Genomic DNA, 55507 nt, shown 5'->3' with positions numbered 1-55507 from the left:
TTCCCTCCTCCGCCGCTTTCTGCAGACATCAGATCTCTGCCATGTTGGTATCCTATGCGAATGGCAGCATTTCGTTCCCCTTGCCGGGCAACCAAAGCACCCGAGATACTAAGTTTTTAAAAATAAGGACTATAAATTGCAAAAAGTTATATTGTTTTGCTGGGCATGGTGGTACACACACACACACACACACACACACATACACACACACACACACACACACACAGAGAGAGAGAGAGAGAGAGAGAGAGAGAGAGAGAAAGTTATATTGCTTTATTTATTTATTTATTTTTTTTGTGTGTGTGGTGCTGGAGATTGAATCCAGGGCCTTATGCATGCAAGGCAAGCACTCTACCAATTGAGTTATTTCTCCTGTCCAGTTACATTGTTTTAAATACATAAATCAAGAATTTCTTTATTCTTGAACATATTCCTGAGTTGGTGTGACCCAGATCATGTCAAAATTGAAGTATTCTGTTAGGCAGGGCATAAAGAGCAGTGAAACCGTGACTTGAACCCTACTGAAAGTAATCTGTCAGGTAGTGGAGTAAGTAATAGATTTATTGAGGGTTAAGGAAATAATAACAAAAAATGAAATTTAGAATTTAATTAGTCCAAATAATCAGGAATATCATTTACAATAAAGTAGTCACAATAGCTGGTGAAGACATATGAGCTCAGTCTCAAATACAAGAGAAAACTCTTCAGAGATAATCAGGGGTAAATTTGAAGCTAAAAGATTTCTGCAAACTTTTCTTCCTTACTCACTTTAGGTCACCTGTCTGTCAGTGAGGAGTTTACTTCCTGGGCACTGGGAAGTCAACTGTCTGCCTGTCTTCTTTCCTTCCTTCCTTCCTTCCTTCCTTCCTTCCTTCCTTCCTTCCTTCCTTCCTCCCTTCCTTCCTTCTTTTTTTTTCTTTCTTCAAGAAAACAATTTATTACAAATAATGTTCAGCTGGATGGTGGTGCATGACTGTAATGCCAACTAGTTGGCTGAGGCTGGAAGACAGCAAGTGCAGAGAGCCTGGACAACCTGGAAAAGACCCTACCTCAAAAATGGAAAGGGCTGAGTGTATAGCCCAGAGAGCACTTGACGAGCATGTATGAGGCCCTGGATTCAATCTCCAGCACTTGCCACCACAGAGTGGCACGCAGGGCGGGGGGTGGTGGTGGTGGTGGTGGTTTGATGAAGACCTAGGGACATAACAGAGTGGTAAAGTGCCCCTTGGTTCAATTCTGCACAAAATGTTCAGAATGGGGGTGTGACATGCCAGAGGCTTTGCCTGGCACACATGAAGCACTGGGTTTCCTTTCTAGCACCACAGAAGTTCATCTAGTGAGATATGGCTGGGCTGGGGATATACTCCTGTAATCACATGGACTTAGGAAGTTGAGGCAGGAGGATCCCAAATTTAAGGCAAATCTCAGTAACTTAGAGAGATCTGGTCACAAAATAAAAAGGGCTGTGGATGTAACTTAGTGATAGGAGCACCCCTGTGTTCAATTTCCAATACCGAAAAAAAAAAAAAAATAGACAACAGGGGTTGGGGACTGGCTTAGAGACAGATCTCTGGTATGACAGTGCTCAAGGTTGTACGTTCAATTCCAACAGGATAAAAATCTTGACTACAGCTGGAGGGAGGTGAAATTGACTTGCATGTTTACACCTGGCAACTGTACAACTTCTAGCAGCCCTTCTTACTCTGAAGACCTCTGTCCTCAGGCACTGAGAAATTTTCAGATGCAGATCTTGGCAATGGCTATGCCTCCTCAGGTCCCCCCATTCCTAGTCTCTTTTGGGGATTGAAGGCACACAGGAACCCAGAGAACATCTGAAGTTTGTAAAAAACTAGAATTCCCTTTGTAGCTTAAGGGCAAAGATTGGAAATTTTCCAAGTTGAAACATTAATGTCAAAAACATTGGCTATTAGAAAAAATTGGAGATAATAGTGTTAGGAGTTAAGTGTCATAGCAGGGTACTCAGTATATGCCCTCTAGGGAAAACCTGATTCCTTTCCACCCCAGTGGCCTCTGTCCTGTTTAGTGGTGGGCATCACAGAGGGGGGTCCATGAGACCAGAACTTTCCTCTATCCCTACTCCCATCCTTTTTTGTTCAATGTATTGATCTTATTTTGAATTTAAGAATTAGCTTACTGTGGGGGAAAGAGGCCTGGCATTTTTGTAGGACTGGACAGCAGTGTGGAAGTCAAGGAAATCCAGAAATGTTTATCATGCAGGTCAAAGGCAAACAGGCTCCCAGAGTACCTTCCTCAATCAGTGTCTCTTGCTTCTTTCTATTCTGCTCATCACCCCCCATTAGCTCCGGACTTCATTCCACTGCAGTTACATTTATCATCCTCACTGGATCTGTTTGTTCTGTTGATATTCTTTGCTACAAACCTCTCATGAGGTGATGTTGGTGTATCCTCAGTTGCCTCCATTCCACCTGTTGTGAACATGGGGCAGGATGAAAGAGATAAAGATTAAAGATGGAAGAGAACCCTGCCATGTCTTTCTGGTAAAGATGATGTGCAACAAAGGAAGGGGACAGAAATACCAGTGTTATCTCATACGCAAATGATGAAAATGTAAGCATTTTAAATGGAGATGAAGTATTAGAAAGTGTTTTTAAGTGTTTCCAATGCTTTTTAAAGATGATCAACATCAGGTGAAGCCACCAAAGAGAGGATATAAAGTTGAGTCAAACTAAAGAGGTGGTCACTGGGAGAAAAATGGCAACATGGTATTCTTTTCTTTTTTTCCCCCCATAGCTTTATTGAGGTAAAATTAAAGAGCAATAAAATACACATACTTGAAGTATGCAATTTGATCAGTTTTTGACATATTGTAATTAATACAATCAATATAAAAAGCATTTTCATTTCTTTTTAAAATTTGAAATCATGTGTGTTTCCTGCATGATTTATTACATTAGAAATCAATCACCTTAAGACACATAGAACCCCAGCCCCACATGTCAACTATTTCAAAATTAAATGACACACTTATAAATGTTTCAGAAGTCAAGGAAGAAAGCACAAGAAAAGTAAATAAAAAGTGCTTTGAACTAAGTGATAATAAGAGCTTAAAATATCAGGATCTCTGGAATAAAATGGTACTCAGATGAACATTTATAATTTAAAGTACTTGTATCAGAAAGAAGCTAGAAAAATAATCAAATTATTTTCATATTATGTAGGAAGAAGGAAAATATAAGAGCAGGAACAGAAATATATGAAATAGAGAAGAAATAATACAGCTAAAATTTGATAAAAAAAAAGATCAAGAAAAAGCCAAGAACACAAAAATTCATATCAATGGAAAGGGAGCTATCAAAATAACCCTACAGGTACTAAAATATATTAAGGTAAATATTACAATTTTATGTCAACATATGTGATAGCTTGCATAGCATGGTCTAAATTAGAGCAGGATCTGTGTGCAGTTGAGAAGAAAGTATATTCAGTCATTGATGGATGAAATATTCTATATATATCTGTTAAGTCTAAATTATCAATTGTATTTTTTACTTCTATAGCTTCTTTATTTAGTTTTTGTTTGGAGGATCCAAACAGTGGTGACAGAGGCAGGTTAAAATTACTCAGTATTATTGTGTTGTGATCTATTTGATTCTTGAAGTTGAGCAGGCTTTGTTTGATATATGTAGATGCTCCATTGTTTGGGGCATAAATATTTATGATTGCTTTGTCTTATTGACGTATAATTTCCTTAAGCAGTATGAAATGGCCTTCTTTGTCCCTTCTGACTAACTTTGGCCTAAAGTCCACTTTATCTGATATGAGGATAGAAACCTCTGCTTGTTAATGCAGTCCATGTGAGTGATATGTTTTTTCCCCATTCTTTTACCTTCAGTCTGTGGATGTCTTTGCCTATGAGGTAAATCTCTTGGAGATAGCATATCGTTGGGTCTTTTTTTTTTTTTTTTAAATACAATCTGCCAGTCTGTGTTTTTTGATTGATGAGTTTAGGCCATTAATATTCAGGGTTACTATTGAGATATGATTTATATTCCTAGTCATTTGAGTTTATTTCTAGCTTTTAATTTGACTTAGTTTCTCTTTTGATTGACTGTTCCTTTAGTGTAATTCCTCCCTTTGCTGGTTTTCAGTTTTTTCTTTTTCATTTCATCTTCATGGAATATTTTATTGAGAATGTTCTGTAAATGCAGACTTTCTAGTTGCAAATCCTTTTAACTTTTGTTTATCATAAAAGGTTTTATTTCATCTTGAAATCTGAAGCTTACTTTTGCTGGATATAGGATTCTTGGTTGGTGTCCATTTTCTATCAGAGCTTAGTATTTTTTATATCAGGACCTCATAGTTTTGCGAGTCTGGGTTGAGAAATCAGTTGAGATCGTAATTATTTTTCCTCTATATATAATCTGAAATTTTCCTCTTGCAACATTTAAAATTTTTTTCTTATTCTATGCGTTAGGCATTTTCATTACAATGTGCTTTGGTGTTGGTTTGTTGTAATTTTATATATTTGGGGTACTGTAAGCCTCTTGTATCTGATTTTCAATTTCATTCTTTAGGGGGGAATTTTTCTGATATTATTTTATTGAAAAGATTGTGCATTCCTTTGGTTTGTATCTCTGCACCTTCATCTATCCCAATAAATCTTAAATTTGGTCTTTTCATGTTATCCCATGTTCTTGGAAGTTCTGTTCATGGTTTCTTAACATCTTCTCTCTGTCTCTGTGGTCAACTCTATTTTCAAGATTATATATTTTGTCTTCATTGCCTGAGGTTCTGTCTTCCAAGTGGTCTAGTCTGTTGGTGATGCTTTCTATTGAATTTTTAATTTGGTTTATTATTTCCTTCATTTTGAGGATTTCTGCTTGTTTTTTCCCCCAGAATCTATGCTTTTTTTTTATTGAAGCGATCTTTTACTTCCTGTATTTTCTCTCTGATTTCACTCTTTAAACCATTTTTTACTTTGCAAATCAGTTTAACTATGTACATTCTAAACTCCTTCTCTGACATTTCTTCCACTGTGGTGTCAGTGGATTCTGTCATTGTAGTATCTTGGTTTGTTTGAGGCCATTTTTTCCCTTGCTTTTTCATGTTGTTTGTGTGTTTACCCTTCTAACAGTATGGATCTGAAGCAGTAGAGTTTCTACCCTGTGGATTTATAGTGTCCCTGAAAGTTTGCAGTACCTCACTGTTTAGGGAGAGACAACTAATAACAAAAACCAATGCAAATGATATACAGCATTAAACCAAATATTTCCTATTATGACATCTCCAATGTTAATTATCACAGAAAACAGAAATGATATAATTAGTTATTGCTTACCATAGAAACAGCGAGTTTGCAAAGGGTTTATCATTTCAAATGGTGCTATTAGCAGAAGAAAAGAGAATCAAGGGAAACAGGAGAAAAAATATATATAAAGCAAAAATTAAATAAAAATAAAAGAATAAGAAACAAAACTAAAATATACTACTTAAACATCCTACTTCACACACACACAAAAAAAACTAATCCATGAAAAATAACTGGCTTCAAAAATGCTAGAAATGGGGAAAGAAAATTGAATGTATGCAAGTGTTCAAGTGCCATTAAGGTCACATTTAAATAGAGAAAAAGAAAAAAAAATATCTTGATGAAAAGTTAAGGAACTATTTCCATTAGAGTTCAATAGATTCTCAGTTTCTCTTCTTAGCAGTTTTAGGTGGGGGGTCTTCTGGAGTGTGATGCTGCACCCTCTGGACTGCTGGAGTGAGAGAGGTAATCCCATAGGTGGAATTCCTGGAGGCAGGGTTTATGCTTAAGCAGTCTCCAGGCTCTTTGCTGAATGCCAGTTGGTCTGGAGATAATCAGCGCACCCCCAGTGCCTAGTGCTTGCTGGTCCATGCTGGAAGACTCTCCCCCAGGGAACTCCCCTGGTTTCCACTTGTGTGGTGGGGAACCCAGTTCTTACTCCCCTATGTCACCTTCTGACCCCACATTTCCTGGTGTCAGGTTCAGTCTCCAATCTCTTCCACCCCTGCCCTTCTGAGTTCCAGCCACAGGTGTCTCTCTTAGCAGGTGCGGTAAGTAATTGAATTGGAGGTGACGGGTAGAGCTGCGTGGATTTCCACAACCAGTTGTTCCCTGTGTAAATCTCTCCATGTTTGATTTTCTTTTAATCACTTAAGCACACTCTATGTCATGCAGTATGTGTTTACTGGGCCTGTATTTTGGGCCAAACTCAGATTTGTCAGGAATTGGCCCCCTCCACTATCCCAGTGCTGCAGCTGCAAAATGGTATATTCCTTTGTCTTCCTCACGCTACCTGGAGATGGCGGCTTCTTTCCCTGCGCAGGGATATTGTGCAGCTGTCCTTCAAGTTTGTTGGGAAATTTCTTTGATCTCTAAATGCTCTGTACCCAGACACACCTAAGTCCTTCCAAAATGTGGGTTCCTTTAATTCCCTTATCCCTCTACTATGCTCACAGAAGGACCACTCTGCCTGGAGCTTCTGGCCCTGCAGTGGCAGTGGCTGTGCTGCTGGGGATTTCTTCCTTGTTTTATTAGATCCAGCTTCCTGAGTTCCTGATCTACTTTGAATGTCCAGTTTTAAATTCCAGTAAAATCCCCCTATTGTTTTTGTTCACCCACCTTGCTGAGAAGCTGCTTGCTTTTTTTTGCAACATGGAGGAAAGTAGCTCAGGACATGGCACCAGGAAGTAGAGAGAGAGAGAGACACTGAGACACTCTCCTCACCATGGATAAAATATGGTATTTAAAGTGAACAGTGAACAATATAATGTAATGAAGAATATAATGAAAAGTGAGAAAAGAATTGCTCTTAGTTTGTTGGAGAATATTAGAAGAAAAAAGGCAAAACTTCAGAAGTTTATAGCACCTTGGCCCTTTAACCTTTCAATTGTTCCCATCCTGTATTAGCTTTTTCACTGCGGAGACCAAAAGATCTGACAAGAACACTTTTAAAGGAGGAAAAGTTTATTTGGCCTTTCTCCCTTCTTGGGTCCTCAAAGATATATTGACTTAAAAAGGGTTCAACAAGATAATTGTCACAATGAACCAAGAGCCTCAGTATCTTATTCTCTGTCCTACCCTAAAATTGTATAGGGAAATGAATTCACCTTTGAAAATTACACACTTAATATTTTCCTTGTCCTATTTTCATGTACTAGGTTTTACAACATTTGAAAATTAATAGTTCAGCCAGAATTTATATCATTATCTTGTTATCTAATACAGCAATGCCACCAGAATTGCTTAGGATGGTTTGCCATTATAATAAATGATCTAACTAATTTCTTATTTTCATACACCTCAATTTAAAATTTATAATTTACTTCCATTGTGAATTTAGGCAACAAAGCAGTAGTATTAGCAATGTCTACAACTGTCACCAGTGGAAATCTCAGATATCTTTTAGCATATCAAAGTTACCATAGATCTTAAAGTATCATTTATATACATCACTACTTCCACTACTTCAAACCAGAGTATTTAAAAATAACTTATTTAGCGTTAATAAGTAAGCTTACTTATGTCACAAATTAAAAAATTATTAGCTTTATTTAAGTATAATATATATTTTTGATCCTATGTACTTTATTTGACGTATTTAAAAATCCTCATTTTTAAAAGAGGTCCATAGGTTGGTTTCAACAGACATATCTGTGGTGAAAACAGGGTTAAGAATCCCTGAGACACTGAAGTTTAGATTCTTTTTTCTCTCTCCTCCCACAATTCCTGATAATCCTATAGTTTTCCTACTACCATAGGCCCATAGAATCCAAATTTCCTCTGGTCTTTGCACAGACTTTGGCAAGGACACCTCTGCTGGGTCTCTGGTTTCCTTGCTAAGTTCTCTGAAGTCCTACTATGTACGACACTGGGCACTGACAAAACTGGTGCTGGAAGTCACTTGATTCTGCAGTCTAAGAGCTGGGTTATCTAGGTTAATTGGCTTCTTTTCCTAAGAGTTCTACTGTACAGCCCTGACAGAAGACCATGTATATGACTATGAATTCAATGAAAACTGTGTTTCTTTCTACCTCTGGACTTCATGTTTACATGAGAACATAAAGCACTTAGACTTCATCCTTATTTTGACTTTATGACCCAAAACTTTAAATATACAAACACTTTTTTAAACAGACTCCCAGCTGTGCTCAGCTTTTAGTCTTTTTTTTTTTCACTTTCTGTTTTTTCAGTTCCAATTTCTAATTGATCACTACCTTTTGTTAATTACAGCTTAGCATTCTCTCTCTCTACCCCTCTTTTTCAACTTTTAGTACAGGGGATTGAAGCCAGGTACTTAGCCACTGAGCCACATCTCCAATCTTTTCATTTTTTAAACAAAATTTTTAGACAGGATCTTGCTAATTTGCTTAGGACCTCACTGAATTGCTGAGGCTGGCCTCAAACTTGTGATCCTCCTGCCTCAGCCTCCCAAGTCACTAGGATTACAGATGTGCACCACCATGCCAGGTTACAGTTTTGCATTTTCTACCTTTTTTTTTAATCCTTTCTATTATTACTTTTGTTTAGATCCTCATCATCTCTTGATTGAATTGCTAGCAAAAAAGTAATTTATGGAAAGGGTATGATGGAGTAAGGTGGGTTTTTACTGAAAAAAGTATATTTTAGTTGCTTTAGTTGGAGAATTTTCTTCTTTTTCTAGGACAGAAAGGGTATTGAATATGAAATCTGAGGCATATGCTCACATGCAGATCCACTGGGGTAGTGGAGTGGCTCTTACTTCACAGATCCCTGGCAAGAGTCAGGCATAGATTCAAGGACACATTTGGCCCTATTATCTCTGAAAGTCATTCTAGTACAAAGTACATTCTATGTTAGATTTTCTCATCCTCAGATCTTCCATAAAGTTTTTTAAAAGTGTTACTCTACTGTGAAATTGAGGGGAAGCATTATTTCCTCTCCAAGGTTGGAGGAGGAGATATGAACAGAGACTCAGGTGAAATTATGCTCAGCTGAACAGCTATCTTCAAAGGAGTCATCTCAAAGAAGCAGTGCTACAAGGATGAGACGAGCAGGCAAAGCAGAAGATGCACAGAAAATTATTGTGGAGCATGCCTGTGGGCACCACATTAGCAATCTCCCAGAAATGCTGGAAGTGGCAGGAGCAAGAGATGCACTTTCTACCTCCACTAGTGGACAAGTGGGGCCATATCACCATGACTTGTTCAGGAGTAATCTCTGATAATATGCACAGGCTGCCAGGCAGACAGCAAACATGTTATCTATAGTGTATAATTTTGAGTTACTCTAGATATCTTTGAAGATTAGTAAGGATTCACTTGACTCACAGATATGTTTATTTACAAATAAAATTCATCATAATTCAGTTGATAGTAAGGCAATAAGTCAACTCAAATCCTCTCCTCCTCCACTTTATTGGGAAAGGTGATAAAATATAAAAAATAAATTATAACAACATCAGGAGAATATTTATTTAAAACTGGATCATACATAAAGGTGTTAGATTGGAAGATTTTCTCGATGCCAGTAATTTAATTGAATCAATTGGACTATAGGCGTTCTTTTATAAAAAAAAAGCATCATTATTTCCTTAATTTCTTATGCTCTTGTCAATGGTATTAAAAATACTTTTAAAATTGAGATATAATTCACATGTCCTAAAATTAACCATTTTGAGATGTAAAAAAATTTAGTTTGGATTTTTAGTATATTCACAGAGTTGTACAACTATCATCACTATCTAATTGCAAAACATATTTATTATCCCTCAAGGAAATTCAGTACCCCTTAGTAGTCACTTTTTATTGTTCATTCCCCACATTTTTGGCAAGCACTGATATACTTTCTATTTCTCTATATTTGTGTATTTTGTACCTTTCAATAAATGGAGTCATATGTGATTCTTTTTGTTTGACTTTTTCCCCCTAAGTATGATGATGTTTGCAGGTTTTATACATGTTATAATAGTAAGTCAAAGTTCTTCATTTTTTTTAAAGTACTGGGGACCAAACTCAGGACCTCCATATACCAGAAAAGCACTCTACCACTGGGCTGTCCCTAGTCATTCCTTTTTTTGGCTCAATAAAATGTTGTTGACTGATTATACAACATTTTGCTTGTTATCAGCTGGTAAGATTTGAGTTTACACATTTTAGCTATTATGAATATATATAATAATGCCACTGTGAATATTCCTGTATGATTTTTGTATTAAAAGTTATTTTCAATTCTCTTAGATATATACCTAGGAGAGGAATTGCTAGGCCATGTGACAACCCTATGTTTAACATTTTGAGTAACTGTCAAGTTATTTTCCACCTTGGGTGCACTATTTTGTATTCCCACCAGCAATATCAATATATTAAGGCTGCAATTTCTCTGCATCCTCATCAACCCTTATGATTTGCTGTATTTTTCCCCTTTTATTAGAACCATCTTACAGAGTGTGAAGTGATATTTCATTGTGGTTTTGATTTGCATTTCTCTAATTACTAATAATGTAGAACATTTTTTTTTCATATGCTTATTGGCCATCCTAAAAAGTTTCAATTCAAATCCTTTGCCCATTTAAAATATTGAATTTTAAACATAATGTAGGAGTTATTTAAAAATAATGTAAGAGTTATTTCTTTATTTTGAATATTAGATCCTTGTTGGATATATTATTTGCAAAGAACTTTTTAACATTTTGTGGGTTATCTTTTCATTTTCTTAATGGTATTCTTTGCAGAACATTATTTTTTTTGTGTGAAGTTCACTTATTTATTTATTTTTCTTTGGTTGCTTATGCTTTTGGATGTGATATTTAGGAAAACATTGTCTAATCTAAGGTCATAAAAATTACTCCTGTTTTTGCTTTGGTAAACATACTTTTACTTCTTTAATCCATTCAATTTTGTACCTGATATGAGAAGTTGAATTCTTCTGCACTTGGATATCAGTTGTCCCAGCAATATTTTAAAAAAAGCTGTTCTTTTACCATAAAATTACCTTGGCACTCTTGTGGGAATTATATGACCATACGTGTATGAATTTCTACCAGAATTCTCAACTTATTCCATTGATCTTTATGTCTACTTTATATTTATGTATTAACTTGATCACTGTAGTCTTATAGTATATTTTAAAGCTGAAAAGTGTTAATCTCCAAAATTTGTTCTTTTATTTCAAAAATTTTTTGGGGTACTATTATGTGTCTCTTTTGAATTTTAGACTCATTTCATTCATGTTGTTAAAAGTTGGAATTTTGGTAGATATTGTATACAGGATCTATAGATAAATGGAGAGTATTGATAACAGTATTACATCTTCCAATCCATGAATATGGGATATCTTTCCATTTATTTTGGTCCTCTTTAATTTTTCTCATCTATGTTTTATAGATTTCAGCATATAAGTGTATTAGTTTGCTATTTGATGCTATAACAAAATATCTGAGGCAGGCCAATTTTGTAAAGAAAGCAGGATTATTTAGTTTATAGTTTTGGATGCTGAAAGTCCAAACAACATGGCACAGGGACTGGTGAAGGCCCCATAGTGGGTGGAGGGAGTGATTATATGGGAGTGAACAATATCATTTTCAAACAGGAAATCAAAGAGAAATTTGGGTCCCACATTCCCTTTTAAGAGCATGTCCCCACTTGACCTAAAAACCTAGTAAGTTCCATCTCTTAATGGCCTACCACCTCCTGTCACCACACTGAGGATCAAGCCTCCAACATCTTTGAAAAGACAAGATGAAAAGAAGCCTGTTCCTGTGCCAATTCTCTGGGAAACCTACCTGGCTCACCCCTGAAGGTAACTCACAGCTGTCAACTCATGGATTTTATTCCATTTTTATAATGAGAATTTAAACAATGTTTTTCAGTGTTGTTGATTTTCCTTATATATAATGAAACAGAAAGACCTTGCTGTGTGGCCCTAAACAAGTCCTCTCATCTATGCCTCACTTTCCACTAGTGAGAAGTGGAGGATCTAGCTAAATTTATGAGACTGGCCTTGAACTTTTCTTCCTCCTGCCTCAGCCTCCTCAGTTGCTGGGATTACAGATCTGTGCTACCATTCCCAGCTCACAACATCCTTGTGAGTTTTCCATGGACACAGTCTGCAGAAAAATGTAGGCCTCATGTGTTGTCAACTGCCGACAACACAACCTGGAGATAGTGCCCCTTTGTGCGTGCCTTCCAGGTTCAGTTCTGGCATCCGTCAATCAGTGGCTTTAACAGATCATCAGAAACCTGTACATTAGAAGTGGTGTAGCTGCCAACAACCAGCTCTTGCTGTCCAGCAACCAGATCACCCCAGTCATCAACATCTTGGTAGAAGATGTAAATACCTTCTCTGAGGATATCTAGTACACACAGGTGCCTGTGGCTGATATATCCATTGTGCAGCTCTATGACTTCTTTGACCCTATCTCCAACATATCCACAGTGTGGAAATAAAGCAGGGCTATACGGTGCTACGCTTTGCTGCTGACATGAGCTGCTTCGTTGGGCTTTGTGCCTTGCCTACATCATGAAGTACCATGCCATGTCCCTGCTGTAGGGCCACACATGGACCAGGTAAAGCCAGCCCATCATCTGTTTTGTTTTGTTTTTGTTTTTGGTACTGGGGAATGAATCCAGGGGCAATTTACCATTAAGCTATATCCCAGTCCTATTGATTTTTTGAGACAGATCTTGCTAAGTTCCTGAGGCTGGCCTCAAACTTGCAGTGCTCCTGCCTCAACCTCCCAAATTGCTTGGATTACAGTGTGTGCCACTGTGCCTTTTTCTTTTTCTTTTTTCCTGGTACTCAGGGACACTTAGCCACTGAGCCACACCCCCAGCCCTTTTTTTTTTGGTATTTTATTTAGAAACAGGGTGTCAATAAGCAGGCCTGGGTTTTGGGAGCAGCTCATCCAGTATAAGTTACAGCTGTTTGGTAAGAATACTGTGTTCATGATCATGTCCCCAGTATGAGTGATCCCTGACATCTATGAGAAGAAGGTCAGTTTGATGATTCCACTGTGAATCATTCCCTAATCCCTGCTTTAGGGTCAGCATACAGACCTCTTGTTGATATTATACCAGGATCAGAACTTGAACAATCTATCTTTGTTGATACAAGAAGACACCAGATGATGCCTTTTATAAGGGCAAGAAAAAAGGAAGAATTGCTACAGATTTTAATCTTATAATCCACATCTTTAAAGACTAAACTTATTTAACTTTTAGATGGTGATGATAAGTTTTCTACCCCAAGAATGGCAAGCCTTGGCTGCTGGCCAGATGGTGAAGTGAGGCAGGGAATACACTGGACAGAGACTGTGCTCCAATGTCTGTGGCAGGTCTGGAATCCTGATACCCGTTTTTCCCCAAGCTGACCAACTCTGAAATAAATCTGCTATAATCCCACTTTGTTCCTTCAAACCCAAAGCCAGAGCCTTAAGCATCATGGTACCCCCCGAAATTTTCACAGTAAGTATCAACCTCCTGGTTAAGTAGCCTTAAAGCAGTGTGTTCTAGGAACCCTAGGGGTCCCCAGTAACCACTCTCTGGTTTTCTAGATCAAATTTACGCAGAAGATAATTTTCAAATAAAGATTCCATTGTGTAAAATTTTTTAAAGATTTTTTTTTTCTTGAATGCTATTCTATGAGACAAGATCTTAAATTCACCACCCACACTCTTTGATAAAGGTGGCTTGTGACAGCCACCTTATTCTCTAGGGCCTGTGATAATAGGTCTGACATCAGGCCTCAAGGGATCTAGAAAGGCTGGACCTACAGAACTCAGCCCTGTCACTACTCTCCATGTGACCTGGGTCCTCTGGGAGCCTCAGTGTCCTCATCTGTGAAGATCAAACAATACCACAGAGCTGAGTCCAGTGTATGCTTTGTGCTTAGTGTAATGGACAGCTCTCATCATGAATGGTATCCTTCCTTATTGGCCCTGATGTCCCAAGTCAAGGCATTCATTTGTATAAAGGCATTTCTCCCTCTGTGCGTAGTCCTCTTTTGTTTACAAGTGCTTTTCCAGAAAGTCACTGTGTGGGGGAAAAATGGTCCAAATACTACCTCAGAAGAGGTCTCAGCTCAGAAGCATCTTTAGAGTTCCCACAGTTTAAGCCAGGTGTGACCTAGGGATCCTGAAGCAAGGAGCACAATTCCAACTTCCCTAAAAAGACCTTTTTGTGAATTGCTAATCATTAGAGCCAATAACCCAGTCTGACTGATTACTGGGATCCACGGGAGCACATGTCAAAAGGACAAACCAGTGGGCTCCACCAATAGACCCTGGAATCCAGGGTTGCTAAAAACCCCTCTGTAAGACCAGTTGTTCCAATTCAGAGCTTCATAGACAGCATAGGAAACAAAGAAAAATGTAACTTCAATTGGTAGCTTGGTGCAGAGCTGTGTGTCCAGAGCCCAGTGGAGGCCAAATTCCCCTTTAAACCTACCCACACCCAGAGCTTCTACAAAGGGAAAGCCCTAGGTGCATTGCCATAGACTGATCTTGTTTTACAAATGGGAAACAGGCCCACAAAACTACTTTTCTGGCAAAAGACCACATGGAAATTTAAGGCTGTTTTTTTTTTTTTTTCCTAGTACTGGGGATTGAATCCAGGGGCATTTTACCACTAAGCTATATCTCAGTCCTCTTTATTTTTTGAGACAGATCTTGCTAAGTTGCTGAGGCTGTCCTCAAACTTGCAGTGCTCCTACCTCAACCTCCCAAATTGCTTGGATTACGGTGTGCCACTGTGCCTTTTTCCCCCCCCCAGGGACACTTAATCACTGAGCCATATCCCCAGCCTTTTTTTTTGTATTTTACTTAGGGTTGCTAAGTTGTTGAGGCTGGCTTTGAAGTGGCTATCTTCCTGAGCTGCTGGAATTACAGATATGAGCCACTGTGCCTAGCTTAATTGGTCATGTTTGTGGGTTTTTGCGGGGCTGGAGATTGAACCCAGGGCCTTGTGCATGTGAGGCAAGCACTCTACCAACTGAGCTATATCCCTAGCCCTAAATTGGTCAAAATTGTAAGACATAGAATTCATCATTTAAACCATTTTTAAAGTACAATTCTTGGGCATTTAGTATATTTACAATGTGGTGTTAACATTACCATATAATGCTACAACATTTTCATCACCTCAAAAGGAAACTTGTACTAGTGACTCACTCTCCATTCACTTCTACCCTCAGCTTCTCATCAGTACTAATCTGCATTCTTTCTCCATGAACTTGTCTACTCTGGATATATGATATACATAGAAAAATGCTACATGTGTTTTTTTTTTTTGTCTAGCTTCTTTCTTTTAGCATGATGTTTTCAAATTTAAAGTATGTTGTAGAATGTATAAGTACTTTACTCCTTTTGATGGCTGAAGAATGTCGTGTCATATAGGCATACCACATTTTGTTTATTCATTCATTAAATGGACATTTGGATTGTGTTCACCTTTGGCTATTCTGGTTGCTGCTACTAGAAATTTTCATGTACAAGATTTTGTTGTAACATGTGTTTTCATATGTATTTAGCAGTGAAATTGCTGGGTAACATCAAAAATCTATTTTTAACTTTCTAAGGAACTGCCAAATTGGTTTTCTAAGTCACTACACAATTTTATATTTCCATCACAGTTCTGCAATGAGAAATTCCAAAAGCATCTGAGAAAAAGAAAAAAAAAAGAGAAAAGAAAAGAAAAGAAAAAGACAAGCTCCTGAGAAGATTTCTCAGGAATCCAAGGGTCAAAAGAGTTTTTTGAGAATAAGATCCACATTCCCCCTTCTGGGCCACTGCCTGAGCTGGTAAGTGTAAATGGGTTAAAATGCCACAACATTCTTATAAAAATTTAATAGCTTCTTTTCTTATTAAGTGTTCCTTTGGTTTTTGTAGCTTTTTAGATTCTAGAGTTCTGAAAATGTTGTTTCTAGCATTCTTTGTCAGCTTAATTGTTGCTTTAATGGGGAAATAGAGAGGTACCTGCCATGTCATTTTTTGTTATATCAATTTATTATTATTTTGTTTTTTTTACTTATATTAATTTTATTGGTTTTATCAATAAAATTAATATAAGTAATTGGTTCAGCTCAAACTAAAAATGTGATTTTCATTTTGAACAGTAATAGCTTAAATTTTAGTTCAGTTCTTTTAACCTTATCTGGGCTGATTAGAGTTCGTCCAATGTAAACATGGATTAAGAAGTGGCATTTGGGCAGACATTTGGGCAGAGCTTATGTACAGAGTCTGGGATACTCTTCTCTGACTGTCTTCTCTTTCTGGTATGTGTTTTTATTTTTCCAAATATTGTGGTTACTTTGATGCCTAGAGAGGCAAGTTCATAGTGAATCCTACTGACTTTAGCACTTCAAGTCAGTGAGATTGTGTGTTTCTCTCTAATTTGTAGTTCCCTAATGTTATGAACTTGGGCCTTAGTTTTTTGACTATTAAAAAAATGTATTATTTTACTGTGGTAAAATACACATAGTACAAAACTTACAACCTTAACTATTTTAAGTGTGTAGTTCAGTGGTATTCAGTACATTTATAAAATATTTATTTACCATCATCCACTTCCTTCACCCTTTTTATCTTACAAAACTGAAACTTGGTACCCTTTAAACAGTGACTTCCTATTCCTTCCCTGTCACAACCTCAGCTCCTAGCATCTAACATAATTTCTTGTACTCTATCTCATATAAATGTAATCACAGAGTATTTGTCTTTTTGTAACTGTCTTACTTATGGACCATGGTTTTCAGTTCATCCATGTTGTAGCATGTATATGTTGAGAGCCACAGCCAAGTCGGAATGGCCCCTGGCATTTTGCCAGAAGTAATGGTTGAGAGGCGACTCATTAAGATGATGCTGGATTGATTCAATTGTATATAGATCCCTGCTGTCCTCCTCGGGCACCCGCTACTTTGGAGTTCCCATTGAGTTCTCGTGGGGTTCCGAGAGTGAGTGCGCGTGCAGCCTGGTGGAGGGAGTTCCGGTTGGTGTGTGGTGTGTGCCGGAGAGGAGCCGCGTGGGTGGCGTTCGGGAGAGTTCCCGGGGAGTGTGCGTGGAGTGCTGTTGGAGTTCAGGCAATAAAGTTTCCTATTTGCACATACAAGTGCTTTGTGGCGGCTCGGTGATTTGTGTCCAGCCAGACTGCGGCATTTGGTGGCCCATGCGGGGAACACCTGAAGGTTGGGGGTAAGTAAAATTGCTCGCCCCTGAGGGAAGGCGAGAGAATGGGTGACCATTTCAAAAAACAATGTGTTCTTGTTTTGATTTCTTTTGTTTTTGTTTCAAGCTGCCTGTCCCTAGAACTTTCTCAGGCAAACTGGGGAAAATGGTTGGCTCAAGGTTTGAAGTTGTTCGTTCCTGAGATAGAGATAGAAATAGACCACGAATATACATTTCAAGAAAATAGGAAAATTGATACAATGCATTTTTGTTCCGTTTTGGTTTCATTCTGTTTCGGATTTGTTTTGTGTTATCTTTATAGTAGAAATATGGGATCAGAAATTAGTAAAAAACAAACCAAAAGAGTGTTAAGTAAATTGTTAGAGGTTCAGACTATGGTAGAAATCATGTTAGATCAAGCAAAAGAGAAGGTCTCTCAAGCTCGTCAGACAGAGAAAGAAAATTTAAAGGAGGAAGGACTATCAGGGAAAAAGTTATAACAGGAGGCTGCAACAAACACCTTTCTATCACCAGAGGGCGTAAGTGTCCAACCAACAGCTCCACCTATGGGGCCCCCAACCCCCGTAGTTGATAGATGGGATCATGAGACAGGACCTCAAAGATTAGCATGCTCTGTACTTGAGCAGGCAGGAGGGCAGTGAATTCACCGTGCTTTAGATTTCAAAACAGTGAAGCAGTTAAAGGAGGCTGTAACAACCTATGGTCCCCAAGCACCCTTCACTGTAAGCATGGTCGAATCCATTACCACCTTGGACATGACGCCAGCAAATTGGGCTAGTATGTGTAAAGCTGTGCTAAATGGAGGGCAATATTTGTTATGGAAGGTTACCAATGAGAAATTTTGCACGGAGACAGCTAGGCGATATGCAGCAGCCGGTTATCCTCAGAGAAATCTAGATATGTTGTTAGGAAGAGGACCTTATGAGGATCAGCAGCAACAAATTAGATATGATCCTGCCATATACTCACAAATTGCTGCAGATGCGGTTAGGGCATGGAAGACTTTACAAGGACATGGAGATTTACAAGGTCAATTATCTAAGGTAATACAAGGAGCTAATGAACCTTACGCTGAATTTGTAGATAGGCTTATTCAAACAACTACCAGAGTTGTTGGGGATACAGAGCAAGCAAAGCCGTTAATTAAACAGCTAGCCTATGCCCAAGCAAACAAAGGGTGCAAGGAGGTCATTAGACCATGGAAACATGAAGATTTAAACACATATATTAAATTATATAGAGACATTAATGAACAAGGGCAAGTCTTGGCAGCTTCAGTACAACAGGCCTTAGATGCCAGGCCAAAAACATGCTACAATTGTGAACAAACAGGACATTTTAAAAGGAGTTGCCCCATAGGAGGAGGGTTTAACAAAACTAGGTATCAAAGGGGTAGAACACTGGGTATTTGCTCTCGATGCCATAGAGGGAGACATTGGGCTAATGAATGCCGTTTTCAAACCACCATTATCAAAAAACGGACAAGGACCAGTTGTTTACCCATGATATTGTGAAGAAAGGCATCGGGCTCCATTGCCAAAAAATGGACAGGGGGGCCCAATGCTCTGGGGCCCACGACCACAAATATACGGGGCACTGGAGGAACCCAGCAACACCATCAGGGTAGTGCCCAGGACACATTATCCATCAGATCTCTCATCAGACAAACCAGCGGGAGCGCAGGGTTGGACATCTGCGCCTCCACCAGAGCAGTACTGACTCCAGAGATGGGAGTTCAAATTATTCCCACAGGAGTAAAAGGACCTCTTCCCCAAGGAACAGTAGGCTTATTGTTAGGACACAGTTCTTCTACTCTAAAAGGACTTATGATAAGTCCTGGGGTAATTGATCCCGATTGTGAAGGTGAAATAAAAATTATAGCTAGTTCTCCAAGAGGTATATCAGTAATTTCACCAGGAGATAGAATAGCACAGTTATTAATAATACCCAGCCTGCATGATAAATTTTCCAGTAGTACTATAGAAAGAGGTTCCAGGGGATTAGGCTCCACAGATGTAGATTGAGCTATGCTGTCTTTAAATTTAGATTCTCGCCCAATGCTAAAACTAAATATTCAAGGACATGAATTTAATGGGCTACTGGATACAGGTGCAGACCTTAGCATCATCTCTCGTCAAGAATGGCCAAAATATTGGGCATTATAACAAGCCACTCAAACGCTTTGAGGCCTAGGAGTAGCAACTAATCCCCATAGAAGTGCAATCATATTAGATTGGAAGGATCCTGAAGGATGTGAAGGAACTATACAGCCATATGTATTGGATCATCTTCCTATAAATTTATGGGAACAAGATGTCCTAGATCAATTAGGTTTGACATTAACAAATAACATCAATCCAAATGCGCCCACTATTATGGCTAGACAAGGTTTTAGGAAAGGAAAAAGATTAGGAGAAAAAAGACAAAGTATAGTGGCACCAATACAAATAGATCAAGAAATAGATAGACATGGATTGGGTTTTCAGGAGGGGTCAATGAGACAATAAAAATTACATGGAAATCAGAAAGACCAGTATGGGTTCCTCAGTGGCCCCTGACTAAAGAAAAGATACAAGCAGCCCATGACCTGGTCAAACAACAATTAGCGGAGGGACATATACAACCTTCTGTATCTCCCCATAATACTCCCATTTTTGTCATTAAAAAGAAATCTGGTAAATGGAGATTATTGCAAGATTTAAGAGCCATTAATAATGAGATGGTTATTATGGGACCTGCTCAATCAGGGATACCTCAATTGTCTGCTTTGCCAAAAACCTGGTATGTTTTTTTCAATTCCAATTCATCCTGAGGTTAGTCCACATTTTGCATTTACTGTCCCTGCATTGAATCATGAAGGTCCTGATCAGAGATATGAATGGAAAGTACCCCCTCAAGGGATGGCTAACAGCTCAACTATGTGTCAAATTTATGTTAACAAAGCAATTCAGCCACTTAGAAATCAAAATCCTGAACTACAAATATTTCACTATATGGATGATGTATTGTTAGCACACAAAGATAAAAACACATTGCTAGAATGTTATGCCACACTTACAAACTTATTAAAAAAATATAATCTAGAGATAGCAATAGATAAAGTACAATTAAAATTTCTAATTAATTATTTAGGAGTTCTATTATCCTCAACCATGGTCCATCCACCAAAAATTCAAATACGAGTAGATCAACTCAAATCACTTAACGACTTTCAAAAGTTATTAGGAAACATAAATTGGATAAGGCCTTATCTAGGTATACCAACAGGAGAATTGGGACCTTTATTTGATATTCTAAAAGGTCCATCAGATCCAAATTCACCCTGAATGTTAACACCTGAAGCAAGAAAGGCATTAAAAATCATTGAAACAGAAAATCAATGATAAAAGAAGGAAGGAAAAATCCTACATCACATGGAAAATGAACAATATGTTACTGAATGATCAATGGGTTACAGAAGACATAAAGGAGGAAATCAAAAAATTCTTAGAGATAAATGAAAATACAGACACAACATATCGGAATCTATGGGACACAATGCAAGCAGTTTTAAGAGGGAATTTCATCGCCTGGAGGTCATTCCTCAAAAAAAGAAAAAAACAACAAATAAATGGGCTCACACTTCATCTCAAAGACCTAGAAAAGGAAGAGCAAAACAACAGCAAATGTAGCAGAAGGCAAAAAATAATTAAAATCAGAGCGGAAATCAACGAAATTGAAAGAAATGAAACTATTGAAAAAATTGACAAAACTAAAAGTTGGTTCTTCGAAAAAATAAATAAGATCGACAGACCCTTAGTCATGCTAATGAAGAGAAGAAGAGAGAGAACTCAAATTACTAACATATGGGATGAAAAAGGCAATATCACAACAGATGCTACAGAAATACAGAAGACAATTAGAAATTATTTTGAAAACCTATATTCCAATAAAATAAAAGATAGTGAAGACATCGATAAATTTCTTAAGTCATATGATTTGCCCAGACTGAGTCAGGAGGATACACACAATTTGAACAGAACAATATCAATGGATGAAATAGAAGAAGCAATCAAAAGACTACCAACCAAGAAAAGCCCAGAACTGGATGGATATACAGCGGAGTTTTACAAAACGTTTAAAGAAGAATTAATACCAATACTTTTCAAGTTATTTCAGGAAACAGAAAAAGAGGGAGCTCTTCCAAATTCATTCTATGAGGCCAACATCACCCTGATTCCAAAACCAGACAAAGACACCTCAAAGAAAGAAAACTACAGACCAATATCTCTAATGAACCTAGATGCAAAAATCCTCAATAAAATTCTGGCGAATTGGATACAAAAACACATCAAAAAAATTGTGCACCATGATCAAGTAGGATTCATCCCTGGGATGCAAGGCTGGTTCAATATACGGAAATCAATAAATGTTATTCACCACATCAATAGACTTAAAGATAAGAACAATATGATCATCTTGATAGACGCAGAAAAAGCATTTGACAAAGTACAGCATCCCTTTATGTTCAAAACATTAGAAAAACTAGGGATAACAGGAACTTACCTCAACATTGTGAAAGCTATCTATGCTAAGCCTCAGGCTAGCATCATTCTGAATGGAGAAAAATTGGAGGCATTCCCTCTAAAATCTGGAACAAGACAGGGATGCCCTCTATCACCACTTCTATTCAATATAGTTCTCGAAACACTGGCCAGAGCAATTAGACAGACGAAAGAAATTAAAGGCATAAAAATAGGAAAAGAAGAACTTAAATTATCACTATTTGCGGATGATATGATACTATATCTAACAGACCCAAAAGGGTCTACAAAGAAACTACTAGAGCTAATAAATGAATTCAGCAAAGTAGCAGGATATAAAATCAACACGCATAAATCAAAGGCATTCCTATATATCAGTGACAAATCTTCTGAAATGGAAATGAGGACAACCACCCCATTCACAATATCCTAAAAAAAAAAAAATAAATAAAATGTTTGGGAATCAACCTAACAAAAGAGGTGAAAGATTTATACAATGAAAACTACAGAACTCTAAAGAGAGAAATAGAAGAAGATCTTAGAAGATGGAAAAATATACCCTGTTCATGGATAGGCAGAACTAACATCATCAAAATTGGTATATTACCAAAAGTTCTCTATAGGTTTAATGCAATGCCAATCAAAATCCCAATGGCATTTCTTGTAGAAATAGTTAAAGCAATCATGAAATTCATATGGAAAAATAAAAGACCCAGAATAGCAAAAGCAACTGTAAGCAGGAAGTGTGAATCAGGCGGTATAGCGATACCAGATTTCAAACTATACTACAGAGCAATAGTAACAAAAACAGCATGGTACTGGTACCAAAACAGGCGGGTGGACCAATGGTACAGAATAGAGGACACAGAGACTAATCCACAAAGTTACAACTATCTTATATTTGATAAAGGGGCTAAAAGCATGCAATGGAGGAAGGATAGCATCTTCAACAAATGGTGCTGGGAAAACTGGAACTCCATATGCAACAAAATGAAACTGAATCCCCTTCTCTCGCCAGGCACAAAAGTTAACTCAAAATGGATCAAGGAGCTTGATATCAAATCAGAGACACGCCGTCTGATAGAAGAAAAAGTTGGCTCCGATCTACATATTGTGGGGTCGGGCTCCAAATTCCTTAATAGGCATAGCACAAGAGTTAATAACAAAAATAAACAAATGGGACCTACTTAAACTAAAAAGTTTTTTCTCAGCAAAAGGAACAATAAGAGAGGTAAATAGAGAGCCTACATCCTGGGAACAAATTTTTACCCCTCACACTTCAGATAGAGCCCTAATATCCAGAATATACAAAGAACTCAAAAAATTAAAAAATAAGATAACAAATAACCCAATCAACAAATGGGCCAAGGACCTGAACAGACACTTCTCAGAGGAGGACATACAATCAATCAACAAGTACATGAAAAAATGCTCACCATCTCTAGCAGTCAGAGAAATGCAAATCAAAACCACCCTAAGATACCATCTCACTCCAGTAAGATTGGCAGCCATTAGGAAGTCAAACAACAACAAGTGCTGGCGAGGATGTGGGGAAAAGGGTACTCTTGCACATTGCTGGTGGTTCTGCAAATTGGTGCGGCCAATTTGGAAAGCAGTATGGAGATTCCTGGGAAAGCTGGAAATGGAACCACCATTTGACCCAGCTATTGCCCTTCTCGGACTATTCCCTGAAGACCTTAAAAGAGCGTACTACAGGGATACTGCCACATCGATGTTCATAGCAGCACAATTCACAATAGCTAGACTGTGGAACCAACCCAGATGCCCTTCAATAGATGAATGGATAAAAAAAATGTGGCATTTATACACAATGGAGTATTACTCTGCACTAAAAAATGACAAAATCATGGAATTTGCAGGGAAATGGATGGCATTAGAGCAGATTATGCTAAGTGAAGCTAGCCAATCCCTAAAAAACGAATGCCAAATGTCTTCTTTGATATAATGAGAGCAACTAAGAACAGAGCAGGGAGGAAGAGCAGGAGGAAAAGATTAACATTAAACAGAGACATGAGGTGGGAGGGAAAGGGAGAGAAAAGGAAAATTGCATGGAAATGGAAGGAGACCGTCATTGTTACACAAAATTACATATAAGAGGTTGTGAGGGGAATGGGAAAAAAAAAACAAGGAGAGAAATGAATTACAGTAGATGGGGTAGAGAGAGAAGATGGGAGGGGAGGGGAGGGGGGATAGTATAGGATAGGAAAGGTAGCAGAATACAACAGTTACTAATATGGCATCATGTAAAAATGTGGATGTGTAACCGATGTGATTCTGCAATCTGTATTGGGGGTAAAAATGGGAGTTCATAATCCACTTGAATCTAATGTATGAAATATGATATGTCAAGAGCTTTGTAATGTTTTGAACAACCAATAATAAAATAATAATAAAAAAACAAAAACAAAAAGCTTATCAAACAAAAAAAATCATTGAAACATATATGGAAAATATGCATTTGGATAGAATTGATATAAGTTTGCCTTTATTATTTATTGTACTACCAACAAAAAATATTCCTACAGGAGTATTTTGGCAAGAAGGTCCATTGTTGTGGATGCATTTATCTTATTCTCCTAATGCTATTCTTACTAGGTATCCTGAGACTGTAGGACAATTGATACTCAAAGGAATAAAGGCAGAAAAGGGAGTGTTTGGAATTTCTCCCAATAAAATTATTACTCCATATACTATGGATCAAATTGATGAGTTAGCTAATGAGTTAAATACTTGGGCAATAATCATGTGCAAATCTAATGTTTCATTTGATAATCACTTACCATCTAATCCTTTGCTGTCTTTTTGGTCTTCTCATCCTATAGTTTTTCCAAAAATGACAAGAAAAACACCTATCATGAATGCTCCAAATATATTCACTGATGGGTCAAATAATGGTACAGCAGCAGTAGTTACCCCTGATCAAACTTTTACATTTTTAGTACCCAAACAATCAGCTCAAAAGGTAGAGCTTAATGCAGTATTACAAGCTTTTGTGATGTTTAAAGATTCTGTATTTAATTTATTTTCCAATAGTCAGCATATAGTTAATGCTATAGTATCCCTTGAAGATGCTGGTAGGATTTCCCCTTCCTCTACTGTTTTCTCTTTGTTTTCCACTGTACAAATATAATCTGGGACAGAAAAGATCCATTCTTTATAGGACATATCAGGGCACATACAAGATTGCCTGGAGCCCTTAGTTTGGGCAATGATTTAACAGATAAAACTACACATGACATACATATTTTTTCTACACTAGAAAAGGTACAAATTTTCATAAAATGTTCCATGTCAATGCTAATACTTTACAAAAGTGTTTTAAAATAACTAAGGAACAAGCTAGACAAATAATAAAACAATGTCAAAATTGTGTGGTCTTTTTACCACAAGTTAATCTTGGAGTCAATCCTAGAGGACTGATACCTAACCATATTTGGCAGATGGAGGTCACACACTTGCCAGAATTTGGAAAATTAAAGTATTTGCATGTTACAGTTGATACTTCTTCCGAATTTTTGATGGGCTCCCTTCATGCCGGAGAAAAATCTAAAGATATTATAGCTCAAATTACAAAATTTTGCCACTGTTAAAAACAGATAATGGTCCTGGCTATACTTCTACCTCTTTTAAGCAATTTTGTTCATCATTTGGCATTACTCATATAACAGGAATCCCATATAATCCACAGGGACAAGGTATAGTTGAAAGAACTCATCAAACTATTAAAATGTACTTATTAAAGCAAAAAGAGTGAATTGGGAAGGGGTATATATCCCCCAAAGATAAACTTAAAATAACACTTTTTACTCTAAACTTTTTAAATTTGGATTCATCAGGGCTTAGTGCTTCAGAAAGGCATATGTGTCCCAAAAATGTACATAAGCCTAAGTTACTTTGGAAGGGTATTCTAACAGGACAATGGAAAGGTCCTGACCCAGTGATTGTCTGGAGTCAGGGGTCTGTTTGTGTGTTTCCACAGGGAGAAGAGCAGCTGATTTGGATTCCAGAGAGACTAACTAAAGCGATTTCTACAGACCAAAAAGAAGATGACTTGGCTCAAATCCATAACAGCTGATATCCTTACATCTGCAACAGTGGTTCTCCCACACCTGGAGGCTAATGAATAATGAACACCATTAAGGCCTATTTCAAATGCAATAAAAACCTTGGGGCTTGCTTGTGGGAATACCTTCAGACCCATATGCAAGTTACAGGAAAAAGGATGGGATATCCAAAGAAGAGTCAAACTCAGGTGGTAACCAGGATGCTTTTTTCAATATCTATTTTATTATTGCCTTTTCCCACATCATGAAGTTCTATTTTATTTTTTGAGCTCATACAGACCTAGGTTAATGTTTTTCTGATCAGTTCTATTTTTTGACTGTGGAGTTTTTAAACATTGCAATGGAGATTTCACCTGTGAAAAGCTACAAGGCCTTTACTATTGTCTTATGTGTTGTATGTTATGTGTGCACACTTCTGTTTTGTGTTGTATGTCTGTATGTGCGTATGTCCATATATCATATATGAGGAGCGCTCATGAAAAAATGGATCCAAATTTTTTTTATTCACGTGATTTAAATGGTTTAATTTAAATTGGGTAAGCAGCTATTGAGGATTGTTTTAATATGTGAACAAAAAATGAGGTTAACAGATCTGTTTGTTTACTTTCACCTTTTCTTTTCATTATATTTAATAATTCTGTTCAGGATAATGTAAATTGTTCAGAAAATTGTTTTCTTAGTGCCTGCTGGAATGTTACATAATTTTTTTTTAGCCATCATTTCCAGAATTCCTATCTTCATCCCAGTGCTGGTGAAGACAAAGATAAAACCAAACTACAGCTTCTTCGATAGCTATCACAGTAAACTGTATAAACTGATGCATCAATGAATAATAACTCAACAAGTGATGCTCAATCAAGGAGTCGATTTACTTTGGGAGGAAATGGACATATTAATGGATTCCTCTGCTTTGAACTGCTTGCAGAATTTGCCTGGACTATGTATCACTTGTATGCATTGTGAACAATCTGTTGGTGCAATGAATTGTGGTAGTGCTGGGGTATCTTTGCTGATGGTGTCATCAGTGGTACAATTTTTCCAAAAAGAACTGTCATTTGGCTTGGTGTTGTGGCATTTTGCATCCTCCTCCCTTCTGCTTGCAAAGGCCAAATTTGCGGGCCAACAGAGAACCTCACCCCCCCACTGGTGCAAAGGCCTATCCACAAGTATGGCTGTATGCTGGACTGGTAGTCAATGACAGGTAAGATCCAATTGCAATGGTACCAACCTAAGACAGGAGGCTGACGCCTTGAGGTCAGCTCATCCGATGACGGGTAAGGACCATATGAAGTATTGGACAACCTTAAACAGGCACGGTCCCTAAGCCACATTGCTTGTTGTTTAATTAAACAGAAGGGGGGAGATGTTGAGAGCCACAGCCAAGTTGGAATGGCCCCTGGCATTTTGCCAGAAGTAATGGTTGAGAGGTGAGCCATTAAGATGATGCTGGATTGATTCAATTGTATATAGATCCCTGCTGTCTGCCTTGGGCGCCCACTACTTTGGAGTTCCAGTTGAGTTCTTGCAGGGTTCTGAGAGTGAGTGAGCACGCAGCCTGGTGGAGGGAGTTTCGGTTGGTGTGTGGTGTGTGCCGGAGAGGAACTGCGTGGGTGGCGTTCAGGAGAGTTCCTGGGGAGTGTGCATGGAGTACTGTCGGAGTTCAGGCAATAAAGTTTCCTGTTTGAACATACAAGTGCTTTGTGGCGGCTCGGTGATTTGTGCCCAGCCAGACTGCGGCATGTATAAATCTTTTTTAGGGATGAATAATATCCATCATATGTATAGACCATATTTTTCTTATCTGTTCCTCTGCTGGTGATCTTGGATTGCTTCCATGATTTATCTATTGTGAATAATGCTGCACAATGTTCTATTTGATAACCTGCTTTCAGTTCCTTAGGATATACAGCCAGAAGTTAACTTGCTGTTTATATGATAGTTCTATATTTAATTTTTGAAGAATAATTGAACCATTTTACATTCCTATCAACAAGGATGGCATGTAATTGGTTCCCAATTTTTTTTCACATCCTTGTCAACACTTATTATTTTCTGAGTATTTAAAAATGGTAGCCATCCTAATTAATATGAGATGGTATCTCATTATAGTTTTGACTTGAATTTCTCTAATGATTAGTGGTTTTGAGCACTTTGAGCACCTTTCATGTGATTATTAATCATTTGAGTATCTCTGGATAGATGTCTATTCAAGTCCTTTATCTTTTTTTTTTTTTTAAGATTTAGGAATTTTCTATGTATTCTGAATATCAAGCCCTTATAAGATATGTGATTTGTAAATCTTTTCTTCCATTCTGTGGGATGCCTTTTTTACTGTATTGATAATGTAGTTTGATGCATAACATTTAAAAATTCTCATGTAGTCTAATTTCTCTGTTTTTTCGTTTGTTACCAGTACCTTCATTTTTATTTTTTTATTTTTAAAATATTTATTCTTAAGCTTTAGGTGGATACAACATCTTCATTTTACATCTATGTGGTGCTGAGGATCAAACCTGGTGCCTTGTGCATGCTAGGCAAGCACTCTACCACTGAGCCACAACCCCAGCCCTCGTTTTTAAATTCAGAAAAATCACTGTCAAATCCAGTGTTATGAAAGTTTGACCTGTTTTCTTTTAAGAGTTTTATAGGTCTTTGATCTAGTTTGAGTTAATTTTTATGAATGACATAAGGCAAGAGGTCAATTTCATTGTTTGGCATATGTATATATAGTTTTTTTGGCACCATTTGTTGAATCAGTTCTTTGCCTTTTAAATGATTAATTTTTTCATATCTCTGGTTATACACAAAGTAGAGTCACACCATTCGTGTCTTCATATATGTACTTAGGGTAATGATGTCCATCTCATTCCACCATCTTTCCTGTAATCCCAGGAACCTAGGAGGCTGAGGCAGGAAGATCACAAGTTCAAGGCCAGACAGAAATTTAGTGAGGCCTTAAGCAATTTGTCAAGGTCCTGCCTCAAAAAGGACTGTATATGTGGCTCAGTGGTTAAGTGCCCTTGGGTTAAATCCCTGGTACCAAAAACAAACAAACAAACAAGCAAATAAACAAATAACCCCCAAACAAACAACAGATAGATGGTTTGTGCAACATAAGTTTATTTTTTATTTTTGGTATCTTGGAGTAAACTCAGGCACACGACCACTGAGCCTCATTCCCCTATTTTATATTTTATTTAGAGACAGGGTCTCACAGAGTTGCTTAGTACCTCACATTGCAGAGGCTGGCTTTGAATTGGCAATCCTCCTGCCTCAGCTTCCTAAGCCACTGGGACTAAAGGTATGCGCCATTGTGCCTAGCTCATAAGTTTATTTCTTTAAGTTCTGAAGGCTGGCCGTATAAGATCAATCTGCTGGGAGTTGGCAGATATGGTTTCTTTTCTTTTTTTTAATTTTAAATTTTATTTTAATTTGTTATACATGATGGCAGGATGCATTTCAATTTATAGTATACATATACAGCACAATTTTTTCATGTCTCTGGTTGTTCACAAAGTAAAGTCATACCATTCGTGTTTTCATACATGTACTTAGGGTAATGATGTCCATCTCATTCCACCATCTTTCCTACCCCCATGCTCCTTCCCTTACCCTGCTGTCCTTTGTCCTATCTAAAGTTCCTCCATTCTTCCCATGCTTCCTCTCCCCTCATCCCCATTATGGATCACCATCTACATATCAGAGAAAACATACAACCTTTGGGTTTTTGGAATTGGCTTACTTCACTTAGCATAATATTCTCCAACTCCATCCATTTACCTGCAAATTCCATGATTTTATTCTCTTTTAATGCTGAGTAATATTCCATTGTGTATATAAACCACAGTGTCTTTATCCATTCATCTACTGAAGGGCATCTAGGTTGGTTTCACAATTTAAATATTGTGAATTGTGCTTCTATAAATATCGGTGTGGCTGTGCCACTGTAGAATGCTGTTTTTAAGTCCTTTGGGTATAGACCAAGGAGATGGATAGCTAGGTCAAATGGTGGTTCCATTCCCAATTTTCCAAGGAATCTCCATACTGCTTTCCATATTGGCTGCACCAACTTGCAGTCCCACCAGCAATATATGAGTGTGCCTTTTCCCCCACATCCTCGCCAACACTTTTTGTTGTTTGTGTTCTTCATAGCTGCCATTCTGACTGGAGTGATATGAAATCTTAGAGTGGTTTTGATTTGCATTTCTCTAATTGCTAGAGAAGTTGAACATTTTTTCATTTTGTTGATTGATTGTATATCATCTTCTGAGAAGTGTCTGAGGTATTAAAGTTTCTATCCTATAATCTTATAGGTCCTTGGCCTATTTATTAATTGGGTTATTTGTTTTTTGGTGTTAAGATTTTTGAGTTCTTTATATATTCTAGAGATTAGTGCTTTATCTGATGTGCATGTGGTAAAAATTTGCTCCCAAAATGTAGGTTCTTTATTCACCTCACTAATTGTTTCTTTTGCTGAGAAGAAGCTTTTCAGTTTGAATTCATCCTATTTTTTGATTCTTGATTTCTTGTGCTATAGGAGTCTTATTAAGGAAGTTGGGACCTAATCAAACATGATGAAGACATAGGCCTACTTTTTCTTCTATTAGGCGCAGGGTGTCTGGTTTAATTCCTAGGTCCTTGATCCACTTTGAGTTAAGTTTTGTGCATGGTGAGAGATAGGGGCTTAATTTTATATTGCTGCATATGGATTTTCAGTTCTTCCAGCACCATTTGTTGAAGTTTCTTCAATATATGTTTTTGGTGCCTTTGTCTAATATAAGATAACTGTATTTATGTGGGTTCTTCTGTGTGTCCTCTATTCTGTACTACTGGTCTACAAGTCTAGTGTGGTGCCAACACCATGCTGTTTTTGTTACTATTGCTCTGTAGTATAGTTTAAATTTGCTATTGTGATGCCACCTTCTTCACTCTTCTTGCTAAGGATTATTTTGACTATTCTGGATCTCTTATTTTTCTAGATGAATTTTATGATTGCTTTTTCTATTTCTATGAGGAATGCCATTGGGATTTTGATTGGAATTGCATTAAATCTGTATAATGCTTTGGTATGGGCATTTTAACAATATTAATTCTACCTATCCAAGAACAAGGTAGATATTTTCATTTTCTAAGGTCTTCTTTAATTTCTTTCTTTAATGTTCTGTAGTTTTCATTGTAGAGGTCTTTCACCTCTTTCATTAAGTTGATTCCCAAGACTTTTTTTTTTTTTTTTGAGGCTATTGTAATTGGGTTGTTTTCCTAGTTTCTCTTTTAGAGGATTTGTCACTGATGTACAGAAATGCCTTTTATTTATGGGTGTCAATTTTATATCCTGCTACTTTGCTGAATTCATTTATTAGTTCTAGAAGTTTTCTGGTGGATTTTTTTGGATTCTCTAGGTATAGAATAATGTAGTTGGCAAATAGTGATAGTAAAGTGTATTGGTGTAGATTTGTTGTAATCTTGTACATTTTGTGTCCTGTAGGCCCTTGTATTTGATTTTCCAAGTCATTTTTCATGTTTGGGAAATTTTCTGATATTATTTCATTGAATAGATTGTGCATTCCTTTGGTTTGAATCTCTGTGCCTTCCTCTAACCCAATACATCTTAGATTTGGTCTTTTGATGTTTTCCCATAATACTTGGATGTTCTGTTCATAGTTTCTTACCATCTTCACTGTGTGGTCAACTTTATTTTCAAGATTGTGTATTTTGTCTTCATTATCTAACGTTCTGTCTTCTAAGTAATCTAGTCTGTTGGTGATGCTTTCTACTGAATTTTTTATTTCATTTATTGTTTCCTTCTTTTCAAGGATTTCTGATTTGTTTCTTTTCCCCCAAGAATTTCTATATCTTTCTTGATGTAGTCTTTTGCTACCTATATTTGTTACCTTATCTCTTTGTTGGTGTGATCAATAGTTGCCTGTATTTGCTCCCTTAAGTCATTCTTTAATTAGTAGATCATTTTAATTATGTACATTCTGAACTCCTTCTCTGACATTTCATCAACTGTGCTGTCCGTGGCTTTTATTATTGTAGTATCTTGTTTGGTTTTATTATTGTAGTATTTTGGTTTATATATATTATATATATATAATAATATACTTTTATTTTTGTAGTATCTTGTTTGGTTTGGGGCAATTTCCTCCCTTGTTTTTTCATGTTGTCTATGTGTCTTCCTTTCTTGCAGGGAGGATCTGAGGTATTACAGTTTCTATCCTATAATCTTATAGTGTCCCTGCAGATTGCCTGTACCTCACCTTGGTGTTGGGCTTCTAGACCCTGGCCAGTGTCCCATTAAAAATGCTACTGCAACTAAAGGTGGTCATGGAAATAGTGGAGATAACTCAAGATAGCAGTGGAGCTGTCCCAAGATGGATGCAACCACTTTCAGAGATGGGGCTGAAAGGGTAGGCAGTCTGTTTGGAGATGCAGCTGCCTCTAGGTCCTATCTGTTGTCCCAAGGTGGAAGCTACTGCATGGGGAGGGCTATAGTAATGGTTGCAGTGCCCCAAGATGGAGGTGGGGTAGGCCTTGGTTCCATTGTGGGTCTGCTGGTTGGCAGGGGCAGTCCTGGGCTGGGGCCTGGGCTCCAGGGTCAGATGTGGTTTCTTTTGAGACTTTTCTGCTTGAGTGGCATGTGCAATTTTAAAACGAAAGAGAAAGAAAAACTCAATAAGCTTCTCAAAGAAAATAGTTGAATGTGGGTTACAGTGGACACTTCTGCTTATTCAATAGCAATTATTTGCTAGAACTGGCCTGGAATTTGCTTTCTTTCTGCTAAAAATAATTATGTATCAGTTAAATAGTTCCAACTGATTATAGTTCTAACAAAACTTAAATATCCAAAACTCATTTCCACATAATGTTAATCAGGAGCTTACTTTTTGCCAAATTCTAAGCCTACTTTAAACATTTGTGAGTCTCATATAGTGACCATGTTGGTTCACCTTTGTGACAAGTCATGGTTGTCATATTTCCCTGACCAAAACTGTGGGACTCCTAGTCTTGATAATGGGACAGAATATTGAGACTGGTATCATTTCAGGAAATCTAGGGCAAATGATGTGCCATATGGTAGCTACAAGAACAGGCCTAAGATGCCTGACAAAGAAAGTGAGGGTATAAATTATTGTCCTGAATTGTTCCTGGAGAGCAATCCCTGTGGGAAGGGATTGATTCTGGGTTTTTGAAATTCTAAGAAACAATGTCAGAAAGAAACCAAAGAACCTGGTGAATTAATTGGAATATCCATGATAAGCCCACTGGTTCCAGTATATTCTTTGAAATGCATGACTGGTATGAACTTTGTTTTTCACTCTGTTTTTAAAATCGTTTTAGCAAACGGAATGAATCTTTCTTTTGATTGTGTTTATAACTGAATTACCATCTGCTATTTGGTAATCATAATTAGTTTTGAAATTTACATTTAAATATAAATTGTGCGCTGCCACACTGATTGGTTTGAGTCTAGGATAAGAAGAGAATTATTCTTATGGTATGGTCTTATTATTCACTCCAATGCCTCATCTATTACATGGAATCCCAAATGTATCTTTCAAAGTCTGATTGGTGTACAGAGCTTCAACTGCTTGTTCTTCTTTTCTCAGCTCCTCTTATCTGCAGCACTTCTCATTCATTTAGGACACAGTTTTAATTTCCATGGTCACTGAGGCTTTTCTGTGTTCTCTTAAAGGAAAACTGCCAAGGTTGATAGGTTCAAATTTGACTTTTTTTCCCTAAGTGCATGAATGCATCGCCAAGATCTCCTTGCATCCTTATGTGATTTTGATTTTAATGGCTGATGCACTGCCAGTTGACTCCGGGGACCTAGCAATTACAATAATGTCAGTCTTCAAATCTGATTGTATAAATCCAGAACAGTGTGCTGCTTTTCTTTGTACTTAAAGAATGTGACAAGAACAGTGCCTAGGAATCAATTTAAGAACAATAGGCTGTTGAGTTAAAGTATCCCTAAGAGGTATTTTCACAATGCTTTGTAATTTTCAGTAGATGCAATCATTAAATCTAGATTCTCAACCTACCCTTTCCATGATTTATTGAGCAACCTTGGGTAAGTTGCCCTAATTCCTCAGAAATTCCTCATTTGTAAAATGAGGGTTTAGACTAGATGCCTCCCCTTTCATATTCCTAAACTTTATGATTAATAAAATTATTCCGAGGAACACTTTTGTATTAACCTTGCTTTGATGAATGCAAAGGGAACCACAGCAATATTAAACCTCAATTAGGAAAGATTGACATCTTTCCTGCAAAATGGCAGAATAGACATGGTCTTATTCCACCACATAAATATCAATTTTGATAACTGCCGATGAGAGTACATTTATGAGAGTTCAGGAGTCCAGTGAAGAGGTCCTAGAATCCTATTGAAGCAAAAAAATTCTGAGAATCAAATCCTTGAAGAGTGTAACAAAACCAGTTTCACTTTATCTACATCTCCCCTTCTCCAAAGCAGCACGTCTGTGTGCCAAGAGAGATTTAGTGCATGGGTGAAAATGAGACTGTCACAGATATTAGACTTCCCTAGTCATATGGAAAGCTGCCCAAGAGGTTAACTTTTTCTTATTTCACTTAGAAGACTGAGGGGTTTGGCATGGATAAATAGTCCACACATATCTAGGATCTTGCAAAAGGGGTGAAGTTTCATGGCAACTGGGTCAGGGAACTCAACAAAGGGTCATGATTTCTATTAATCACCTCATAAAATGAGGTCTATCCATGAACCTCATAGGATGCATCACCTGGGGACTTCCAAGCACATGCAGTACCTGTGCTCTGTGCCTCTCCTTTGATCCCCAGGTGCCACCCATGCCACTATCCCATAGATAGTGCCCATGAGCTTTTACAGATTATGCACAAGCATACAAGGTTAACTTAACTTGGCTAGATTGAAAGATGTTGCTTAACCTTGAAAATTTCAGGGTATTACTTTAGGAAAAATAACAAGGAGACTTTTAGCACCTGGCTTGGCTTTGTTTTTCTCTCTTTTTTCTCCAGAGCTTCATATTGAACCTAGGACCTTGAGCATGCTAGGCAAGCACTCCACCATTGAGTGTTCAATTTTTTTTTTTTTTTTAAATTTTGTACAGGGTGACAGATAGGGATCTAGTTTCAATCTTCCATATGTGAATATTCAGTTTTTCTGCCACCAATTTAGGTTTTTGGTATCTTTATCAAGAATTGGTTGGCTGTAAATGCATGAATTTATTTCTGGAGACTCTATTTTGTTTCATTGATCTACATGCCTGTTTTTAGGCCAAAACTATACTGCTTTGGTTATAATGACTCTGTAGTGTGTTTTGAAATCAGATGTTGTGATGACTTCATCACTACTATTTTTACTTAGGATTGTTTTTGTTCTTCAGGATCTTTTATGTTTCCATGTAAGTTTTATGATTGTTTTTCCTAGTCTGAAGAAAGACACTAGTGTTTTATGAGGATTGCATTGAATCTGTAATCACTTTTGGTAATAGGGACACTTTAACAATCCAATCGATAAATATGGGAGATCTTTTCACCATCTAGTGTCTTATTCAGTGTTTTGTAATTTCCATTATAGAGTTCTTTCAAATTCTCAGCTAGGTTTATTTGTAGGTATTTTATTCATATTTCTTGAGTCTATTGACAAATGGGATTGCTTTCCTGATTTCTTTCTCAGTGAATTCATTATTATTTTTTGTTGTTCTTTTTAGTTGTACATGACAGTAGAATGTATTTTGACTTATCATACATACATGGAGTATAACTTCCCATTTTGTGGGTGTACAGTTGTGGAATTACACTGGTGGTGTATTCATATGCAAACATAGGAAAGTTATGTCTGATTCATTCTACTGTTTACTGTCTTTCCCATTCCCAAATGTAAACAAACTCCTCAACTCCTGGCATTGTGAGGCAGCATCCACATATCAGAGAGAACACTTGATCTTTGGTGTTTGGGATTGGCTTATTTCGCTTAGCATGGTGTTCTCCAGTTCCATCCATTTACCTGCAAATGCCATAATTTCATTCTACTTTGTCTGAGTAATATTCCAATATGTATATGTACCACATCTCTTTATCCATTCCTCTGTTGGAGGGCACCTAGGTTGATTCCGTAGCTTAGCTATTGTGAGCTGAGCTGCTGTAAACATTGATGTATTCACATGACTATAGTATACTGATTTTAAGTCTTTTGTGTATATGCTGAGGAGTGGCACAACTGGGTCAAATAGTGGCTCCATTCCAAGTTTTCTGAGGAACCTCCCTACTGATATTCAGAGTGGTTGCACCAATTTGCAGTTCCACCAGCAATGTATGAGTGAACCTTTTCCCTCACGTCCTTGCCAACATTTATTTTTACTTGTATTCTTGATAATTGCCATTCTGACTGGAGATGAAATCTCAGTGCAGTTTTAATTTGCAAGTAAATTCATTATTGGTGTATAGAAAAGCTATTGATTTTTGTATGTCAATTTTGTATCCTGTTATTTCACTGAATTTGTTTATTAGTTCAAAGACTTTTTTGGTGAAGTCTTTGGGGTTTTCTACGAATAGAATGATATCATTAGCAAACAGTAATAATTTGACTTCCTCTTTTCCTATTTGTATACCTTTTATTTCTTTCTCTTGACTTATGGCTCTGGCTAAAATTTCTAGTACTGTATTGAATAAGTGATGAGAGCAGACATCCTTATCTTATTCCTGTCCTTAGAGGAAATGCTTTAAGATTTTCCCCAGTAACTATGATGCTAGATACAGGGTTATTATATTAGCCTTCATGATGTTGAGGTATGATCCTTCTATACCTAATATATTAGTATATATTCAGGGGTTATATCATAAAAGGATGCTGAACTTTTTCTGCATTATTAAAATGATCATGCTGGATTCTATTTATGTTCTATATTATGTTTATCAGTTTGCATATGTTGAACCATCCTTACATTCCTAGAATGGAAGTAACTTGCACAATGAATTTTCTTTTCAATGTGCTGTTGAATTCTTTTTTTTTTTTTTGGCAAAGGGGCTTGAACCCAGGGTGCTTTACCATTGAGTTATATTGCCAGCCCTCTTAAAAAATTTGTATTTTGAGACAGAGTCTTACTAAATGTCTGAAGCTGACCTTAAACCTGTAAGTCACTGGGCTTATAGGTATGTGCCAACATGTCTGGCTGTACTGTTGAAGTCTATTTGCAAGCATTTCATCGAGAGTCTCTGCATCTTTGTTTATTAGGAATGGTATTCCTATATTCTTTTTTGTTGGGTTTTTATCAGTTTTTGGTAGAAGTATAATTCTGATTTTGTAGAATGAGTTCAGTAGAGTTCCTTCTATTTCATGGAATATTTTAAGAAGCATTAGTATAAGTTCTTCTTTAACAGTCTGGTAAAATTTAGCAGTGAATCCATCTAGTCCTGGGCTTTTCTTTGTTGGGAGACATTTAATTACTGTTTCAATTGTCTATCTTGTTATTGATAAATTTAGTTTTAGTGTTTTTGTTGTTGTTACCCATTTTTTATTGGTACATTTTAGTTGTACATGATGGGATTTGTTTTTACATATTTGTATATGCACAAAAAGGAACAATATCATTTGGCCAATATAACTCCCCAGCACTTTCTGTATTTAGAATTTTTATATTCTCTTGGCTCAGTTTTTATAGGTCACACATGTCCAGAAATTTGTCCATTTCTTTTAAATTTTCCATTTATTGGTATATATTTTTTTCAAAAAATTCCCTAATAAACCTTTGAAATTCAGTGCTATCTATTGTAATGTCCCTTTTTTTACCCTCTAATTTTATTTTATTTATTTGGGTCTTTCTCTTTTTCTTTCATTCATTTACTTAAAGGTTTGTCAATTTTTTTCATAGAGTAAACTCTGTCTCATGTATTGATCTCATAGTCTTTATTTCTGCTCTGATCTTTATTACATTTTTGCTTCCACTCATTTAAGATTTGGTTTGTTCTTATTTTTCTGAGAACTTAAGAGGCACCACTGAGTTGTTTATTTGAGCTATCTCTGTTTGTTTGGATGTAGGCATTCATTACTATAAATTTCTCTCTTAATATTGCCTTTTCTGTATTCCACAGGTTTTGGTATGTTGTGTTTTCATTTTCATTCAATTCTTGAAATTTAAAAAATTTCCTTTTTGATTTTTTTCAATAACTCACAGTATTCATTCATTGTGTTTGTATAATTTCTGTAGTTTCTCTTGCTGTTGACTTCTACTTTCATTCCCTGTGATTTGATAAGATATGAGAAATAATTCTAATTTTTTTGAATTTGTTAAGACTTGTTTTATGGCCTAATATATGCTTTATTGTGGGAAAAGTTCCTCTTGCTTATGAAAAGAACGTATATTTTCAGTTGCTTGATGGGATATTCTGTAGATGTCTATTAAGTTCATTTGATCTGTAGTGTAATTTAACTCTGGTGTTTCTTTGTTGATTTTGGGGTGGGGCCTGGATGATTTATCTATCTTTCTAAGACATCCATCATTATTGGATGGGGACTATTTCTTTCTTTATGACAGTAGTGTTTGCAATTGACTTCTCTAACATTTGATATATATCTATTTATAATTGTTATATCTACTTGATTTATTTTTCCCTGGATCAATACGTAGTGACCTTATTTGTCACTTCTAGCTGATTTTGTCTTAAAATATATTTTGTCAAATATAAGTATTGCTACTTCTACTTGCATTTGGATCCCATTTGCTTGTAATATAATTTTCCATTCTTTCACTTTCAGACTGTGCATGTCTTCACAGGTGAGATAAGTTTCTTTCAGGCAGCTTATTTTGGGTGTCGTTCTTTAATAGAATCAGCTAGTATGCATTTTTAAATAGTGAATTAAGACTATTTACATTCAGAGTCATTATTGAAAGGTGTGTAATTGTTTCTGTTATTTTGCTGATTTTCTTCTGATTGTTTTGAACATCTGTGTTCATTTCTTCCTCTCTTATTCATCTTAGACCTTTGATGATTTCCAATATTGATAGAAAATAATTATTCCTAATTAGGAATACTAATATATATAATTATTCCTAAATTGATAGTTCTTCTCCTCCCCCTTCTCCTTCTTCCTTTCGTTCTTCTTCTTCATCATCACCATATTTTTTTTTACTTCTTCTTTTGTGTGTGTTTTTATGTTGAGACTTGTAAATCTGTTGGGATAAATAGCTCTTCTGCTTTTATGTAAGGGCCTTCTTATAAGCAGGCTTCTTCTGAAGATATGTCCTGGGGTATTGGTTTATTTTGTAGTGTTGAGATGGATTCAAATTCGTCTTTGTTATGTAGTTTCCCTGTGAATTCTCTTTCAGTGATTAATGTGTCAAAACTCTGAGGGTGTCAAAGTCTGAGGGACCTGTTTTCTATGTAATTCCTGCAAGAGTAGGTTTTCCCTGGTAGTTCAAGTAAATATGGTGTAGACAGAAAAGTAAGTGGGGTGAAATCTCTGTCGCTACTCCTACAGTGGGAGTGGAATCCCCTATAAAGTGATGGAGATTTCCTTATGTATTTTTGCTATTTGTTCAGTTACTTGAAAGTAGTTTTGGTACTGCCTGCTCTGGTCATTGTGAAAGACCTGAAGATTTTATCCTCTATTTAGACACCAGCATAGATCCTTGTGTTTCATGGGAGATGTAGAGGCCAGGGTCACAGCTCCCACTGTGACACTCACTTCCAGTCTTTTTATCAAGGTGCAATCTGATGAGACATGGAAGCAACCCATGCTGAGGACCTTTGTAGGTATGGTATCCACAATAGGTATGTGTGGGGTTAAGTGTCCAGGAGTAGATCATCAGATGTCCCCTACTTCTATTGTCTTAGAGATGGATCATTGGCTGAGGGATTTTTCTCTCCCATTTTCTTTAAGTTGAAGTATCTACCAAGGCTTGGGTAGAAATAGATTGTGTCTGGAGTGAGGTACAATTCCTCATAGCTGAGAGCTGGGAGCGTGGCTTAGCAGCAGAGCACCTGGACAACATGCATGAAGTCCTAGACTCAATCCCTAATGTAGCATCAAATGCCCAATTTATCTACAAGTTTCCCATTAGTGATTCCACCCACATGTCTTTCTATTATGAATGCTATGATTTTCTTTTTTCTGATTTGTAGAAATAACCATATCAGTTTTTGCAAACATAATAAAACTATTGGCCAGTTCTCCATTGGGATCCAGACTCAGGATCTGCTGCTGAGATGTTTCTTATCTTCACATCACATGACTGTGGTATACAAGGAGGTAGCATCAGTCCCACTGACTGTCCTTTTAAAGCAGGGGCTGCAACATGTACCCAGATATTATTTTTGGCAAGTCTTTGGCCTTCTGCTCCTCATTGGCCTGCAAGATTATCCCCTGGGTCAGCAGGTATGTGCAGAGGTAGAAGTAGCAGGGCTCCACTTCTCTATTCATAATTCTCCAAGTGCCTAGATTCCCCGTTTGGCACTGTGATCAAGGGCCCCTAAACTGTAGGGTCTTTGTATTCAATTAAAATTAAGTTATTAGCAAATTTTTTTTTCAGAGTGGAAAGTAGAGGCTTTATTAAAGGACAGCAGAAAAGACACCTCCCGGAGGAAGAAGGGGACCCAAGAGATGGAATCCCTGGAAGTGCAGTTGTCTCCCCATTTTATAGCTGAGGTCTTCATTTAGCTTTCCTGCATTCCTGTCACATTCCTGTCCTTTGTTCTGTCAAGGGTGGGGCACAGGTGGGCCAAAGGAGTAATCTGGCCTCCGCAGTGGGCACGGCCATGGAGGAGCTTCCTCAGGATGGCGCGGTGGCCAGTGCGAGCCAGTCTTGGGCCCAGGAAGGGTGCCCAGAATGTGGCCTGGGCTGTCGCTGCCACACAGAGGGCACTGGCAGCAGTTCCTGGGTCACGGCCTGGAAGAGCACATCCATGGCGCCCAGGCTTGGGCCTCGCCGGCAAGCGGGGAAAGGACCAGTGAGGCGGAGGGGGAGCAGAAGTGGGGGGGGGGTGTCAAAAGCCAGTGAGTGGAAGGAGAGAGCGAAGGGAGAGCATGAGGGGCGCAGTGAGGAGCCAGAAAGCCAGGCGGAGGGAGATGACCAAGGAGAATCTGCCAGCAAATTAAAATAGACTTTTAAAAGTATGTTTTTTGTTAGCTTCTTGGTAACCAAAAAGAAAAACCTCTAGTAGATGCATGAAAGATAAAAGAAAGCAATTAAAATGCACCATTACAAAAATAATCAAATCATAAAAGAAGACAACAACAGAGGAAGAAAGGAATGAAGGAACTATAAAACAGAAAACTTTTTTTATTTTGCATCCTGCACAGGAATGAACCAAGGAAACTTTTTTTTTTTCAAAATGTTGATAGTAAGTTCTTACCTGTCAATAATTACTTTATCTGTGAAAAGATAGAATTCTCCAATATAAATAGTGACTGAATGGAAAAAATGGAAATTAAAACAAGAACAAGAACAACAAAAACAACAAAATAAAGACCCAACAACATTCTGCCTATGAGAGAACTCATTTTATCTTTAAGGGAATATATAGGCTGAAACTGAAGGGATAGAAAAATATATTCTGTGCAAAATGGTAACCAAAAGAGAGCAGGAGTAGCTATACTTATTTTGAACAAAATAGACTTTGAGTTAAAAACTGTCAAAAGGGAAAAAGAATATCATTATATAATGACAAAGGGATTAACTCATCAAGTATATATAACAATTATAAATACATATGCATCTGCTCCTGAAGCACCTAAATACATAAAGCAAATATATTTTTTTTTTGAAATAAAGTAACCAGTTCGGGTTTTATGTTGTAGTAATAGAAGACAAACCAATGCAATCATTTATCAAAGATGTCTAACAGAACTAAAGGAAGAAAGAGACAGCAACACACTTATAGTAGAGATATATCTCTCCCACTCTCAGCAATGGATTGATCATCCAGACAGAAAATAAGGAAACGGTGGGCTTAAATAACATCATATACCAAATGAACCTAACAAGTATATAGAGAATGTTTTATCTAACAGTAGCGGAATGCATTCTCAAATGCACACAGAATATTTTTCAGCATATGTATGTTTGGACACAAAACAAGTCTAACAAATTAAGAAAAACTGAAATCATATCAAGCATATTTTCTGACTAAGGTGATATGAAACTGAAAATCATTGAATAAGTCACATGTGAAAATTAAAGAAATGCACTCCTGAACAAACAATGAGACTTAAGAAATCAAAATAGGTATGGGTTACAAATGCAGCTCTTTAGGAGTATTTGCCTAGCCTGTATGAGGCCCTGGGTTTAACAACAAGAATCACAAGAAGAAAAAAGGGTTAAAAAATCTTAAATGAAAATGAAAATATTCCAAAATTTATGATTGTTGAAAAAGTAGTGTTAATGGGGTGGGATGGGGTACAAAGAGAAAAGAAAGGTTTTTTTTCAAATAAATAACCCAACTTTATACCTCAGTATCTAGAAGAAGAAAAAACAAAGCTCAAAATTAGAAAAAAAAGAAGGAATTAATGAAGATCAGAGAAAAATAGATGAAAGATAAAATAGAGAGTAGAAAGCAATAGAAAAGATCAATAAAATCAAGATTTGGGTTTTTGAAATGAACAAAGTTTTAGTAAGATTAAGAAAAAAAGAAAGAGGACTCAAATAAATAAATTTAAAAATGAAAGAGGATACATTATGCTCATACCACTTAAATACAAATAATCATAAAATTTTGCTATGAACAATTATATACCAACAAATTGGAACTTGAGAAAATGAATAAGTTCCTAGAAACATACAACCTATCAAGATTGAATGATGAAAAAATACAAAATCTGAACAGTCCAATAATGAATGATAATATTAAATCAGTGCTATGTTTGGATATGGTTTGAGTGTATCCCCTAAATATTCATGTCTGGAGTTTGTTACTAACTGTGATGATGTTGAAAAGGGATAGAATCTTTACTATTTGGGGTCTGGTGGAGGATATTAGATATGGATATGCACATCTATATTTATTAGATATCAGATATGCAGCCCTTAGCAGCAATTGTAGCAGTCAGTTTTGCATTACATCACTACAATAAAATACCTGAGGCAGGCTATTTATGAATTAAAGAGCTTTTTTTTTAAGCTCACAGTTTTGGAGATTGAAAATCCAAATGACATGGAATAGTCTCTGGGAAGGGCTCATGCAGGAGGAAGGATCATATCTTGAACCAGGAATCAGAGAAAGATGGATGGGACCAAGCTCATGTTTTTATAACAATCCCCTCAAGAAAATGAGCCAGGGTTCTATGAGAACTTGAGACCTGTGGCTTCTTGGTCATATCCCTAATTAATACTAAGACCTTCAAGAAGGCCCCACCTCTTTTTAAAAATAATTTTTAGTTATTAATGGACCTTTATTTTATTCATTTATTTATATGTGGTGCTGAGAATCGAACCTAGTGCCTCACACATGCTAGGCAAGTGCTCTACCTCTGAGCCACAACCCCAGACCAAGTCCCCACTTCTTACAGTTTCCACACCATTTTCCACCATCACCCTGAGGATCAAACATCTAACACCTGGACCATTGGGGACATACCAGGATTAATGTAGCTCTCATAGGACCTTAGTTCATTCCCATAAGAGCAAGTTGTTATGAAAGGTAAGCCTAGTTTCTGAATCCCTCTGGCTTCCTGTCTTGCCATGTGATCTCTCCCTTCTCTATATGGCCAGGTTATTTTCTGTTGTTGTATGTTGTGTAGTGATGAAGCCAAAGGGTTCCTCACCAGAGTCTGAACAGATAGGGTCCCCAGATTATGAACTTTCAACCTCCAAAAGTATGATCTAAATGAATCATTTTTAAAAAAAGTAACCAGTTCAGGTATTATGTTATAGCAAAGAAATCAAACTATTGTGATCATTTATCAAAGATGTCCAACAAAGAAAAGCCTAGGACCTAATGGCTTCATTGGTGAATGCTACCAAACATTTAAAGAAATGATCACTAAGGCTTCTCCAACTCTTTCAAAAATAGAAGAGGAGAATACTTCCAAACTCTTCTTATGAGGATAGCATTATTATGATACCAACCCAGACAAGGATAACATATAAGAAAAAAAAAACTAGGTCGATATCCCTGATGAACATAAGTGCAAAAAAATATCATCTCCTAAATACCAGCAAATTGAATTCAACAGTACATTAAAAGGATCATACTCCCTAACAAAGTGGAGTTTATCTTCAGGATACAAAGATGGCTCAACACATAAAAATCAATAATATAATAAACCACATTAATAGAATGAAGGATAAAAATCACATGATCATCTCCACAGAAGGAGAAAGAGCATTTGACAAAATTAAAAAAAATGTTTTATGATAAAATTTGATAATTTTAAAAACTCTTAAAAATTAAGTATGGAAGGCATGTACCTCAAAATAATTAAAGCCATATATAGAAAGCCCATGGTTAACATACACAAGGTAAAATGTTGAAAGCTTTTACTTTAAGGTCAGCTAATTAGGCTATTGAGGACACCACATTTGAAAGGTATTTATATACCCTTTTTTTTAAAGAAGAAAAAAATTATTTGGTACTCATGGTTTCAGAGTTCTCAGTCCATAGATAGCAGGCTTCATTGCTCTATGCCTGAGGTGAGGCAGAACATGAAGACAAGTGTGCCCGCTGTTATCACTTCTGTTCAACATAGTACTGGAAAGCCTAGCCAGAGCAAGCAGTCAAGAAAAAGAAACACAATGCATTCAAACTAGAAAGGAAGAAGTAAATTTATTTTTGCTTGCAGATGACATGGTCTTATATGTGGACAATCCTAAAAACTGTCAAAAACTATTGGAATTAATAAATGAATTTAGGTAAAATTTCAGGATAAAAGTCATCGTATAAAAGGAGGTTGCATTTATATATACTACCAACAATGAATCCAAAGAAGAAATTAAGCCACCAATTTCATTTATAAAAGCATCAAAAAGAATAAAATACTTAGGGATAAATTTAACTATGGAGGTAAAAGACTGTGCAAAGAAAACCATAAGATGTTGATTGAAAAATTGAAGAAGACACAAATAAATGGAAAGATATACCATATTAGTGGATTTGAAGAATTAATTTAGTTAAGATGTTCATACTACCCAAAGCCATCTACAGATTTAATACAATCTCCATCAAAATTTTACTGGCATTTTTCATGGAATTAAGAAAAAATAAAAGCAAAAGCCATCATAAAATTCATATGGAACCACAAAAGACTCTTAAGTGGTCAATGTACTTTTAAAACAAAGGACAAAGTAAGAGCTTAGTACTTCCTGACTTCCAAATATGTTACACAATTACAGTTATCAACACAGTATGGTACTGGCACAAAAACAGACATATTAACCAATGGGACGGAACTGAGAGCTCAGAAACAAATTCAAGCATTATGGAAAACTGATCTTTGACAAAAGTCAGAAGAATACACAGTGGGGAAAGGATAGTTCCTTTAAATAGTGTTGGGAAAACTGGATATTCTCATACAGAAGAACAAAATTGAACACTTATACTATATACAGAAATCAACTAAAAATGATAAAAGACAGACATAAGACATGTGGTTTGGATATGAGGTGTCCCCCAAAGCTCCTTTGTCAATGCAGGATCATTCAGAGGTGAAATGATTAGGTCATGAAACTGTATTCTAATTAGTAGATTAATCTATTTGATGGATTAATAATTTGGAATGACTACTGTATTTGGTGGTAATTGTAGGCATGGAGCATGTGTGGCTGGAGCAGGTGGGTTACTGGGAGTATTCACTGGAGGGGTTTGTCTTCTCTATGGCTCTTTACCCCCTCCTGCTCTCTCTGCCCTATGGCCACCAGAGTGGAGCAGTACTCCTCTGCCATGCCCTTCTGCTAAGGTGTTCTGCTTTACCCTGGGCTCAGAGAAATGGAGTTGGTCAATCATGAACTGAACCTCTGAAACTGCAAGCCAACATAAACTTTCCCTCCTCTAAGTTGTTCTTATCAGGGGTTTTGGTCATAGAAAATGGAGAGCTCACAGCCTGTAAAGCTGACCAACAGATGTAAAAGTGTAAAATGACTAGAAGAAAACATAGGGAAACACTTCTTGACATTGGTCTGGGGAATAATTATTTTTATATAAGCCCCAAAATACAGGCAAATAAATAATAGACAAATAGGAGAGCACTGAAGTACAAATTCTATGAATAGCAAAGGAAATAATAAACAGAATGAAAAAAACAATCTATGGAATGGGAAATCATGTTGCAAACTCTACATCCTGTAGTTGGGATCTTAAATGTCTCTCAAAAGCTCGTGTGTTGAAGGCTTTGTCTCCAGCTGATAATTGTTAGTGGAAGGTGGTAGAAACTTCAGAAGGTGGGAGCTCATTGCAGGAAGTTAGATCATTAGGGGTGTGCCCTTTAAGGGGATATTGAGACCCTGGCCCTTTCTCCTCTCTCTCTTTGCTTTCTAGCCAACATGAGAGCAGGTTTGTTCTACCACATGCTCCCCATCATGGTGGTCTGCTTTGACACAGGACAAAGTATGGGTCTAAATAACTATAGACTGAAACCTCTGAAGCTATGAACCAAATAATGTTTTCCTCAGGTATTTGTCGCACTTATGGAAAGTGGACTAACATGCTTGTAATAAGTTGTGCTATGGTTTGGATATGGCTTGAGTGTGTCGTTGGGAGCTGTGAATGAATCATGGGTGTGTCCGAGCCTTCTCTAAGCAGAGGAGAGCGCTCCGTTGCCTTGGCAAACATTCCATTCAAAGAGAATTCTGTGATACTTTGGAATTTATTGGTTCAGAAAGCTAATTACTGCACAAGTGATAAGCCCCCAATCAGACCAACTTCCCCACAGCCTCTCCCTTCTTGTTTACCTTGAGGAACCCCTTCTCACCATAAATTCCTTTGATGTGTTTCACTATAAATAAAGCATTTATTTGCAGGCTTTTCCCCTTTGTTAGGATCAGACCTATCAGGTCTTTTCCATCCTTAAAGCCCTTGCTTTAAATATATTTCTTGTTTCTTTTTTTTTGGTACCAGGATTGAACTCAGGGGCACTTGACCACTGAATCACACCCCCAGCCCTATATTGTATTTTATTTAGAGACAGGGCCTCACTGAGTTGCTTAGTACCTCGCTTTTGCTGAGGCTGGCTTTGAACTTGCGATCCTCCTGTCTTAGCCTCCCAAGCCGCTGGGATTACAGGAGTGTGCCACCATGCCCAGATACTTTTTCAATCTTTTATTTCCAGCCGGCCCACACCTCTAATGGATACTTATTCCCTCGCCCTGCAGGCAATGGTAAGATCACTGGACGATTCATGTGCTGCAAGTTTGGTTCCTGGGATAGTGATGTTAAGAGGTGGAGCCTAGTGGAAGCTAATTAGGCTATTGAGGACACCACATTTGAAAGGGATTTATATAGCTTTTTTTTTTTTTAAGAAGAAAAAAATTATTTGGTACTCATGGTTTCAGAGTTCTCAGTCCATAGACAGCAGGCTTCATTGCTCTATGCCTGAGGTGAGGCAGAACATCATGGCAGAAGGGTGTGGAAGAGGAAAGCAGTTCAGAACATTGCAATCAGGGAGGGGGGAGAGAGAGAGAGAGAGAGAGAGAACGCGCGCGCAAGCGCTCCCCTTACCATAGACACAATAGGTATCCCAAAGTCATGGCCCCAATGACCCATCTCTTCTAGCCACATACTACCTACCTACCTACCGAAGGGAATGTGAGGAACCGGGAGGCTGGTGAATGAGAAATGAAAGGTGGAGACCAGGCAGAGATAAACATGAGAGTTTATTTGTCAGAGCTGACAAATAAAGGCCATCTTTCCATAGATGAAGAGAGGCAACATAGGCTTGGGATCCATGACTTTTATAGGGCAGGCTCAGGGATTAGAGCCCAGCTTGTCCTAATGCTATGGGTTGATGGTGGGGTTGGTATGAGAAGTGGTGACCCTTTCTCAGAAATGTCTTTGGGCAGGAAAGCGAAACATTTTCTTAAGATCCCTTTTGTCACTTAAGATGGCCATCCAGATGATAAGCAAGGGGCTTAAACCTACAGTTACTACATATCTCTTAACCTATTTTTACTTGCAGTTTTCTGGTCAAACTGTAAATTTTCCAAATATTTTTGCTTTTCTTTGTGCTCCTGATTATCACAGTATTTGGCTAAAATTTTTAGTACTTGGCTAAAAGCCACCAGCAATATCCATGCCACTGCCTGAATGCTATGCTGCCTAGAAATTTCTTCTGCCAGATTAATTAATCCATCACATTTAAATTCAGTCTTACAGAAAGTCTCAGGACATGGGCAAAATGTAGACAACATCTTTGCCAGAATATAACATGAATGGTCTCTAGTTCAGTTTCTAATCGAGTCCTCCTTTTCCACAGAAACTTCTTGAGCCCAATCTTTACTTTGCACAGTCCTATCAGCATTCTGGTTTTTGGAACTCCCACCAGAACTGCTCAGTAAGTCTATTTACAACAATCTAAAACTTTTTCAGCTTGTATCTCAAAACTTTTCAAAATTCTTCCCCCTACAAACCATCTCCAAAGGCTTCCAAATCACATGGTCAGGTTAGTCACAGCAATGAGCCCACATCTCAGTACATATTTCTGTTTTAGTCAGCCTTTGCCAAAAGACCCGACAAGAACAATTTTAGAGGAGGAAAAGTTTATTTGGACCTCATGTTTTCAGAGGTCTCAGGTCATAGATGGTCAGCTCTAGTGCTCTTTGCCTGACACAAGGCAGAACATCATGGTGGAAAGGTGTGAAAGAGAAAAGCAGCTCAGGACATACTGATCAGAAAGCAGGGAGAATGGGATTTATATAGTTCTTGAAGGATCCTGGTTAGTTCCCACAAAAAGGGTTCTTGTAAAAAGAATAAGCTTGTCTCCTTAATCTCTCTGGCTTCCTTTATTGCCATATGCATTCCTGTACTCATTCTCACCATTGTGATATCACCTGCCATAGGGTCCTAACCAGAGACCAAACAGGTGTGACTGCCCACTAGACTTTTAGCCTCTAAATTATGAGCTAAATAAGTCTTTCTTGTTTATAAAGTACCCAATCTCAGGTATTTTGTTATAACAACAGAAAATGGACTTGATACATGTAAGAAGCTATTTAAGAAACTAATATTCTACATTAAGAGAAAAATAATCTGACAAAAATGGGCCAAAAACCTGAATACACCTTTCTCCAAAGAATACATATAAATGGCCAATATATATATGAAACAATGTTATACACTACTCAGAGAAATGCAACTCAAAACCACTATGAGATACTACTTTATATCTGTTGGAATGGATGTTGTCAAAAAGACAAAATAAGTGTTGGTGAGGATGTGGAGAAAAGGGGATCCTTTTTTATACTGTTAGTGTGAATGCAAACTGGTATAGTCATTATGTAAAACCATATGAATCCATCTTTCCTACTTTTATGTGTATGTCCAGAGGAAATGAGGTAAGTATTGTGAAGAATATGTTGCCTGTGTTCACTGCAACATTGTTTATAATGACCAAGATATGGAAACGACCTCTATCAATAAACAAATGATAAAGAAAATGACACACACACACATACACACACACACACATACACTGACATTATTCAACCTTAAAAATGAAAGAAATTCTATTACATGCTATAATATGAACAAATATTAAAGATCTTATACTAAGTGAAAAAAGCCAGTCACAGAAAAAGAATACTGCTTGTAACAGTTTTATAAGGAAGTAAAACTCATAAAAGCCAGGGTAAAATGGTGATTCCTGGGGGTTAGACATGGGTGAAAAGAGGAGATGTTGGACACACAGTGCAAAGTTTCAGCTGTACAAAGTGAAAAAGTTCTGGAGATATAATGTAGAGCATGGTGACTATTGTTCATTTTAAGTGTCATGTACACTTAAAATTAATAGATTGTAAGTGTTCTCACTACACGCACACACACACACAGAAATGGTAACTATGTGAGTTGTGGATATATTAATTAGTTTGATTGTGGTAATCATCTAACAATGTATAAATAAAACATCATCAACATAGTACTTAGATATATGTAAATTTATATGTAAATAAACAATCTCAGGGTCATACAGTACACATTTTTATTTTTTTAATTCTAATTTGTTATTATGACAGCAGAATGCATTACAATTCATATTACACATGTAGAGCACAATTTTTCATGTCTCTGGTTGTACACAAAGTAGAGTCACACCTTTCGTGTCTTCATACATGTACTTAGGGTAGTGATGTCCATCTCATTCCACCATCTCTTTTACTCCCATGCCCCCTCCTTTCCTCTCCCACCTCTTTGCCCCATCTAGGGTTCATCTTAAGAAGTTCGTCGTTTTAAGAAATCAACTTAAATTCCCAATTCTTGATTCACAATTATATAATTTTTTTTGGTTTTAAACTTGAATAATCCAAAGACGATTTTTAGAAAGTAAAATATTGTAGACTCTTGATGTAACAAATTATTTATTGTAAATTATTTAAATATAAAAATATTAAATCAGGTATACTCTTTTGTGATTATAGCTCTTACAAAGTTGAAGGAAATTGATAAACATAGAACTAAAAATTCAATCAGTTTAATAAGCTGCATGATATTGTTTTGCTGAAATCAAATCATCTACTGCAAGTTATACCTGGTCTTGACTGTTATGGGGTGGTTTTCTTGGATTTTGGCATACATGATTAATAGTGCCATGTTATGACTCCAATGTTTAACTAATTTCCTTTATTATTTTTTACAGTAAACATTAAATTGGATTTACTTTACAAATATGAAGTAAATTATTCAAGTTCACATGTCTAGTAATAGGCCAAACCAGAGTAAAATACTTACGTGACATAGTTTACTTACTTGAATCTCAAGTTCAGCTCAGTGTGAGCATACAGAGCATTGCAGATGTACTTAACCTCTATAGAGAAATAAGTTCACAAAATAAATTTGTTTCTAAGATATTATTTATTCTCACTCTCCTTCTGAATATGTGAGGCTTATGGTGCTTCTTGGCATTGGGGCCAGGACTCTGGATTTTTATGGAAAGGTTTGAATATGGTTGTTGAACTTCAGAATGTGGATCTAAGACATCTTTGAAAAGCAATTTCTAGGATGTAGTGGACTCTGTGGTTGCTTCCTCACATCAATTAATCCTTCTCTTGGTTGCTACCTGATTTTTATTTAAGGAACTACTCCTTTACAACTCAACCCATGTGTTTGTGGGAACTTGAGTTCATGCTGTCTCTAGGGAAGAAACTGCACATGCAGCAACATAACCCTATCACCTGGTCATGATTTGGGTTCAGAGGTGACATATGGACTGAAGAATTTGGCTAAAGATACGGGATAGATATTTTCTGTCAACATCTAAGAAATAATCTCTATATGTCTCATTTTCTGGGCTGTTTTGTTCAGATATGCATCCTGGAAGTACTGTAGTCATTGCTACTGTGAGTGAAACTGGCCAAAAGAGGTTGGTCTGCTATCGTGCAAGGGAAACCAAGAAAGAGATGGAAATTGAGAAACTCAGAATCCTAGCTTACTATCAAATAAGTTTGCCTCTCAATTTTGTTATATGCATCCATCTGGACAAAAATCTGGTTTTTAAAGCCAATAGTGAATATAAAGCTATTTTTCTTGATCCCAATCTTGACAGCCAAGTCTATGTGCAATGCAAATATCCAAAAGCTCTGGTCCAGATTGGTTTATTTACTTTTTTCCTCTTACCTTAAAAAAATAGCCCCTTGACTCTGATAATTTCTCCCAAGTTTGCTCCCTCCTGTTCAAACTCTCATAATTTTACCTTAATAGCCTAATCTCCATTTCTCAGATTGCTACTAAAAGTCTTCCAGCTTATAAACCCTCAGTTTTATAGAAGTTAATTTGAGTTGGATTTTATATTACTTGCAATATAATACATTCCATCTGATACAAGGGGTAAGGAAATAACTTGGGATAATAGAATTCGACAAATGCTTTTTTATAAATAACTGGAAAACAAAGCATCTGTTTTGAACTCTAATCCCTAACAGAAGAGACACAAATGAAGGGAGGCTTCTGACGATACATATTTTCTTCTTGAAGACAGTTTCCAGGTTACAGTGCTGGGCAGAAAACCCAAAGCTGAGCCTGGTTGTATTTTTGTATTGAAAAGATAGATCAGAGCTCAGGAAAACCTAGGCAACTAGAATTTGTGTGGGGTGGGGGTAGAGTATTAGAGAGAAGAGAGCTACACTGAGAACTCTAGAGTTCTCCAGATGGGTTCTCTTGAATCTTTTCTGAGTCGTGATCTGAGTATACATGAGAGGAAACTCGCTGAGGTCAGGGAAAGAAGAATCAGTAAACAATTACTCGAATTCTCAAAGTCTGGGAATAGTTCATGTTCCTACAAGTCTGAGTGGAGAGAACTCCTAATTCATATAGCATGGGGCAGATTCCTCAAAATTGTCATACCTTAGCATTCAAACTAAATTAGTTCTAGAATGAAGCCTTCTCTGAATCATCCATAGTAAAGCATAAAAGCAAACCTCAGGAGGATCATCAAGTTACTTAACTCTGCCTTTGAACAAAATCCAACACTTTTAGATATAAACAACAAAATGCAGCACCCTAAAATTATAAATTTTAAAGTTGTAAAAATTACAATGTCTGACAATTTATTGAAAATATATCAGGTATAGTCGTAAGCAGAAAATAGAGCCCATTAAGAAGAGGATAATAAGTTGATAAAGAAATATCCAGAAACAAGGTATTAAGAATCATTCTAGGACCCCTAAAGCTCAGGGAATAATGCCATGAGTTAATAAATGGGGTGGTGTCAAATCAAAAAACTTCTGCACAGCAACAGAAAGGAATGTGAAAAGAGAACCTGAAGAGTGGGAGAAAATCTTTCCTAACTACTCTTCTGACAGAGGATTAATATCTAAAATACACAAAGAACTCAAAAAACTACAAAAATATCAAACAACCCAATCAATAAATGGGCAAATGAATTAAACAGATATCTCTCAAAAGAAGAAATACAGATGGCCAATAAATATATGAAAAATTGTTCAATATCATTAGTAATTAGGGAACTGCAAATCAAAATTACACTGAGATTTTATCTCACAGCATTCAGAATGGCAGTCTTTGGGAATACAAACAATAAAAACTGGAGAGGATGTGGAAAAAAATGAATACTTTTCCACTGTTGGTGGGATTTTAATTTCGTGCAACCACTAGGGACATCAGTATGGAGGTTTCTCAGAAGACTAGACATGGAACCATGGTATGACCCAGGTATACCACTCCTTGGTATTCATCCTAAAGAATTAAAGTTATCATACTATAATGATACATGCATGCCCATGTTCATAACAGCACAATTCACAATAGCCAAACTATGGAACCAGCCTAGGTGTCCATCAACAGATGAATGGATAAAGAAAATGTAGTACGTATACCCTCAATGGAGTTTTATTCAGCCATAAAGAAAAATGAAATTATGTCAGTTTCAGGAAAATGGATGAACTAGAGAACACTATGGTAAGAAAAATAAGTCAAACTTAGAAGGTCAAGGGTTCTGTGTTTTCACTCACATGTGGAAGGTAGAGAGGAAAAAGGAAAAGAAAATTAGTAGGGGATCTCATAAAAATCAAAGGGAGATTGTAAAAGGGACAAGAGGTGGGAGACAGGAAGGCAGGGGGAAGTGCTTGGGTGTGATATTGGCCAAATTATATTGTTATATTGTGTATTGTGTGCATGTACGAATATGTAACAACAAATTCCATCACATTTTACAACTATATGGCAGTAATAAACATTGTAGAAGAAAAACAAAGAATCATTTCACATTGTATTCATATACTACCCCACACACATATGTGAATTCTGGTAGACAAGGAACCTGAAATAGCTATTATAAATCTCACAAATATGCTCAAGGATATAAAAGAAGAAACAAATATAATGAAGAGAGAAATTACAGATATAACAAGATCCAAATGGAATTTCTAGGCATGAAAAATGCAATGTCTAAAGTGAAAGCATACACTGAACAGGCTTCTGCTTAGAATGTGGAGAGGGGAAGAGAATGTGATTCCCATCCTGCCTAACTTCCAACAGAAAACTGCACAAGTTGCAAATCACAACTTTTCTCGAGCCATTAAAGAACTGAAGTCATAAAACAAGTAAGTGACCTGAACCCGTGTGAAAAGGCTTCAGGGGACATGTGGCTTACCTAAGTTTGTTTTATCTTTGGCAGAGCTTGAGAAGAAAATAAATTTGGGCTGCCCAAAAAGCAGGTAAAAAGACAACAGCTAAAATTTTTAACAATTTTATATGTCTCTCTGAGTTAGGGAACAACAATAATTGGGCATCCCAGAGCAGGAGACAGTACTTACCTGCTGTGAAGACTTTTTCATTGGCTTCCTTTTGGCATCCATCCATGAGAAAGATTTTAGGTAGGACAGGACACAGGCTGACTTTCATTAATGTTTTTCAACAACTTTGAGAAGTCTTTGACCATTAGTTCTTTAAATATTCTTTCTACCTCTCCCAGAAGTAGTGGGATTTTGCCTGGCCCCTGAGGTGAAGGTTCTTGTTTTATGTGAGAAGACAAAACAGGAAATAGATACCAGCAAATGGGACTGGGAGCAGGAGGTTGAATCAGGCTCCCACTGAGTTCCTCAAAGTCAGGACTCTGAGTGGAGTCTATACAAAGTATATGTGGAACCTGGAAAACACCTAAACAAAAGGGAACAGGCTAATTTTAAAATAAAAAAGTGACCTTATTGAGATATAATTGACATGTTTAAAATTTACCCTTTTAAAGGACACAGTTCAGTGGGTTTTAGTATATTCAGAGTTGTGCAACAATCACCACTAATTCCAGAACTTTTTTTTTTTCATTTCAAAAAGAAACTTGACACCCCTTAGCCATACCCACCCAGTTCCCCCTTCTCCCCCATCTCTAGGCAACTACTAATTTGCTTTCTGTCTCTATAGATTTGCCCATTGTACACATTACATAGGAATGGAATTTTACAAATATGTTGTCCTTTGTGACTGGTTGCTTTCATTCAGCATGATGTCTTCAAGGATTACCCACGATGTAATATGTATCAGTACTTCCTTTCTTGTTGAATTAATATTGCACATGTGGCTATACTATATATTTTTTTAAGTCATTCATCAATTATTAAATATTTGGATTATTTCTATTTTTGGCTTTTATGAATCGTGTTGCTGTGAACATTTGCATATAGGCTTTTGCAAAGTCATAGATTTTCATTTCTCTGACTTACAGCATACGAATATGATTTTTCAGTTTTATAGTATCCTTGTGTAACACTTTCAGGAAATGCCAAACTGTTCTCAGTAGCTGCACTGATTTTTTGAATAGTGGAATGAAGACCTCTGAAAAATCTACTTTTTGACAAAAACAATTAATATACTGGCAAATATTGTCAAAATAAAACTTTTCAGAACTCTAGAAATTGGCCAAATATTTGCAACAATCTAAGGAGTCTTCATTAACAACAACAACAACAACAACAACAAAACACCAAAAAACAAACAAACAAAAAAATAAGGGGAGATAATGAATCTCAGAACAGGGAGGTTTTAGCATATGTTCCATTTCCATGTTCCTTTCACCAGCTCCATGGTAGTTCTAAAAAACAGAAGCTTTGTGGACACAGTATTTGTTGAAACATCAGTA

At 36.9% G+C, this 55507-nt stretch overlaps 1 pseudogene; it reads left to right on the top strand.

Moving 5' to 3' along the window:
* The first annotated feature begins 9029 nt into the window (after positions 1-9029).
* Positions 9030-13002, top strand: LOC114098049 (dual specificity protein phosphatase 18-like; annotated as a pseudogene).
* Positions 13003-55507: the final 42505 nt, after the last annotated feature.

The sequence above is a fragment of the Marmota flaviventris genome, chromosome 8 (genome assembly GCF_047511675.1).
Source record: "Marmota flaviventris isolate mMarFla1 chromosome 8, mMarFla1.hap1, whole genome shotgun sequence".
Classification (NCBI taxonomy): Eukaryota; Metazoa; Chordata; class Mammalia; order Rodentia; family Sciuridae; genus Marmota; species Marmota flaviventris.
The sequence above is the reverse complement of the archived record's forward strand: the minus strand, read 5'-3'. Positions and strand labels throughout refer to the sequence as shown.